The sequence below is a fragment of the Sciurus carolinensis genome, chromosome 4, assembly GCF_902686445.1.
Source record: "Sciurus carolinensis chromosome 4, mSciCar1.2, whole genome shotgun sequence".
In the NCBI taxonomy this organism is placed as follows: domain Eukaryota; kingdom Metazoa; phylum Chordata; class Mammalia; order Rodentia; family Sciuridae; genus Sciurus; species Sciurus carolinensis.
In genome coordinates, this window is record NC_062216.1 from 13,333,317 (window position 1) to 13,405,405 (window position 72,089).

At 38.2% G+C, this 72,089-nt stretch overlaps 1 protein-coding gene across 5 annotated transcripts; it reads right to left on the minus strand.

The window, feature by feature from the left end:
* Positions 1–2,997: 2,997 nt before the first annotated feature.
* Adam28 (ADAM metallopeptidase domain 28) lies at positions 2,998–59,689 on the minus strand. 5 transcript variants are annotated; one of them, XM_047549919.1, is made up of 23 exons: positions 59,562–59,689; positions 54,142–54,245; positions 51,871–51,947; positions 49,932–50,010; positions 48,747–48,823; positions 46,981–47,173; positions 44,004–44,075; positions 43,047–43,118; positions 38,481–38,650; positions 36,033–36,117; positions 31,927–32,057; positions 30,601–30,778; positions 29,063–29,152; positions 26,269–26,464; positions 21,645–21,747; positions 19,597–19,756; positions 16,594–16,674; positions 16,190–16,268; positions 8,033–8,141; positions 6,810–6,888; positions 5,748–5,844; positions 5,334–5,395; positions 4,201–4,357 (listed from the first exon to the last, which is right to left on the minus strand). In XM_047549919.1, the coding sequence occupies exons 1-23, from the start codon at positions 59,611–59,613 to the stop codon at positions 4,337–4,339; spliced, it is 2,367 nt and encodes a 788-aa protein (XP_047405875.1). In that variant the 5' UTR covers positions 59,614–59,689; the 3' UTR covers positions 4,201–4,336. The 5 variants fall into 5 exon arrangements, with proteins under 5 accessions (XP_047405874.1, XP_047405878.1, XP_047405876.1 ...); XM_047549918.1 differs by lacking the exon at positions 5,334–5,395 and having other exon boundaries at positions 2,998–4,357; XM_047549922.1 differs by lacking the exons at positions 5,334–5,395; positions 59,562–59,689 and adding an exon at positions 54,922–55,144 and having other exon boundaries at positions 2,998–4,357.
* Between the last annotated feature and the right edge of the window lie 12,400 nt (positions 59,690–72,089).

Sequence of the window (72,089 nt, forward strand, 5' to 3'; positions counted from 1 at the left end):
CTGGGAAACTTTCAAGACAACCATGAAACAGATAAAATAGTATCCCGAGAAAATAAGTAGAAGTAGCGGACCTTGTGTTGGGCTGCCCAGATCCCCAATTAACATGGAAGAAGTAATTTCCCAATTGTCATCTGGGTTTCCAACAGGCAGCCTTCAGTCTTCCTTGGAAATATTTTAACTAAATAAAATCATCTTTCCCAAGGTCACATCCCTTTTGATTGTAGCTTGTACCTGAGACTGACTGATCTTAGAAAATAAAAGCTTTATCTCTTTGTCTCAGCCTAGCTCCATTCTAAAGGACCAACCCAGGATCAGGCATGAAGTGGTATCACCCAAAAGCTCATGTGTAAGACAATGCAAGAATGTTCAGAGTTGAAAAGATCAGGTTATGAGAGTTGTAACCTAATCAAAGTCTTAATCCACTGATATGGATCGAAGGTCACTGGGAGTATATAATTTGTCCCGGTGAGTGGAGCTCTTTCTCTGCCACCTGATTGCCACACCCTGAGCTGCTTTTCTCCTTCACATCCTTCCACCAGGATGCTCTGCCTCACCTTGGCCCCAGAGCTCTGGAGTCAGCCCTCTATGGACTGAGACCTCTGAAACTGTGAGTTGAATAAACTTTTCCTCCTCTAATTGTTTTTGCCAGGTCTTTTGGTCACAGTCATGAAAAAGCCTGACTAAAACAGTGGGGTTTGCTAAGGCCTTGATTGGGACACATGAATTCCAAGTTCTTCCTTTGCCTTTCCTGCTTCCTCCACTCCATTACACACATGGTGTGCCTGAAAATGTCTCCTAATTAACTTCTTGCATGCTAAAATCTATCTGAAAATCTGCATCCCCAGAAACTCAAACTGCAGTACAGAGAACTGCTGGAAAATGACATGGACATGATTGTCCATCACTACACGATTTTAGCTGTAAACATTTTGGAGATGACTTCAAGGTTGAATATGCAAATAGCACAATTATAGAATACCTTAAAATTAGCAAAGAGGAAGACCGAGCGTATAAAACGTAAACTCAGAAACGTGGAAGATAAACTTAAGGAATTTTCCAAAAACATCAAGGAAACACGAACAAAGTGAGAGGAAAATGTGAGAAATGAGAAGAATGGCATTCAGAGATCTCCAGCAGCTAATTGGAGCTCCTAAAGAACAGAAAACAAATGAAGGAGAACAGAGAAGGAGAAAGAAAATAAAAAAGTTTGGAATGATGACAGCCTTTTAAATCCAGTAGCTAATTTCCCCTAACTCTCTCTGGAGCATTTGCATCATTTGATTCTACTGCTTTGGATCAATTGCCTGTTGCTACATGTCAAATTACTCCCAAACCATAGAAGCTTGAAAGAACACAGATTTATTATTCCACAATGTCTGTGGTGTGGAATCAAGGAAAAATCTATCCCAGTCTTCAACGCGGAGACCCTCACAAGGTTTAGTCAAGATGCGTCTAGGAAGGGATCAGCTTTGAGCTCATTTAGTGTTTTTTTTCCAAATTTAGTTCCTCAAGGCTGCTGAACTGAGAGGATCTGTTCTTCACTGTTGACCCAAAGTCAACCTCAGACCCTTATCCTACGGAAGTGATTGTTGAGAATGTGAATACATATCAATAATAATAAAAACCTCTTCCATTTCTGATTGCCATCAACTAAAATTTGCTTTGCTTTCCTCAGAATACTTCATTATTTTGTTCAAAGTTAAAAGCACTCCCAAAAGTCACAAGAAAAGTGTAACAATTTGATAAGGTGCTAAACAGTGGAGAGAAATTTCATGGTGCCTCAGTGCACCTGAATAAGAACATAAATCATACTGTTTAGAAAAACAAATACAGACGGTTAAAACAGCTGATGAGAACAGGTTTGGTGGAATATCAATGTCCATTCAATGTGAATTGAGGGGAATTCCCACAAAGTTAGTCAGCTGCAGATCTCGGTTTGGAAACAGGCCTGTGAATCAGCATTTGCTTTAACTGTTTGAACTGCTGTCAGCTGTCATCAGCTCCCAAGGTGGCTTTGCAGAGCAAGCTTATGGTAAGGAAAGGCTTTCCTGTTATCGTCCTAGGTTGCCTATCTCCAAAAGGGACCTAGTGCTTCTGCACCAGGGACACCAGACATCATTTAAGGAACATCCAGGAAAGGTCAAACATCACTCCCTGTGATTTATTTCTAGCGTTGGTCATGATAGATGATGGCTAATTGAAAACTTGTGGGTTTAAGATTTCCATTTCATCAATTTTAAAAAGGATAAAGTGAATCTATGGCTGGGAGCAGGTATTAAAGCAAAGAACAAACAGAAAACCAGTCAAGAATTCAGAGGCTGCTCACGAGTAGATTGTAGCTTTATAGGAAATGGGGATTTAGTTTGGGGTCAGGACAGGGTATTCTGAAGCTTTAAACTGCTGACTCAGCTAGCTGTTTAAAGTTGTCTTGTGTAAACTCCCGGATGGAAAGAAAGGTTCCAACAACAAGGGTTATTTGGCGAGCTCTGCACTTGCAGGGGATCGAACTTCACTCTTTTATGGTTGTTCTTCTTTTTAGAGATACATAAGCAGTAAAGTGTATTTTGACATATTATACATACATGGAGTATCACTTATTCTAATTAAGACACATTCTTGTGGTTGTACCTGATGTGGAGTTTCACTTGGGGGTATTTATCCAGATCCCCATACAGGAAGAGTACATGGACTTCTCATGCGCAAAGTTCCTCCTGAAAAGAAAAGCCCGTAGGGGACAGGTAAGGTGAGGGAAATGGATGAAACAAACCGAGTGTAGGAGAAACGGAGTCGTGGTGATGAAGAGGAGGGCAGGCACCCTGATGAAGGAAACAGCTACTTTGTTAGTCTGGATGACTTGTCTTGCAGGTGAGAGAAAACCCAATTCAAAATGCTTCAAACAATAAAGAAAATTTATTAGAAATATAGCCTGAAGCCCCAGTAAAGTATGGGGTGACTCCAGCAGGTATTAATCTACCAATTCAGGAGCATTATTAATAAGACCAGGTTTTCTTCTTTGAATCTTTCTTTCCATCTTCTTCAGCATATCATCTTGTCTTCACAATCACAGGCCAGCTGCAGCAGTAGCAGATGCCACCATCCCAAAGAGAAAATGAGGACACGGTTCCCAGAAATCCCCCACACACCTCCTCTATCATATCACCGGGGGAAAAGGGAGAGTTGAATGTCCCCCTCCAGATCAACCACTGGCATGCAAATTAGGATCATTTCAACTGAGTTAAAGTGACAAGAACTTATCCAGGGATGATTAGGATCATCTTACCTAAAAATGAATGGTGGTTAAAATTGGGGTTCTGAAAGCAAAGAAGGGGAGATATTAACCATTCAACCAGGGATATTTGCTCCACCATCTGTCCACTAAGCTATAGCTGTTCGGGGCCATGGGATTCCAGCATTCACTAACTGATTACTTTTTAAAAACTTGGAATTTTAATGTTTACATAAGGTCTCCCACTTTTTAAAATGTTGGTAATAAATTCAAAACATTTTAAAACACTGTGTGGTCAACATCTTTCAGGCCAAATAAAAGACATCTGTAGTCCAAACATAGTTTGCAGGTCACTAGTTTGTAAACACTGGTTTATGCTACTGGTTTATTTGACTGAAACTTTCTCTATTTAGAAAGTAAAGTTCAGTTTTACCATGTTAGTAACCAAATTATACAAATATCAATGGCAGTTTTTCTTAATTAGGAAGGTTTTACTCAACTCTAGAAAATCTCAAATGACACAGTTAATAAATATTTCAGAAAATAATGTAGGCAGGAGACACATCACATTGAAGAGACGACATTTGCAGAATTTTCACCTTAACTGAGGGTTTTAATTTGACAAGTTAACTATTAAAACAATCGAGAAGTCACAATTCATTTCATAATGAATGTGCATTTTTCCCTTCCCTTCCAGTCCCCTGTGATTTTTGTTTGTTTTCAGTAAAGGATGCATTAATTACCATCAAAGGAGCAAATTAAGGTGTTTAAAGAACACTCAAGCAGCTAGTTAGCATAATAGTAAAAAGAGAAGATTTCTAGGAAAAAAAATCAACTAGATACTTAAAGTTCATGCATATTTCTTTAAAAGCATCTTCCTTTCCGTGACTATATATAAAATTTTTGCAATTGATACATGTGTTCTCAGGATGAAGGCTTTCTTGAGAAATTTTACTTAATCTCTTCAAAGGTATATCAGGAGTCAGGAAACTTTAACTTCCTCGAGTGTAAGGGGCACATAGTGAGAAAGTAAGTGTATTTCTCTGTCCTCCAGATTTTCAAGACTTCCCATTTCATTATGGGTCCATTGATTCTTGCTTAGCTGTTGCTTCACACTTTTGGATTTGAGTCCTAAAAAAGATAAAACTGTTAATTAACTTTTCATAAAAATTTAAATCTCTTACGCATACATGTAACTTGGAATGATTAGGAAGTTAAAACCAATTCTCTGAAATCCTGCTTCCTAATTTGTAGATTACTGGAAACAGCAACAGTGAAGAAATGGAAACATGGAAGGGAATGAACAAAAGAGGAGGGAAATATCATCCTGGGGTCCAAAGATTCATCTGGACAGTTAGTATAATATGGAAAGGATAGGTGACCAGGTGAAGTGATGGGATGTGGGCCATTACTCTCTGGGAGACTGAGTCCATTCCTGCTGTCCTTAGGGACTATTCCTGAGAACATGGGGAAACTGGGGTCACCATAGCTTTCTAGCTCAGACACGTGCATCTTCTTCTTGGTTATTGGCCAAACTCAGAAGCACGATTTTCATGTTAGCACCCACCTGACAATCAACGAGTACTTCTTAGTGAGCTTCTAAGAACACGTGGTTGGAACTTTTTCCCTTGTTAGTAGGAATGATACAATATTATAATAATTTGACCATGGATATCTTATGCTAGGTGTAGACATTGGCTTATCCTTGAAAACAGTAGTGACTGTGTGCTAAATTAGATGCACAAAACAATGGTAGGTCATAAGAAATGCCATGTTTTTTCCATCTTAGCAGAATTATTTTCCTTCATTAAATTATTCTTTACCCCTTCTTCACTCATTAAGTTCTACCCAACATCAGGGGCCAGTCAAATACCAACTACTCAGTCAACGTATCCTCCTCTTCCTTAATCACTTTAAACCCATTCGTTTTCTCCTCTTTGTGTTTTCACACTAATATTTATAGAAACCCCAGGACAAAGGTGCTAGGATGTGTTAGGTCACCCTGCAACATACATGTCCCAGTAAAGAACCCAAAAATTTAGACCCCATATTCCCAATGAGTTCAAGAGACATTTAAAAAAATCACCAGTGACCACCTGATACTCACAGGAACGAAGAAATTACAGAGGTAGGAATTGGTGGTGGTGGAAAATCCGGCTTTGTGATTAGCTAGCAAGAAGACAAATAATAATAATAATAATAATAATTCAGAGATAAGGTCTTGAAAACAGGAGTCTTAATGAAAAGGTTTAAATTGTTTTCAGAAATGGAGACTATTCGAAACCCGTGCATTGCTTTCACGTTGGGGCACACATGTAATTCAGGCATAGTCAATGACAATGGAAGACGGTTACAATGGACTGAGTATTTGTGTCTCCTCACGATTTCATATGTTGAAGCCCTAATCCCTATGTGATGGTGCATGCAGGTGGGAGGTACATAGGATTTCAGGGTGGAGTTCTCAGGTAGGATTAATGCCCTTACAAGAGAAGACACAAAGAGACCATCTCTCTTTGCCTACCATGTGAGGACAGTGAGAAGGCAGCTGTCTCCGAGTCAGGAAGTAGACTCTTGCCAGGTACCAAATCTGCCAGCATCTCCATCTTGGACTTTCCATCCTCCAGAACAGTGACAAATATTGTTTAAGTCACTTTTTGTTATATCAACCCAAAGTGACCAAGAATGGTGCTTTACAAAACAGATGGGTGCTGTTCTTGTAAAGATTTATCCATTTTCCAATCCTTGCATTCAGGTTTAATGGTTAAATTTAGGAACACAGTGAAGAGGTGCACATTCTCATACTTTACATTTTCAAAAAGTTTTGCAGAAGAATTTATATTTTATATTATATTCCACAAGTTTGAACATTCTTCTGAAGAAATAATTGGGCATCATGGACTGTGTCTTTCACTAGTATCTCCTTGAGGTTGAACTGGGTGGTACAGAGAAGCTGCTAACTCTATAGGCAGAGCAGATACATGCAGCTTCATCTGACTCATCCCAAAATAAACAAGCATATTTTGAAATGAAGCCATTGGCTTCTTAAGTACAGCTTCCAGTAAGTGGTCTTCTCAAGGTCTGGTAGCTAAGAGCCAAACTGACACTAAGAGACCAGAGAGGAAGTCACAGTCCCCAGTGGTGCCCAGAGCTACGAAGGCAAGTTTTAATCAGAAACACGAATACCAATGTTATTATCACTAACCAACATCAGCTAAAACCTCTAGTCATGTAGAACATGACCAGGGCATTAAGGGTCATACATATTACATATATTATTATACAAATGTATGAATCACCTTATCTATTGGGACATTTGTGCAAAGAATAGGGAATCAACCCAGAGTACAGAGGAGAAAGAGACAGGAAGAGACAACTGTTCTCATTGTTCTTTACTCTCTAAATTCCATGAACCCTAACCAAATAACTCCCGCCTTTTAGGGATTCTTTTGCATTAACAAAAGGCAGATTTGGGTAGATTTGAGAAAACACTGCAGGGCAGAAGTGGTAAGTATGGGTCAGGATAGGAGAGTGCAAAAAATCACAAACTGGGGCCTCAGCAAGCAGAGCGCAAACTAGAATTCACCTCTTGGGGTTGAATGGCCTTCACCATCTGAGGTTTACTCTTCTGCATGTATAGCCCCGTGTCAGGGGGAGAGAGTGGCCTGAAAGCAAAGACATGGTATTAATCCACAGCACTTCCTGTGGCATGCTGGGGAAGTAATGGAAGATAACCCACCGTGTCATACCCGGTTATTGACTGGGTTTTTATTTGCTTCCTAGAACATTCTTCAGCTTCTAGTTCCCTGTTGTACAGTTGTTCTGTAATTCATAACCATCCTTAATACTTTTGTTTTTCATTTCCCACAGAGTCCATTAGTAATGGTGTTAAAACCAATTTTTAAATCTGAATTATGTCATTTCATTATTTTTATTCATTCAATATTTATTTATTTATTTATTTATTTATTTATTTATTTATTTGGGGGGTATCAGGGTTTGAACTCAGGGGCACTCAAACACTGAGCCACATCCCCAGACCTCTTCTGTATTTAATTTAGAGACAGGATCTCACTGAGTTGCTTAGCACCTCGCTGTTGCTGAGGCTGGCTTTGAATTTACAATTCTCCTGTTTCAGCCTCCTGAGCCACTGGGATTACAGGCATGAGCCACAGTGCCCAGCTCATTTAATACATATTGAAGATTTATTATGGTTGAATAAATTAGTCTTTAAAAATGTTAAAAAGATTCTGTTTGGTCAAGACCATGTTTATAAGACAGACAGATCTAGATGCAAATCAAAGCTCTATCATTGACTTAGCAAGACTGTAAATTCATTATCCTCTCTGAGTTTGTTTCCACATCAGTAAAAACAATCCTTGCAGAATTTTAAGGATTGATAGTTGTCACCTTTTCATCTCTAAAATGGAAATAATAGTACTGACTTCATGAAGCTCTTGTGAGGATTAAATGAGATAGTGGGTCTAAAAGGGCTTGACACAATGTTTATCCTATAGTTAGTGATGAATAATTGCTAGATGCTGTATTCTTTTAATAAATGCAACAGCTTTTAATAATGAAAGTTAATACCACTCCTATTATTCATTATGAATATAGCGACTAACAAAAGACTAAAATACTTCTTGCTATGAAGGATTTCCTAGGAAAAGGGATACCCAAACTCTGGTTCAAAATGAATGTGTATTTGTGCATGTATGAAGAAAACCAAAATTAAACTTGAGAGTTTGGGTCAGATGCTTAACTTTAAAGTGCAGTAGGGATTAAAGTCACAGCAGAATAAAGGTTTACCTCTGGACTTTCTTCTCCTTTCTTCTGGCACTTTGGTGCCGGATTGCTATGGCAACCACCACAAATATCACTGCCACTGGGAACAGCACTCCCACCACAATGGAGAAATCTGCAACAGAGGGGACAGGTGGAACCTGCATCTGCACGCCACGCCAGTGAGTGCTTCGCCTGTGCAAAAGCCATCTCCCCCTCCCCAGATAAACCTGCGTTTCCTGGAGAATCTCTCACAGCCAATGGAATGAAACGTACTTTGACCATGACTATTGTGTTAATATCTATAAAGAGAAAATAAAGGGGAAATCGGTAGGAAGCATTTAATTTGAGATAGGAAAAGCATCACACCACTGAGGATTCTTTGAAGGGTGATGTTGAGATGATAGGTAAATGAGGGGCTGGAGATGAGAAGAAAATGCAGAGTCAGGAGGAAATCAGAGAGGAATGAGATGCTTTTGAAACTCCACCTTGGAAGGAAACCAGCAAAAGAAAACGAAGCCTTCAAATTATATTTCTCTCAGCCACAAATAAGGAGCTGAGGTATTAGTCAGAAAACTGATACAGGCGTAACTGTTTTCCTGATATTTGGAATTCCTGGTCAGAAAATAAATTACATGACCCTGGCAACTAGGGAGTGGTTTGAACAAATATCCCTAGGTCTATATGGTGTTTTCTCTTTCACAATGTCTGCTATCTCAAGTATTCGTTTCTCTTACAGTAATTAGAAACCACAAGAGACCAGGAGGTACAAGTCTGAAGAGCAAGGCAAAGAGATGCCACTCTCATTGCAGAGATCCGCAAACCTGTCACAAGATAACTTGTTATAACTGGGTTCAGGGGTGCACACCTGTAATCCCAGCTACTCTGGAGGCTGAGGCCAGAGGATGGCAAGTTCAAAGCTAACCTCAGAACTTTGTGAGATCCTGTTTCAAATAAATAAATAAATAACCAGGGATGTAAAGCACAGTGGTAAAGCACCCCTGGTTCAGTCCCCAACATAAAAAAAAATTAATTGTTGTATAAAAGTAAGAAAAATTCACAATTGTGAGCATACAGGCAGATGGAAGTAGATATATCAAAAGTAAAATTTTAGGCAAGATACTGATGGCAGTTCAAATCTTCCCATCTTCCATAAAAATTACTTTTTAATAAAGTAAAAAGAAAATAAAGCTTGTAGGCTTTTACGTTAGATACGATATAGACACCTTCAGAATGTATTTGAACTAAAAATGGGATTGTAATTCTACTTTCAGAACAGCAACATATCAGAGGAACTAACGAAGAAGTTGGCAGGGCTTCGTGAACATTCCTAATTTGAAGGCACTTGGTCTGGAGGCAAAGTTGGTGTGTCCGACAGATAGGAGTATAGTAACAGGAACTGGGTGCTCATTGTAAAATGCAAATAATTGAAGAGGATAACTAGTCTCCTTTATTCTGATAATGATAGTCTAGAAAATTTGGATCAATCTTCTCACTAAAAAGAATAAAAAAATAGCAAACAAAATGCTTCGTAAGATGAGGGAAATGCTGAAAAAAATTAATTAAAAAAACTGGAGAAATTATAGAGAGGAAGAAAAGGGCAGGAATCCAGAGACAGAAATGAAAATGATTCTGGACAAGTTTAGAAATGCAGAAATGAATGAAGAGCAAACAAGACCCGTATGTAAACTGTGGACTTTGGGTGATAATGATGTCGATGTCAGTTCATCGGCTGTAATAAATGCACCACTCTGGTGCTGGATGTGATAGTGGGAGCGACTGTGTGTGCCAGGAGGCAGGGGCACGAGGGGACTCTGCACTTTCTGTTCGATTTTGATGTGAACCGAAAATTGTTCTAAAAATAAAATCTATTTTTAAAAATCAGATGAAGAAGAACTTTTTAGGATAAGCATTAAAAGGGCATAAAAGAAAGGCATTACCAAATTAAGAAAATGAAATGATTACAGTACTTAATAAACCCATAAGAAAGTAAAAGAAAAGAAAAACAGAAAAGGCGAGACAAATAGAAACTATGTAATTATGGATTTATATCTAAACATATCAGCACATTAAATATAAATTAAATCAGTACCCCAGATAAATTGAAAAAAGAAAAATTAAGACTACAAAGAAAAAGCCACGAAGATCTGAGACTAAAACCTGAAGAGAAATATTTGCATGCTTTTTTCCTTTCAATAAAAGACAGAAATAAAGAGAATTGAGAAAAAAATGAAAGTAAAAGTATGGAAAAATGTCATACTATATACAAACATAAAAAGAAATATGGTTTAGTTAAATTAGTTTGCAGGAGATTTTGACTTTTAAATGCAAGAAATACTGCAGATATACACAGAATAATTTCACAATGATGAAGTTGCTAATTCACCCGGAAGACATGAAATCTAAACTTGCATGGGATGATAATATTGTCACTAACAGAACTAGAAGGAGCATTAACCAAATTCGTAATTATGCCCTGCACTAAAATCGGTAGAAGAAATAAATTATCAGTAGGGATGAAGGTACGTGCAACACAGTCAAGCATCTTGGCACACAAACACCCAGAAAGCACTGCGGAACACAAGTTCAGAATGCACAACCTCTCTGTGCACAGATTCTTACAAACAAGAACATGAGGAGCCACAAAACCAGCCTCAACACTCTCAACATAGTCTCCACACAATATGTTCTCTGATCAATACATAATTATGTGAAGTATTAACAGTAACAACAATATCCCCACATTCATGCATGTTTAGAAGTATACATCTATTTCAAGAGTCAAAGAAGAAAGCCAGTGAGAAATAGAAAATAATTTGAACTGAATGATAATGAAAATATCTGTACTATGTGGACTAAAACCCAAGGGATCCTTAGAGGAAAATACATATATTTGTAATCTTAAAAGGCTGTATTTTAAAGGAAGTCTGAAAATAATCAGTCAACAACAATCTCAAGAAATTTTTCTAAACGATGAAATAAACTTAAGGAATTCAAATGGAATAGTATGAAGTAGAAATTAATGAAGTAGCAAACAAATAAAAAATAAAACATAAAGCAAAATATTAAACTTTTAAAAGATTCTGTTTTCATATATACATATTGAAAAATAATGCTATAATGATATTCAAAAGTTAAGTGGGCATTAGGAGCAACCTCATGCCAAAATGTTTTAATTTTAATAAAATAAGAAAATATTTAAACTAATAAATGAATTTAGCAATGCTGTAGAATATGAAATTCATACATAATAATTAGTAGCTTTTCTATACACCAGTAGCAAAATACCTGAAATAGAAACTGGGAAAACAATTCCATTTACAATAGCTCTAAATAATACCAAGGAATAAATTTAATCAAAGAGGTAAAAGATCTTCACAATGAGAACTAAAAAGCATTTATGAAAGAAACTAAAGAGGCCCCCCCAACTAGAAAGATATCCTATGTTCATGGGTTGAAAGAATCCATATTATTAAAATGTCCATACTACCCAAAGTGATCTACAGATACAATGCAGTCCCTATCAAAATACTTATTGCATTATTCACAGAATAAGAAGAAAACACTTAAAATTTGTATAGAATCACACACACACACACACACACACACACACACACCACACAAAATACCCAAGTAGTAAAATAATGTAGAACAAAAAGAACAAAGTTGGAGGCATTACATTATGTGACTTCAAAATATCCTATAAAGTCATAATAATCAAAACAGCATGGGAGAAATAGTAAAGATAAGAGCAGAACTAATTTGAATAGAGACAAATAATACAAAGATCAATGAAACTAAATATTGTTTTTTTGAAAAGAAAAAGAAAATTGACAAAACTTTAGCAAAAATAACCCAAATAAAGAGAGAGAAGACTCAAATAAATAAAATTAGAATTGAAAAAGTAGAGGTTATAGCAGATATCACTGAAATTCAAAAGGTCATTGGGACATATTTTGAAAATATATTGGAAGATCTAGTAGAAATGGAAAAAAAAATCCAGACACATATGATCTACTAAATTGAAACAAGAGGATTTTTAAAAACTAACAAGATCAATAAAAAGTAATAAAATTTAAGCAAAAATAAAAAGTCTCCCAACAAAAGACAAGAACCAAATGAATTCACTGCTAAATTTTGCCAGATTGTTAAAGAAGAACTGATATCAAGGCTACTTAAATTACACCATACAGTAGAAAAGAAAGGAGCCCTTTCAAACTCACTCTAAGAAGACAGTATTATCCTGCTAAAAATCACCTGATAAAGGCACATAAAAAATGAACTCTATAGACTAATAGCCCTGATAAACATAGATGCAAAAATCCACTACAAAAGACTTGTGAATCAAAGTCATTCCATTAAACAGATCATAGGCCATGATCAAGTTTGCTTCATTTCAGGCTGCAAGGATGGTTCAATATATGCAAATCAATAAGTGTAATATTCAATATACATAGACTCAAGGATACAATCTCATGGTCATCTTAACAGGCTCTGGAAAAGCCTTTGACAAAATTCAACATCTCCTCCTGATGAAAGCCAGAATAAATTAGGTATGGGAGGATCATACTTCATTATAGTAAAGTCTATCTACAACAAACCCTTAGACAACATATTACCGAATGGGGAAAAATAAACATCATTTCCTCTAAAATCAGAAACAAGACAAGGGTATCCAGTCTCACCATTCATATTCAATATATTATCAGAAATTCTAGCTAGAACAAATGGAAAGAAATAAAAGGCCTACAAATAGGATAGGAGGAAGTCAAATTATACCTGTGGCAGATGAGAAAATTCTATGCATGATCCTAAAGACCCCACCACAAGACTTTAAGCACTGATAAAAATAATTCAGTATAGTAGCAGGACACAAAATCAACATCAATAGCTTTCTACTCATCCATGATGAACTCCCTATGAAAGAAATGAAGAACACAATCCCATTCACAATACTACACAAAATAGTAAGATTCCTAGAAATAAACCTAACTAAGGATGTGGAAGACCTCTATGATATAAACTACAAAACACTGAAAAAAAGAAATTGAAGAAAACATGAGAAGATGGAAAGGCCTCTCGTGTTGACAAATCGGGAGAATTAATGTCAAAATTCCATGCTACCACAAGCAATCTACCAATTCAATCCCCACCACAATACCAGTGACATTCTTCAGAAAACTGGAAAAAAAATCTTAAAATTCGTAAGGAATCATGGAAGTCTCATAGAAAAGCAATCCTGAACAAAAAGAACAAAGCAATGACATAAAAACAGACGTGTAGAACAATGGAATAGAACAGAGGACCCAGAAATAAATCCACACACCTTTACCCAACTGATCCTCTACTAAGGTGCCAAAAACACACCTTGCAGAAAGGACAGCCTTTTCAACAAATGGTGCTGGTGAAACTGGATATTCACAGAAAATTAAAACTAGAACCCTGTCTCTTACCCTGAATCAAAATCAACTCAAAATGAATCAAAGACCTTTGAAACTGAAACTTTGAAACCACTAGAAGAAAACTTTGAAACTATTAGAAGAAAACACTTCAAGATATTGGCACAGGAAATGTTTTCCTGAAAATTACTCAAATAGTTCAGGACACAGGTAAGAACTGACCAGTGGGATTACATCAAATTAAAAAACTCCTGTACAGCACAGGAAACAACAGAGTGAAGAGATAGCCAGCAGAATGCGGGAAATGTTTGCCAGCTATTTATTTATCTGCCAGGGGATTCATTTCTAAGAACTTGAAAAACTTAAAAAAAAAAAACCCAAATAATCCAGTCAATCAATGGCAAATGATCTGAATAGACATGTCATAAAAGAGCAAGTAAAAATGCTAAGAAATATGTGGAAAAAATGTTCAGTATTTTTATCCCTCAAGGACAAATGCAAATCAAAATTACATTGAGATTCCCTCTTATCACAGTTAGAAAGGCTAGTATTTTAAAAATACAAAAACAAACAAACAAATGCTGGCAAGCTTAAAAATCTGAAAGTAGAACTACTGTTTGATCAGTTATACCACTCCTGAGTATATACCCGAAGGAAATGAAGTCAGTATACAAAAGAGATCTACCTACCCACATTATAGCAACACTAAAAGCCAAGGTATGGAATCAGTCTAGATCCCTTTCACAGATGAAGGGTCAAAGAAAATGCAGTGTATACACATTGAGTCACAAAGAAGAAGAAAATCCTGTCATTTGCAGGAAAATGGGTGGAACTAGAGGATGCTACATTAAGCACAATAAGCCAGATACAGAAAGACAGAGTTTCACATGTTTTCTGTCATAGTTGGAAACTAAAATAAAACAACATTAAAAGAAAAAAATAAACCAGAGATGCCCTGAGTGTATAAGAAAATTAGGAACCAGGAAGTTCAGACAAGGGGGAAGGTAGAAGTGAGAGTGGACATGGTCACAGCACAATGTATACATATATGGAAACACCACAGTGAAACCCATTAATCTGTACAATTAACACCTGTGGGTGATTTTTGTATAATAATAAAAATAACCAAAAAACAAAAACAAAGGTATTGCCATTTCAGGTTTCATATATATCCAAAATAGAAAAATATGGAATGAAAACTTAGCTTTGCTATGTTTAAATTCTATGCTCCCCCAAACACCTTATGAATATTGAGTGAGATAAAGACTATAAAGGAACATGTTGGTTTGGGTGGGGTGTCATTTTTTTCACCCCAAAAGATAAGGTAGATTTTCTGAGCTGCTTTGACCTCTGACTTGTGAATAAGCACTTTGTACTGAACAGCAGCAAAGGAATGAAATCCAGTCCTCTCCAACAGCATGGACGGGAAGTGAAGATAAGTCAGTGAAATAAGTCAGGGACAGAGAGGCACGTACTGCATGATCTCACTCATGTGCGAATGTAAGGAAGTTGGTCTCCCAGTGGCCTGGGAGAGTAGAGGGGAGAGGGCCGCTGCGGGCAGGCCAAGCAGTAGGGACCAGGTCTCAGTTAGGAGGAAGTTCTGGGTGCGATTGCACACAAGGGTGACCGTAGATATCAATCAGTAATTGCACATTTCAAAACGCTACCAGAGAGAACTCTAAATGTTTTCACTCTAAAGAAATGATAAATTTAGATATGTTTAATCTGATTTAAACATTACAGGTGTACATGTGGTACAGGTATATGTAAATCATAGAACACTAGAAAAAATAATGAATTTTTAGAAGCTCCTGAAAGATAGGAATTCAGGGGACTTGAGTAGGCAGAAACAGTCAATTATCGACTGAACTTCAGAAGGAAATGCTGTTCTTTTAGGGACAGATAGTCCATTCAGGTGCATCCCCATCCACGTCTCTGTTCCCATGTGTACAAAGAAGACTGGTCCATGTTCCTAGCCAAAGCCCCAAGGACAGCTCCCCAGAGGCGGTGGGGCCTGGAGAAACCCCAGAAGCAGGACAGAGGCTGGCTCTAGACACGGTTCTAGCTCAGACGAGGAAGGGACACTGAGAAAAAGCAGCTGTGTCCAGAGGGAAATGCAAGGAAGAGCAGTCTCCTCAGGGCACAGCTGTCCTCAGTGTGGCAGCTGGTAGGCCAGAGTCCCCACCCTGAAGGTCTGTAGGGAGAGTTGTCCGCCTGTGAGCAGAACTCACAACCAGATGGGTCCAGAGTGGTTTCAGTAGGTGTAACACACACACACACACACTCACACACAAAGAGAACCCACGTGAACCAATTCAAATCAATCCAATGCCTCATGCAGCCAGGATCACAGATCCTGAAGAAAAAGAGCAGGCAAGCTGGTGACAGAGGACGGCCAGCCTCAAAGGGCTGGGGAGAATACAGAGGGCGGGACTGAACCTACAAAAAATAGCATAGACCATATTCTCAGAGAGTGTTATGAGGTCATTTTACCTATCCATTAAGTCATGGCTGCTATGACAGTCGAATAATCATAAAGCAAGACCATTTGGTAGATTAAAATAATACAGACATAAACTTTGAGATTTCTTTGTATGAAGAATAAAAACAAAGGTTATAGAAAATATGAGTTAAGTAGTTAGAGAGACTCTGAGGATTAATACTGTGGATTCAGTGACTGTAGAAAAGGAATTCCAAGAGGAGAGAAAAGAGGCAATGAAGTCCTACATAACCCAAAACCAAAGCTTGGAGGAGAGAGCGGTCTCCCAGGCGGGAGGTCACCTACAGAAGACTGTGGAGGAGTCGTCGCAGTCGGGAGGGGCCCATCCTTCTTCACACTGACACTGGAGCTCGTGGTCACACACCTGGAGGGGCAAGCGCGCTGTCAGTCTCCTCACTAGACTGAGCACACTCTCCCAAACCCCGCTCATTCACCACAGAGCCCCCTGGGGAACCCCAATCACACCCACTCTGCATGCATTCACCTGCCCACGTAAGGTCTGAGTGAATTGCAGGCATGACAGTAATGAATGACCTTCAGAAGAGAAGTCTCACAGTCTGAGCTGCTGAGGAGTCGAATATTCACAACTGTGATCCCTGAATGCTGAAAGCATCCTTCAGCTCTATTGCAACTGACTTAAAAATACCTATGACGCAGCAAGCTCAGGGACACATTTTTTCAAAACTTACCGCATGTCCTTTGCACTTGGAGGAGCAATTGGTGGACTTGTAGGCCCTCTCCACATCCACACATTCTGCATTAATGCACACCTGAAAGAAACACGGAAATGTGAGCCCGGTGGCTTCAGCTCTGCAAATGGCTGACTTGTCATCTGTTCTTCTGTTAGTCACTATTATTGTTATCAAACTTGTCTTTCTATTAAGGAAATCACAGTAGATTTCTGAAAAAGGAAGATGGAACCTGAAAATTTTTTATAATGAAGTGTGTGGAAAGTCGCCTTCGAGATAACTTCCTTCCTTTGCTTAATTCCTAATGGATCTTTCCCTCAATCTACAGCTTCAGTCCCACCCTTAAGATGAGTAACACTGAACTAAGCCCTTCACATAATACCAGCTGCCCATTCCAAATCAAATGATTATGGAAAAATACACGTGAGATCCCAATACATGCCCTGTTGTAACAGCTATCATTTATGTAAAAAAGAAAACATCATTCTTATTTCTCTCTGTATGATTTTCAGAGTTGCTATCATGTATTAAGCACTTATCAGTTTGGGAACACAAAAATTCATGAAGTTTGAAAACCTAGTCCCAAGTACCTAACAGGTACTTCTTGAATGCTTTAGGAGGATCGAATGTAGACATGAGCCGGTGAAGGGCAAGAGCCTTATTCTGAACACGGTGCTCCCTGGAACACTAGGAGACGCTGCAGGAATGGAGTTTGGTACCTGTTTTCCCTAGAGCAGCTCTGCTCTCATTTATTTTGTGCATCTGGGTTTCCTCATGTGATTCCATTTGAATAAAGCATTCTACTGTGAAAAGCAAGTGGGAAATTTTCAACATAATAAAAAATCTCAATATGTTGAAGCTGCTGCTCCTAATTTGAATCGTTTAACGTGCACATAGCAGATGGAGGTGTTTGCTGCAGACATCCGAATTTCTTAATATATGGGGTCTGTATGTGCTTTCTGGGGTGACTGAGGCCTTCCCTAGTTCCAAGGGTGGATTTAAGTGAACACAAATCAACCATGGTTATTCCTGGTCCCTTGTCAAGTGTTAGTTTAAGAATGGGTAATAAAATTACAGACAATAAATAAGGGTGATATCAAGTCTGCGGGAAAGGTGCTTCTAAGAAAGATTTCTTCACTCCTAAGAAAAGTTGCACAAGGAAACCCTTGTTTCCTGCCTCTGCGCTCCTTCCTGGAGAATGGGCAGCGCTCCTGAGGGACCATGCATGCAGCATTCTGGAGACAGCAGGGGTCAAGAAGAAAAGGACCTGAATCCTCAATGGTGCCCATGTACCACCAAATCACCGTGTGGCATCCTGGACTTAGGGTTGCTTGAATTAAAAACTACCCTGATTGTTGAAGTCCATTTTAGCCTCAAGCAGCCTGATACGGTATGGGAACTGATATTACAGTGCAGCAGGAACTGTAAGACCAGCACTATTGTAAAGTCAAAAGCCAATTACATGTCTGTGATCACGATTCAGGGGAGACATGTTGTAACGGAGAGGAAAAAAGGGAAGAGGTGTGACGGGCAGAAGTCATGTTATCCAGCAAAGTGCAGAGTGGAGAAACACAGGCCTTGGGAGGGACACTGCTCTCTAAGACAGTGAGAAAGGTGAGCGTGTGCAATGAGGCTCTCAGCCACTGTCTAAAGTGGTTCTGCATGCCACTGTCACAGGAGAAGGTAAGGAGGTACACAGTGTTCTTTCCTCTGCCAATGCAGGTGGGCAGGTACGGGGTGCAGGTGAGGGGAAATGGGGATGACCCCTGTTGCTCATGCTCTTTCCTTAGTTAAGCCAATTCCAAAAGATTCATAAAGTCTACCTGAAAAGTGATCTATTTTTTAAAAGTCCAAACCACTCTATATCTCAGAAACAGTGACTATATGAGACCTTTAGGGTTGAAGACTAATGGTAAGATGATCTTACTGGCACGGAAGCCAGGGATTCCTAAATTCTGCCTTAGTCTACATGTCCCTCCTCCCTTTAGGCCAAGTATTGCAACTCATTCCAGCAGTCTTAAGGCCTTTAAAAACTTCTAGAAATCCTAAAGGAACCAGCATCTGAAAGCTGCAAGATCCAATTAAAGAGCACCCATTTCATGTGGTATTTCTTGCCTTTGATGACGGTGCATATTTGAAGAAACTCAGTGCAAAGGAAAGTTAGATGCTATGAGGATCTCTTAGAATCTAGCACTAAGATTTCCTTTCAAATCAGCAGAATTTAAAACTTTCTAAATTTATATTTTTGACTCCAAGACTCAAAGGCCATGTCTTTTTATATTTGTTTTCTAAAATTTTTATAAACCATACCAACACTGAACCACAAGGATAATTTTAGACTCATTTGCAAATAAATTTACATTTAAATAGCTCAAGCAGGTTGGCAAATAAGAGAATATTTTCAGGATTGGCTTTACAACAATAGAAAAACAGGGCAACTCTTGGGTACTGTAGCTATATGAATGCAATAAATAGGTTAACTCCAATCTCCTATGGGAGATGAATCTCATTATCCAAGCTCAGGGTTGGCCTCAGTCAAGTAGTCCCTCTGCCTGAGATTGTGAGGTTATTATACTTTCAATGAATGTACACATTGTTAACTGAGGAGCATTATCCCACACCCTGGTGTTTTCTACGGTTACCAAACTTAACCTAGTAAAGTGAAAAGTGCTATCCATGTATAGCCAGCATGACAATATTACACCTTTCCTGAAATCATGTCTATAATTTCATATTTCACCACAATGTTTGGAATATTAATAACAGTCTCTGTTCTTGCTATCTGCTAGGTTCTCTACCATTCTCATCTCTTAAATTGCTTATAGTATTCCAATTTGAAATTCCCAGCTATTGTATAAAAACATGGTGAATCCAATAATGGGGAAAAAGACCAGTGGTTAACAAATGAGAAACAAAAACACATAAAACACACAAAAGTCTGACATACCAAAAACAAACAAACAAACAAACAACATTTAGAGTGACAGCACAATTTCAACTTGCCTTATTCTTCCCACACTTGGTTCCATTGGCTACCATGTCTATTCCTTGACTTGTGTCTTCAGGATTAAATAGCTTACATGTCCCGAAAGAGATTATAAATCCTTTCCAGGGCAAAACACCTGACCCGCCTTGACAGAACAACTTGCCACACATGACGTCTCTGAGGAAAAAGCGACACTTTTGAAGGGTTCAAATTGTAGTTTTATACAAATGCAAGTCAGTTCTGTGGCTATAAATAATTAATAATGCTTCTCTTTGTAGCAGAGATATCTAGTTTGTACTTCATATGCATTTTCCCTTCATTCCTCAGTAATAGAAACCCTAAATATTAGGAAAATTCATTGTTGTTCAAATAAACACCTTTTCCAGATCCCAGGAGAGCTAGTTTTTGCCAGTTGCCTAAGTTCTAGTCAGTGGGAAAAAAGCAGAATCGTAAGCCTAGATTCTAGGAGATCGGCTGAAATAAGGGGGTATGTCCAACCCCTGAATGTTCTTTCCTTTCTGCTGATTGGGAGGTGATAGATGCAGAAGCCCTCACAGACCTAGAGAAGCACTTGGGGACAGAGGAGGTCAGTGTGAGGATGCTAGGGGACGCCAGAGGATGATTCCAAACATCGCGGAGGGCAGCTAAGAAAATAATACACTTGTTTTTATGACTTTGAGCAGAACAATTCTAACAGATAAAACCCTTAGTTCTCAACTAGAGTTTGGTGCAAACAAAACTGAACCTCCCTTGATCTTCAAGGCATTAGTGGGATTACAAAAAGAACAGTCTCTCTGCATCTGCAGATTAAACTGCTCAACACTCAATAAAGTCATTGATTTATCACCAATAAGTGTAAGCAAAGACAAAGGCAATAAAATTGGAGTCAATTTCTTTGTGCAGAATTCAGAGGACTGTGAAAAAAGTATTCTGAAAGTGATTCCACCAGATTTTTCCAATGTCTCCATGTGGCTGCCAAAAGTATGAAATGGATAAAGTCATGTATTCTCTCTAAACTTGAGGGTGTTTTTCATGAATCATTTAGGTACACCAGATGAGGACAGCCATGGGCAAAGGAATTCCAGGCTGATTCTCCACTGTGGCTAAGTGACTAGGAGGGCAATCTGTGGGGTGATGAGCCTTGTGCTGCAGAAACTACCCCCAGGATATTGGAGGGTGCACAGGCTGAAGAGAAAACATGGAACTACCCAGCTTCCTTCTCACTCACCTCCTATGTATCGCCCTCTGACTCCCACACATTGCCTTTTACATAATTTTCCCTCCTTTGAATCTGCCCTGAGTTCCTACCGAGGAGAGACCCCATACCATGATTGGTTATTTAGGCCCAGATTCCCCTAAGAGATGGCTCTGTATTCAAACTCTATTTTGTTTGGTAATATTTGTCATCCAACAGCATTGGTGTTCAGTAGAACAATTTGGGGAAATGCTGATCTTGTTCAAGCCTCTTGTTAGAAATGACTTTGTAAAATTTGAAGCTGGTACAAAGAATTTAGTATACTTTGAATTCGAAGTCATTGTAAAATTGCAGAATCAAAAAAATAAAGGAAAGGAAAATCTCAGCTGCCTCTGCTGAAATATTCTAAAAATATATTTTGCAGGATATAATATTAAAAATAAAATGAATTCTTCAGGCAAATTGTCAGTCTTGTCTCTTACTGACTCTTTTCTTCATGTCATTCTGTGGCCAAATTAAATTAAACGGTACGTGTCCTATATTGGTTATTCCTCAAGGCAGATGAATATTTCTACCCACAGACTCATACTAAAAAGCAGTAGATTGAAAAGTAGCTCAAGTATACTGGCAAGTTCATGGCCAAATTCCCAACCAGCACCACCCACTTTTACCATGACATCTGTGCTAGGTGCCATCTGCAGAAAGAGACTCAGCACCTAGACCCAGAAAGGCACACAGTAGTCACCCAGTGGAAGTGTGTCAAAATTCTTGGTTCTGGGTTTCCTTCTCCTGGAGTGAATCAGAGTGTGGTCTGGAAGTGTGCCATTGCCCTAGTCTATGGAGCAGGAAGGTTCAAACAAGGCCACCTACTTTGCTTTACAGGGAACGCGGGTGTCGTTCTCTATGTGACAGTATCCATACTTGGACCCAGCTTCGTTCTTGTGGTAACAAGACTCATCTGCAGCCTTGGTGCCTGGGTGCAGGTGGGGAGACAGAGGGAAAGAAAGGATGCATGAAATTTAGTTCTGCCAAGGATTAACAAACACAAAACTAGAATGAAAAGTACACATTAAGTAACACATAGCCAAAGTTTTTGGGACCAGACTGGGATTTCAATCTGGGATGTGGGTGGAATTTTTCACATACATAATGAGAGGGTTTGGGGATGGGACCCACGTCTAAACACATGATTCATTTATGTTTCATGTGTATCTGATACGCATACCCTGAAGGTAATTTTATACAGTATTTTTAGTGTACTTGTTTTGATTGTGACTTGTCACATGAGGTAGAAGTGGAATTTTCCACTCTTGGAGTCATGTTAGTGGTCAAAATAATTGTGGATCTGGGAGCATTTTGGATTTCAGATTTTCAGATTAGGGACTCTCAGCCTGTCCTATTACCACATCATTCCCTTGACCATTCTCAGAAATACGAATTGCAATAATTTGATATCAGAAGATCTGGTTAGAATTTAAAATAATGTTTTAACTCTTCCACTATTGAATATGGCTAATAAATTTTGGAAGCATCTGAAAGATTGACTGAAGGTTGAAAACCCATCTAAGTATGGAAACTTAGCCAGAAGAGATGATGTCTTTTTGTCAGCAGCCTGCAAGCTTTGATACTTGAATGCTATCTTGTTTTTTTAGATCAATGCTAAATTTTATTTCAAAAGTATGACATTTTACGAGTTTTATGAGGAAAAGATTGTGGTTATTCATAAGTTTGAAAAAACATGAAATAGTAGATAAGAATTCTAATGAAGACTTTAAAATGTTTTTTTTAGCTTATATAATAAGGATTTTATCAAGAAAATCAACGTAAAACACAGTTAACAAAGTATTTGATTGTAGTTATTCATCGACTAAATATAGAACTCCCAAAATGTACGTATTCGAATATAATAGAAAATATTAGGACTAAAAGTGTCTAGTGTGGATAAAATAATTTTGAAAATTTTCTTACGTACTTCTTCCACATAAAAGAGAAAAACTTTCATAAAATATTGTGTTGATATGTGCCGCCATGGCGACTACTATTTATGTTCAAACTCCTACTATGTGCCAGGCAAGAGACAGATGTATTTCATTCTCATGTAATCTTCCGCAGACCCCCATCGGACAAGCACAAAGCAATGGTTAGGAGCGCAGGCTCCAAGCAACGCTGGGCAACTCTAGGAACCTGGGCAAGTCCTGGATCTCCCTGGGTTTGCTTCTGGGTAAAATGAGGACATATGCTAAAGGAGTGAGTAAATGTCAGCCAGGAGAAAGGTGCCTGGTGAGTAGCACGTGGCCAAGAACGCGAGCTTTTCTTATTGTCATTCTCATGTGATCAATAAGGAAACTAAGAACCATATTAAGTCACAGAGATGAAAAACCAACCTCACGCCCAATTCTGAGTGGAAGACCTATGTGCTTTCCCGAGCTAGGCTGTCCTTATGAAGGATCTATAAATGACTCTTTCTTAGACACTGGGCAATTTTAAAGAAATCTGTGACAATCAAAAAACAAGGTTAAAATAAGCAAAAGCCTATGAGGATATTGTGTCATTTCCAAGAAAACAACAACAACAAAAAACTATTAAACGTATCGTATTGTTTTGTAAACTCAAAACATTATAAATGAATTTCATGTTTCAATATTCAAGACAATGAGTTTTGTTACTATATTTTCATGATTATTTGAATATTAGTAACATCAGTCGCTTATTATAGTAATAAAATAGTTACAGTGGAAAAAAAAGAATAATTAGGTGTGAGTAAGCTTATTCCTAATCCTAAACCTTTAAGTTCCTGTTGCTAATATTACAGAAAGTGTCATTCATATACTGGTATTGTGTTGCATTTTAAATTGCTTTATCCCAATTAATAATATGCTAATCCATTTCCAGACATTAAATATGCTACAGAATCAAGCTGCAAGAATTTCATTGGATTAAACACTATAATTTACTTCATCAATCTTTAAATTTTTGGATTTGGAAATATTTCACTATTATTTACTATCATTACAAAAAAAGGTAGCAGAAAAATTATTGTTAATACATATTTCTTGGTATGATTGCTAGGGAGTACAAAAACTATTTTTAAGGTTGTGTAAGGGTTTTTCCACATTCTCTCTAAAGATTTTACTAACCCTTATTTTTACTAGTGATGTATGGAAATTAGGTGTGTTGTCACATCTTTGTCAACACTGAGCATTAACTCCTATAATGAATCTTTGCCAGGATACAAATATGTTTAACTTGTTTTCATTCATAATTCTTATACTGCTGGTGAGTTAAAATGATTTTAATTTTTATTGCATTTTTTCATTATGATGAACTGTCTACTTGTGTCTTGACCATGTTTCTAGTACTTTGAGTTCCTACTGATTTGTAGTTATGATTTGGTGCTCAAAAGTGATTTTTCTTTATGTATCTATGTTATGATACTTTTCAGATTAAGAAAAATCCATTATTATTATTATGAATTGTAAAATTTGAAATTTTGGAACAAATTTACTTCTGCAGTATTTGTTAATACTTTTAATGTGAGATATCAGATAAGAATATGCAATGTTAATTCAACAGATACTTTTGAATATTTACTAAAGCCAGGCACTGTGGTAGGAGGGAGAAGAGGGATACTATCCCTATACTAGGAAGTTTCCAGGCTTTAGTGGAGATAGAGAAAAGAGTCAGGCACACTAAGGCAGTATGTGACATCTATCATATATATATATATATGTATTTTTTTTTTTTTTTTAACCAGGTCATAAAGGAGATGCTCAGAGCTTTGCTTCTGTGCTGAAGATTTTCTTTCCCCAAGTTTTTCCATATAACCAGGTTAGCCAGGGAAACATGAAGTCTTAATCAGCAAACCAGTTTCATTTCCACCTTTATTGAGGCATAGCCAGCTGCAGGAAGCACAAAGGAGATAGCCGAGGCCGGAATCCAGTGCATCCGGACACTTTTCCATGCGACAGGCACTAAGTTTTGCTCTTAAAATTGAGTCTCTTGTTTAACACAGAAGGTTTTATTTTCATATTTTTAATTTTACTTATTTTATTTTTATTTAGAGATTTATTTAGGGATTTTTATAGGATCCTGACGTCGCTTGTTTTTCTGGGTATTTTGTGCATCAGGATTGCTTTATTTTTTCCTCAGTCTTGACTTATTTTCAGTAATTGGGAAAAGTTCTTGGCCTGCAATGGCCCTTTTCAGATGTTTTTAGGAATGTGTAGATTTTTCCTTTTTGAATAAGAATTTCCTCGATCGCTTAAGTAGAAATTTGAAAGTGTGGTGGGAAGGGTTATGAAAATTAAATCCATGGACGCACGCAGATCATATTCAGGAAGTCCAAATAATCGCTTTTTTTGTTTTTTAAAGAAAAATCTGCCCTTCTTTCTTTTTTTTTTTTTTAAACAGACTTTTGTAACTTTAGACAACATCTTTCCCTGAGCCCTGGGTAATCAACCTTCTATTCTCTAGTTCTATGACTTCCACTGTTTTTTAGATTTTACATGTGAGATCACTTGTTAGCACAGAAAGACAGGGCAGGATGCAAACCTCAAGCGTCATCTCATAGGTTATTTTGCGGGGTGATCAAATAGTGAACATATGTCAATTTTGCTTAGTCGGGAATGTGCGCCTTTCAGTCAAGGTCTGTGGACAGTGCCTAAAAGGGATTTTGCTTTGGAGGGGATAACGCCTCCTAGAGACTGTTTTCTTTTCAGGATGATAAAACATCCTCTTTGCCTGCAACCAGCACCTGGAAAACATTCGTTTGGGAGATGAAAGTTGTCAATGCCTGACCTTCATTTTTACTCCCTTTTCTTCTCTCCAGATTTCACTATTTTGGGAATTTTTATTCTCCATGTCCATTATTTCTAACCAAGCTATTTAATAAAATTTAAATTTAAAAGTTTTTGGAGAGCTTTAAATCACACTTACATTTTTGAAGTTTTTATTGTGGTGTGATCAGAGTCGGGTCTCTAAAATTCCAGCGAACAAAGCGTGCTCTGAAGTTATCACGTCTCCTTTGCGCTTCCGCACTCCAGCGTCCTCCTTCTCTTCTGTCCCCATTTCTTTGCTCTTGGCCCATTCCCCTGTACTCCTGCCTGTCCAGCAGGTGGGCACCCGTGTGCGCCTGCGCTCCAGTGTCCGCAGACCTCTAAGGTTTACTTGTCTGCCGAGCATCCCTGGATATCCAGTTGAATTTGAATTTCAAAAGATTTTTTTTTTTTTTTAGCATATCTGAAATACTGCATGGGGCATAGTGATACTAAAACACAAAGATGTAGTTCATCTGAAATTAAAATTTGACTGGGCGGTCATTATCTTTATTGACCAAATCTAACAATTCTAATCGTTCAGTCTTAAAATGCACTCATCCATGGTTTTAGTAGTGAGTTTCAAGAAGGTGGAAAAGAACTGTCCTTGGGTCATGATCACTCTGTCATCCTAACGATTTTTTTCTCTGCATGTGCATAGAGAGAGGTCGGTCCCCTACCTGGGCCCCACATCTGGGTGCACTGCTGCTGCAGCGTGGGGCACCGCCCATTCAAGCAGTAGCCCCGCCCATTTTGGCAAGGGAAGCCATTGACGCGGAATCTGTCACTGGAGCAGCGACTGGATTTACCATCGCACATCTCAGGCAGGTCGCACTCATTGTTTGCAGGTCTGCACACAGTCCCAGCCTTTTTAAGCTGCAGGGGGTTAAAAAAAAAAGAAAAGAAAAGAAAAGAAAAAAGAAAAAAGGTAAAGAAAGGCTTTTCTTTCCATCTCCTTTGCCCTAATACCTCAAATTAACACAAATAATCTTTTCTATTTGACCTTTTTGGGCATAACTAGAAGCATAATTTTCCTTCAGTTTATTTTTGCTGGGTATACTTTAAAGCCATCTCTTATTCTGTCGATATCGGTCAACGCCCTGTCTTTAAGCAATCAATATTTTGAATGTGTAGTGTAACTCCTAAGGAATTATAGAGAAGAAAAGTTCAGAAGAAAACCAAGCAACATCTCAGATGCAGAGAAGGAAATTATTTCTCCCTTTGTTTAATGCACCTACGTGGAGATTTTCAAGACTTAAATCTGCAGCTCCGGAGGTTTACTGAATCTTTTGTATTGAGGAAGGTAGGTTTACAAGCTGCAGATCAGCACGACCCGAGACTTTCCCAGGCATCAGGTTTCCTTAGTCTTAATTCCTTTTATTATATGTTTAGATATTTCTTTACAATTCACTTTTTCTTCTGAAACAATTCATCATAAGAAAAAAATAAGCAAAAGTTGACTTGATGTAAAAACTCCATTGCAATCTAATGCTGCAAATCTTGCTCTTATTTCCTCGCACGAACCTCAGCAGAACTACTTCTGCCACTCCTGTGCATCTGAGGGAGCTGGCCCGCCCCCAGCCGTGTGCGTGCGCACATTCCCTTTGCACTCAACAGCTTCCGCCACCCTAACGCCAGTTGCAGATCAAACCCACTTTTCAATCCCAGCATGCTGGATTCCTCACGTTCAAGCCCCACTGTCCCAGCTGGACAGACTAGCTTTCTTACCAGCTGCCACACAAAGAGGCTCTTCATTTCTCCTTATTTGTATATTCTTTCCCTTCTTGTATAAATCTAAATCTAAAATCTAAAATTAATTCTTTTTTCTTTCCAGGCAAGTTGAAAGCCCCCTTCCCTATGAAGGTTTACCTGACCTCTTCAGTACAAATTGCTATTCTTGTTCTCTGCGCCTGGTGGTAAGAACGCTGAATTTTGATTTAGATGATAAGGTTTTCAGTCTTTTCTCTATTTTTTAGGTTCTTAAGAAAATGGATATAATCTTACTGTAAATACATTTCTTCAGCATCTGCTTTACAAGATCATTGTGAAAATACACATGGAAAGTCTCATATTATCAATATGGGATCTTATCATGCCTTATATTTTCATCTGGTTCATGTGCGTACATGATTTCCCGAAGGGAATAAATAACTGACAAGTTCCTTGAGATGAAAGACTGACATTTTGATCTTATCTCTAACAAATAACAATTAATAAACATTGGTTGAATACTAAGTTCTCAAATTTGCTTCCTTTTGATCTCTTTTAATTGTACTCTCCCTCTGACAATATATCAAACACTATATATCAAACACTATAACCTGATATATCATTTACAAATTAATTCTGTGAACAGTTCTTGTGCATTCAAAATGTATGAAAGTCCACACTAGGTGGAAGTGAATCAGTTCTCCTGCCCTTAGGAATCAATCTAACCAAGAAGAAAAATATACAGAGAAATGAGCACAATACAGAGTTATATGCAACAGTAGAATGTAAACTACTAAACTCCACCTTCAAGGAAAAGTCAAAAAGCCCCACAGAAAATAACGTGTCTTATTTCTAAGAATTTCACACTGAAGTGACTTCAAAGATTGAAGATAGAAGCACTGCCACACTATTCAAATTTAAAAACTTTTTCACCAAACACTTGTCAAAGGCAGAAACAATCAATCTTACAAAACTCAGTCCAAAAAGACTCATGAATCATGAGATAAAGCAAGGATGGAAGCAACTAGCTTGGTTTTGAAGTAGGGGTCATGATTGGGATTTGCCCACTAGCTAGTGACCATATTATTTATTTTTGAATATTTTTAATTGTATGTCTTTAAGGTGTACAACATGTTTTAAAGTGCATATTCAGGGTAAAAGGATTACTACAATTAAGGAAATTAGCATGTCCATTTCCTCATGTAGTTAACATGTGCACAGTAAGAATACATGAAATCTCGTATCTTAGCAAATATCCCACATTCACAATTACCTACAGTGATTGTGATAACATTAGATCTTTGACTTCATTCATCCTACATAACTGAGACTGTGTACCTTTTACCCAGCATCTCCCCAGTTCCCCCACCTCCCTACTCCTGGTAACCACTGTTCTCTCTGTGTCTATATTTGAACTTGTTCAGATTCCACGTGTGCATGAGATCGGATGATATTTCTCTTTGTGCCTAGCTTTTTCACTTGCTAATGATAATCACTCCAAGATTTGTCACAGTACAGAGTGGCCATATTACATTTCACATTTTCTTCCTCAGCCTCCATTCTTTCCAAAACAAAATGAAATAATATCACTTTCCTCGCATTGTTGGAAAATTATTTCCTTGCATGTAAATCATTCAGGGAAAATATGGTACTTGATAAATTTTACAGAAAGAAAACCATTGCTTTGCTTGTTTCACTTAACAGAATCACTGAGATGTTAATATAGAAAAAAGTAATTATTAAAATAGAGTAAATTAATCTTACTTGGCATTTTCCACAGCATTCTCCTGATGAACACTGAAAGCCTGCTTTGGTTTTACATGTTTCAGCATCACAGCAAATGTTGGTACATTCCTAAGATGTAACAGAAACAGAGGAAAATGATGGATTGCTTTTTGGTCCCATTTCAACACAAGTCATATAATTTATTTATCACACAGATAGTACTTTAAAAATAATTTTTTTTTGAAAAATAAAACAACACTTGGTGTGTGTGTGTGTGTGTGTGTGTGGTTGGTCTCAAACTTGGGCCTTACACAAGCTGGGTGAGTATTCTACCACCACTGAGTGATACCCCCAGCCCTAAACAAAACCAAACGTTAGAAAAACAGTTTCTGGAGTGAATGGTGGTTTGTATTCATTTGAATTCTACTTAACCCCTCCCCTCTTTTTTACTTAAATGTCTTTTCTATTTTTTTTTAATTTAACTTAAATGTCTATTCCCTCATCTTCCATATCAATACCAAAAAGTAAACAAAAAGACCTATTCTTCTTGGTAAAAGATAAAGGAAAAAAGAAAATAAAGGAATAGTTATGATGGTTTTTTAAAATAAAATAGTTGTAGAACATAATTAGTTCAACTCATTAGTTATGTACCTCTCCAGCAGCCAATGTAGTCTCTAGAATATGAACTATAAAAACTGCCTCTAGTCCTTTATCCAATTCTGACTTTTAAGTCAACTGTATAAGCCACATACTTTGTCTTGCTCTCCCTGTCTTGTCCCAAGAAATCAGAAGCCTGCCTGCCCAAGACCCTTTGGGCAATGTCCTTTGCGGCTGTCTGGATTCCTAGACAACAGTGATACTTTTAGAGTTATAATATTTTAAAGTTAAAACTATAGCCATTACTTGACATATGAGCAACATTTGGAAAAATTGTTGTTGCTCGTGGAAAGAATACGTTCATAACTTCATTTGGGAGACGGTGCGCATCCAGCCCCCTGGGAGTTGATGCATAACTTCTATCGGGGTTAATAAAATGGGGCAAAGGCCCCATTCAGAAGCATGGCTGCCCCGTGACTGGGGCGAGGTCCGTGAGAACTCCTGATGGCAGCATCTGAGTCCTGAAGCCGGATGGGATGGACGGGCCCCTGTATGACTGGTGCTGGGACTCCAATGACAACACTCCCAAATTCAGACCCTGGTTTCTCCACCGGCCAGCTCTGTGACCTTGGGCAAGTCAGCTACTCACACTCTCTCAGCGCTGCCCCAGCTCCATGCCTTAAGTGAGGCTCAATGAGTCACAGTCACATGACAAACTTGAAATATTTCAGCCACATAGGGCGAGATGGAGACCCAAAGCCCAAGTTGGTGAGGGATGGGAAGGGACCCTGGGAGTGAAATCATCAAGGTCTACCAAGATATGCCAGCTCCTGTCAGGAAGACTGGCCTGGCAAATCCCCACCGCGAACCTATCCAAAATTGTGACAGACAGTTTCACAGCATGCCACCTGTTCTACTCTACCTTTGCTTCTTAGCCATGATAAACAAACTAGAACCTTTTAGAAAGGGCTTGGTAGTACCTCGGGGGTCCCACAATCACAGTCCTCTCCCGCTTCTATCAACTGGTTCCCACAGATCGGGGTGGATATGATATCGGCAGGCAACGGGGTATTAAAGAGGCAATTTGGTAATTTATCTTCAAGGAACTTGTGATAGTTGACACGGCTGCAGGAACTGAAGTCTGTGGGTATATAGAAGCTGTGAAGATAAAGAGAGAAAATGGAACACAGTCATGCTTAGCATATGGGGAGCCATAGCTGATACCCGGTATGATTATACCTCTGACCCTCCCCAAAAGACCAAATCCAATCCTCTGATCAGTGGATGAATCATGAGCTCCTTGGCGTGCCTGAATTAACCCACCAGGGTGGACATAAACACCTCCAGCTTAGTGAGAACACATGACCACATCTCAAAGCACAGCATTGGGCATTTCCCATAAGAAATGTGTCTGCCTTCCCCAGATATTCTCATTTAGCCTTAGATCATCTTGCGGTTATGAAGTCCTAAAGGTAGCAAATTCATATTTATGTACATGTCTAAGGATTCAGTTTCCTTCAAGTAAATTTCAACTGACAATCCCTTCATTCAACAAATAAAGATGAGGCTTAAAATGCAATAATATCTGGGAAACACATCATAAGCCATGTCACTGGCATGGAGTCACGTCCTATTTTGTGAAAGGGCATGGATGGGGAAATAACCCTGGTTTGAGTGAGCTAGGGGATAAGAAAGTGGGAAATGAACCCCTAAAAGAGGCTGAGAGAGCTTAAAAGATAAGATTGGCTGAAGTTTGGCCCAAGGCAAGGCAGGAATATGTCATCTGTTCAGAGACCATCTTCATCCTCCTGTGGGGAACTTCTCCTTTAACTAGCTTTTAACCAGCTTTTCTTCAGAGCTGGATAAAGGACTAGAGGCACTTTTTAGTTCCATGCTCCAGCATTGACTACTGGAGAGGTACATAACTGATGAGTTGAACTAAATATGTTCTACAACTATTTAGATAAATTTTACTTAAAAACTACCATAACTTTTCTTTTCCATACCACCAACCATTCTGAATTCATGGGAATTTTGATCAATGCCAATGATTTTCTGGAGCCACGTTTGTATACATCAGGAGAAAATGATGAGATGCCCCAAGAGCAGAAAGATTTGTCAAACTACGTTTTAGTGGACAAAAATATTATTTACAGATGAAGAGTAAGGTAGTGTGGCACAGATATAACAATGAATACTGCAATTATCACATTATTAAATTCGAAAACTGAGCACGTTGTTGAAAACCTAAAGAGCAGCCCAGAGAGGTCAACTCAGGGACACCGGGCTCGCTCCCAGAGGCTCACCTTACTCTCTGCTCCATCACACATACTGTGGAGGGGCACTTGCAACCATAGGAGTCATGGATCATCCCGAGGTTGTGGCCCATTTCATGGGCCATTGTCCCCGCGACTCTATGAAGATTGCTACTGTGGTCCTAAGGAGAAGAATGGGGAAATGGAATCTCTCGTTTTCAAAATGATTTATAACTTGAAGGATTGCTTCTCACTAAAACTCTTCCTGTTGTCTAGGGGAACAAAGAGATTGATTCCAGCTTCAGCCTTCTCTCTTTCTCTCTTACACACACACACACACACACACACACACACACATAAAACACAGAGCTCTTTGGTAGTAAATGCCCATTACTAAATATAACTGGACCACTTTCTTTTCCAATTTTATGGCAAGTTCTTTCAGGGAAGACAATATGTATTTTACTTCTATTCATCCCATGAAAACTATCACAAACCCTGATTCGTAGGTAGTCACTGAAAGTATTTTGTTCCATTTCCCCCTGGGATGTGGAAAGCTGGAGAGATCATTATTCTTCCACTAATCAGGGCAAAGCTCATAAACAACTATAACTTCCCTAGAACCCACCAGTAAGTTGGGGTTACAGAAAACCAAGGAGTCTAAAAATACATTAATGATGAAAAGATAAAGTCTCAGATAAACAAGACTGAAAGAACTGTTTGGATTAAAAGAAACTTTTCTTTTTAAAGTTCCCCTGGAAATCTTCAACTTGTTGGCTTAGGATCAGACTTCCTTAACAGGACTCCCATAGCAAAAGAAATAAAAAGCAAGAATCAATAACTGGGATAGATTCGAACTAAATAGCTTTCTCTCAGCAAAGGAAACTATCAGCAATGCGAAGAGAGAACCTACAGAATGGGAGAATATCTTTGCCACTCATACTTCAGATAGAGCATTAATTTCCAGAATATACAAAGAACTCAAAAAACTCTACACCAAGAATACAAATAATCCAATCAACAAATGGGCTAAGGATATGAACAGATAGATGCTTCACAGAAGAAGATCTACAAGCAATCAACAAACATATGGAAAAATGTTCACCATCTTTAGTAATAAGAGAAATGCAAATCAAAACTACACTAAGATTCCATCTCACCCCAATTATAATGGTGATTATCAAGAATACAAGCAACAATAGGTGTTGGAGAGGATGTGGGGAGAAAGGTACACTCATACATTGCTGGTGGGGATGCAAATTAGTGCAGCCACTCTGGAAAGCAGTGTGGAGATTCCTTAGAAAACTTGGAATGGACCACCATTTGACCCAGCTATCCCACTCCTTGGCCTGTACCCAAAGGACTTAAAATCAGCATACTACAGAGATACAGCCACATCAATGTTCATAGCTGCTCAATTCACAATAGCCAGATGTCCTTCAATTGATGAATGGATAAAGAAACTGTGGTGTATATATACAATGGGATATTACTCAGCTATAAAGAATGATAAAATTATGGCATTTGTAGGCAAATGGATGAAATTGGAGAATATCATGCTACGTGAGATAAGCCAATCTCAAAAATCCAAAGGACAAATGATCCCACTGATAAGCGGATGATGACACATAATGGGGGGTGGGGGGGTGCAAGAATGGAGGAAGGATGGACTGTATAGAGGGAAAAGAGGGGTGGGAGGGGTGGGAGGAAGGAAAAAAATAACAGAATGAATCAAACATCATTACTCTATGTAAATGTATGATTATGCAAATGGTATGCTGTTACTCCATGTACAAATAGAAACAACATGTATCCCATTTGTTTACAATAAAAATAAATTTTAAAAAATAATAAAAAAAATAATGTTCCCCTGGAAGGAAAAAAATACAATATTGGATAAAAACTTGGATCTTTACCAAAAAACTGAAGAGTGTTGGGAATGCGATAGAATAAGTGTAAACATAAAGCTAACTTTCCTTATTTCAAATTGCAACATCAGACGACTCTTTATAGCAATAGTAGCAGCAATGCATGTGAATTCATAGGTGACTTAAAGCTAAACATGGTAGCAATAGCACAGTGGATGGGAGGGAGAATTAAATGTATTCTCTTGAAAGTTCTTAAACTCCATGCGAAGCAGTGTAATGTTAATTTCAAGGTAAACTAAAAAATGTATGATAAGCCTCAGGCAAACATGAAAACAAAGTTATCAACAAAATGCTTAAGATGGAGATAAATACAATTATTATTAAAAATACTCAACCTTAAAGAAGGCAATAAAAATTGAAACAAACCAAACATTAGATGGATTAGAAAACAGCTAGCAATATGAAAGATTCTAGCCCAAGAATATATATAAATGATCTCAGTTGCTAAGCAAAACATGCACTTTCATATTAAAGACAAAATTCAGTGACATGCTGTCCACCAGAAAAGTTTCCTAAGTATAAAGAAACATGTAGGTTAAATAATGTAAGTAAGGAAAAAGATTCGCCATGCAAACATGAGCTGCCCAAGAGTAGTTACTAAAATCAGGCAAAGTCAACACCAGAACAAATAATATTTTAAGGATATATGTTTCAGGATGATAGCACGATGACATGGGGTCAATTCTTTAAGAAAACATGACTACTATACTTATGTATATACCTAACAGAGCTTTACAATTCATGAAACAAAAAACTTAAAGAGGTAAAATAAGAAATAGAAAAGTCAGCAATTAAACTTAGGTACTTTAATACTCTCTACCTCTTCATTAGGATTTGAGAGACCTGAACAATACTAAGAATTAACTTGACATCATTGATAATTACAGAGCACTCTATTCAATAAGAGCAGAAGACACAGTATTTTCGAGTTTATGTGGAGCATTGACTAAGAATGAACCTCAAAAAATTAAAAACATTGAAATTCTGCAAAGTATGTTTTAGTCCATTAAGAAAAAAATCAACAGTGGGTCGGGCAGAGTGGCGCACACCTGTAATCCCAGCAGCCTGGGAGCCTGAGGCAGGAGGATTGAAAGTTCAAAGACAGCCTCAACAACTTAGCAAAGTCCTAAGCAACTTAGAGAGACCCTGTCTCAAAATAAAAAGGGGCTGGACATGTGGCTCAGTGGCTAAGAGCCCTTGAGTTCAATCCCTGGCATAAAAAAAAAATGTTATTAGTGAATAATATTACAACTTACTTGTAATGTGAGTCAAAGAGCCTCCCCCCAAAATAAGATAATATTTTGAACTGAATAAAAATAGAAGCACACATATCCAAATATCCTGGAGGCAATTAAAGCAGGAGAGAATGAGGAACTTACTGCATTAAAGAACAAACTAAACGCGGTGTAAACAGAAGGGAGGGAATGAATGTCCAAGGCAGCAGAAATCAATGAGGTCAAAGCAAAATGATAGCATCAGTGAAACCAAAAGTTGCTCATTTGAGAAGATAAATAAAATGATAAAATCCTACCCAGACTACCCACAAAAACAAGACAACACAAATATTAGTATCATAAATAAGAGAGGACCATTACTTTTAAATTCTGTATTGAAAAGACAATAAGGGATATTATCAATAGATCTTTGCCAACTGAAAAAAATGAATGGCTTTCCTTAAAGACAAAACTACCAAGACTTGCAAGTAAAGAGAGATAACCTGAATAGCCCTGATAGTCTTTTGAAGAAAGTCAATTTGTAGTCAAAACTCTCTCCACCACATAGTCTTACTGGTGAATGGTATCAAACATTTTGGAAGGAATGATAGCAGCTCTAGTTTGAAATTCCAAAGAATCTAGGAGGTGAGAACATATTCCAACTCATTCTGTGTGACTAACTTTACAATGATAACATAGAAGAAAAAGAAAAAGAAGAAGAAAGAAAGAAATATACATAGAAATTATAAGAAAAGAAAACTACACACTAATTCCTCATAAATATTGCTGCAACAACGCTGAGGACAGACCAGCACTTTGAATCAAAGTAAATACATTATGACTAAGTCGGTTTATCCTGGAATGCAAGGTTAGCTCACCATTTACAATTCAACCAAAGGCATTTACCATGTCGAGGAACTAAGGGAGACTAATGATAGTGATCTCCCTAGTTTCAGTGGGAAGAGGCATTTGGCAAATATAAATCCTGTGACCATCAGCCCCTTTTCAAACAGACCTGAACGATGCCAACAGAATGATAAGGAGAGCAGGTCGAGGACATGAAGGCAAGACCCACCATGGCTCCAGACAAGTCTGTTGAGCTGCAAGGAAGGAATCGATTGACATAAAAAGTATGATTCTACATGATATTTTCTATAGACAGTTCATTCAGAACTTTAAATGGCTAGCAGAGAACTACATATCACTTTTCATTTTTCCTCCAGCTTTCAAAATTGCATGAGGTGTTTTTTTTTTCTATAATGTCTTTCAGATCACTTGAAATCCAAGTGCTAGAATGTAATCACCTTTAATATTTTATATGCAGGCCCTTCTTATACTTTCCATTTTGAAATTTATCTCTTGTCAAGCTTTTTCTTTTTCATCCAAATATATCTGATTTTGATATTGCATCACCACGATACTGGTTTAGTTTATATTTTTCTCATTTATTTTTATAACCAGTTACTTTAGTTTTCCTTTAGCACTGCTTCAGTTACTTATGCTATTGAAATATCAGTCTCGCTGAAAAGAGGTTTGGACCAGTTGCACTTACTTACAAGGATGATCCATTTGATCTTGAGTAATTTTAATTTGGGGGAAATTTCTTTGAATTTTCCAATTAATTAGTAAAGATAACACGCTTTTTTTGTTGTTTATATTTTTTGCTAACTGTAATAAGACTCTGGTCTTTGTCTATCTCTAGAAAATTTTCAAATATTAGTTCCCCTGCATTTACACGAAAAATGAACCTCTATTTTTCCACAAACATCAAGAATGGAGAGTACTAATTCTGCCATGCACAATAAAAGAACTTTAATACTCCCTCCCACTGTTCCTTCCCTGAAGGTTTTATCCCTGTTTTAAATACTTTTGACATTTATATTCTCTTTTAAATTTATATTGTAGTTAATTATGCCTAATTCTACATCTGTGTGGCTTTAATGATCACCACAAATACATTTATAAAAATGACACCTTTCAGTTACCTATTTTGGTTTCTGTGTTCCATGTGGAGTGTGTCTAGCCTCTCATATCTTTACCTGGTTGTACTTAGATATAGGTGACTTTTGCTAATTTGTCTGGCAAATTGTAAGTCCTACTATTTGTAAATGGAAGGAAAGATATATACTTCACCCTATCTTTAATCAAGGCTTTTATCCTGTTTATTCTGGTCTCTATTCAAGAAATCTCTCTCAACGTTGCTTTGCCATTTATTACCCACATTTATCCTTTTGCCAATGATTTTTTTTTTTTTTTTTTTATCATTCTACTCTATTACTCTGCATGGAAATTTGGCTCTGGAATCGGTCTGGTAAGAGTTCAAGTTCCTTTTATTTACTATCTTCAAGACCTTGGAAATCATTAATCCTTTTTACAGAGTGGGGTCTGTCCCAAGGTGTGTCCTTGAGTCTAGAGCTCACCTATCTAGATTAAGGATTTGTCAGCTGTTCTCCAAATACGGCTGTCCAATGAGCCAGCCAGGCACTGTGAGCAGTGCCGTCCCCTTAAATCTGGGTTGGTCTTACCATGTGCCCTTGATCAAGAGAACGCACAGCAGTGACACTGTGGACTTCTTAGGTTGGTCATAAGAAGCCCTGATGGTTCCTCCTGGGCTTCCTGGATTGCTCATTATGAGGGAAGCTGGTCACCTTCGTAGAAGTCAGCTACCCCAAGTTGGAGGAAGTCTAAGTCACGTGAAAGGCTAACAGAGATCCAACCCACCAGTACCCCTGCTCCAGCCACACCAGTCCAGACTTCCAACACATAAGTGAAGAAGGCTTATTTTAAGCTCAGGAGTTTTGATTTGTCGCATAGTAATAGATAACCAGCACAGACAGCTTACTTGATTCTGATAGGCTGTAGTCCACTAATTTCACATGACCTTCACTGTTTTCTTAGTGAGTGGACTCTCTAGTAATATCAAGTCAATCTTCGCTATTTCCTTCTGTCTGATTCCACTGAAAACTATCCAGCTATCCAGCAACATTTTCTCCATTTCTTTGAAAGGATCTGCTCAGGTCTTATGCAATTTGTAGCCATTAGATTTATTTCCTCTATTGTCTTTAGTTCGTCATTTTAGCAGGATAGGGGAGGTGTGGAAATAGAATATGACATTCAATTTTCCTTTGATTCTAAGTAGAGACTAAAGCTAATCAGTTCTTTTTAAACATTGAGTGTGAATCCTTTTTGTTATCTAAACTGGTCCATCTTTTCTATAAACCCAGTAAAAGCAAACTTATGAATTACTACCAAATTATTGACTTCTTTATAAAAAAAAAATACTTGGATCAAAAGTAAGAGTGCATTCAATACGATCCAAGTGAGTGATTTTTAAATTTTTAATCCCCATTGTGTCAACCCCTCATCTTCCTTATACCTTGAGATACCCCTTGCTTTGCTAAGGCTGTAAAAAGCTTTAAGGCTAAATACCACATGAAGTGCAATGAAGAAAATCCATACATACGTGATTAACTGCGCAAGATCATGGCGCTTTCTTCTGAGTAGGCTTCTCCCCCTCCATTTAGAAAAGTTGTCCAAGGTGAGGGTTGCATTTGGGGTTATCTCTATTTTATCCTTGTCCGTCCAGATTTCTATCCCAACTAAGGCCACATGAACATTGAGCTTTTTATAAAGCTGTGCAAAGAGATTATATGGCCAAACAATGAGTTGTCATCAGACATTATCTTTTAATACTTCCAAGGAATTTTATTTTGTAAAACATTCATAACAGCACTGTAAAACCTTTTTACAAATACACTTGTGAAAACAGAAATAACCTTCTCCTTTTGCAAATGCAAAAATCCCCATGCAAAAGGAAAGGCAGATGACCTTACCTCTTTGGGGCCTATAGACTTCCTTTTGGAGAGCAAAGGCTCTATGGATACAAACTTTTCCTGCTGTGACCAAAAGAAATGCTACTCACAAATTGGGAAATTTTAATATGTCGTTCATAGAGTTGATAAGTTATTTATATAAAATGAGTTCTATACAATTCTTTGCTAACACAAAAATATTAGCATAATTTATATTTTGCCAGCTTTACTTGGTAAGATTGTCTTCTAACTTTAAGCATATATAGAAATACAGAAGCATGAAACTACTCTCAAATTTTTAAGATTTCCCAATTTGTGAGTAATTTTTTTAAAATACGGTCACAAACCAATTTTATAGCTTTTCTTCTTAATTCCCATTCATTCCATTCATATGATCTCACAATTGTTGGTGGCAATATATGTGTATCCATCTGTGTACTACTTTCTCACTTTGTAATTGGTTTTATGTAATGTTTGTCAACATCTCTCACCTAAAGAAAGAGTTTTGTAATTAGTACTTATGAAAAATAAAACTTTTATAGATAACTAGACAAAATAAATAAATAAATAAATTGGAAATGTGGCTTCATGGTTAAAAAAAAAGAGAAATGCTACCATGTTGTGTTAACAGCTTACCACTCTGGCTTCCCTTTAAGTATATTTGTTCATATGTTTTTCAATATTCTTAGAGTGATCATATTTAGAAATTGGCCACATTGGCTCAACCCTGGTGTGAGCACTAGTGAAGCAACATGTTACGTGAAAAGTGATTGCTCCGGTCTGAATGTTTGTGCCCCTCTCCATACCCCCATATTCACACATTGAAGTTCTGTCTTCCAAAGTGACTGCATTAGGCGGCCAGGCCAGTGGGAGGAGAGCCGGAGTGAAAGTGGCTGCCTCTCACATGGGCTTAGGGTCCTTCCAAAATGAGCCTCACTGAGCTTCATTAAGCTCCTTCCAGCTTAGGGCACAGCAAGAAGGGACCATCTATGAGCCAGAAAGCAGGCCATGCCAGACACCAAATCAGCTGCCACCTCCATCTTGAACTTCCCAGCCTCCAGAAGTGTGAGAAATTAGTTTCTGTTGTTTATAAGCTACCTGGTCTATGGCATTTTGTGATAGCAGCTTGAATGGTTTGTGGTAGTGATCCTCTACTCCTTAGGCCGACACTGAATCAAATCATCCACAATTCAGGTGGGATAAACTTGAGAAGAGGTTTCAAAAACAACATGCTTACTCTAAAGAGAAAGCCTAAATTGCTAAAAGAGTTTTTAGAAGTTCACAGTGACAGAACTTCTCATGGGCAACTTTTGCCGAGAAATTGGAACCAAGTTTTTTTTGCTTTTTTCTTCATAAAGTTGTTTGGAAAACCAGAAAATAATTGAAGAAGGCAGTTATTAAAAGAGAAGCAAAAAAAAAAAAAAACAAAAAAAAAACCTAGGTTATAATCCTTCCTGGACCTATATGTGAAGATATAAGTTTATATCTCCACCCAGACCTTGTCTCTGAACTTGGATCTCATAAATCCAAACCATTGGCATTTCCACTTAGGCACATTAAAGATCTCTCTTGTTTCCAGGTCAGAATCCCAATCTTTCCCCTATTCAGGAACTCAACTCTCCCATCAAATCCACTGTCCCTTCTTTTTCCCAAGCCACCATCCCCTCCTGCTCTGAACTGTGTCACGATCCCCCTGCTGGCCTTCTTGCTTCTGCCTTGACATCCGTTCAGTTTATTTTCAACATAAGGCCAAAGCAGTCTTTCAACTGTGTGCCCCTCAGACACCACACCTTAGCCCAGGCTCTTCAGTGCTGTCCTCACTCTGATGAGTTGTGCAAAGTCCTTGTCGAAAGTAAACAATCAAGAACATGAAGAGCGAGCCTATGGGAGAAAAATCTTTGCCACCTGCCCCTCAGATAGAGCACTAATCTCCAGAATATAGAAAGAACTCAAAAAACACCCAAACCCCAAATAACCCAATCAATGAATGGGCAAAGGAACTGAACAGATACCTCACAGAAGAAGATATACAAGCAATTGGTCAGTAAATATACGAAAAAAATGTTCAACATCACTAGCAATTACAGATATGCAAATTAAAACTGCAATGAGATTTCATCTTACTCCAGTAAGAATGGCAATTATCACGAATACAATTAACAAACGTCGGTGAGGATGTGGAGAAAACTGTACACTCATACATTGCTGGTGAGACTGCAAAGTGGTCCAACCACTGTGGAAAGCAGTATGGAGAGTCTTCAGAAAACTTGGAATGGAACCACCATTTGACCCAGCTATCCCACTCCTCGGCATATACTCAAAGGACTTAACATTAACATATACAGTTACACAGTCACATCAATGTTCATAGCAACTCAATTCACAGTAGCTAAGCTATGGAACCAACCTAAGTGACCTTCAACAGATGAATGGATAAAGAAAATGTGGTGCATGTACACAGTCATTATGTCTAGTAATAACGCTAGTACTCAGCCATAAAGAAGAATGAAATTATGGCATTTGCCAGTAAATAGATGGAACTAGAGACTATCATGCTGAGTGGAATAATTCAATCCCCAAACCCAAAGGTTGAACATTCTCTCTGATATGCAGATGCTAACTCAGAATAGGCAGGGTAGGGGGATGTAGATTCACTGAATTGGACAGGGGGTTGGGGGGAAGAAAGTGGGGACGGGAATAGGAAAGACATTAGAATGAATCAGACAAAAACTTTCCCATGTTCATATATGAATATACAACCAGTGTAACTTCACATCATGTACAACCATAAGAATGGGAAGTTATACTCCATGTGTGTATAATATGTCAAAATGCATTCTATTGTCATGTATCACTAAAAAGAACAAATAAAATAATAATAATTTAAAAAAACAAACAAACAAAAAACAGCAAAGTCCTTGCCGAGGCCCACAGGGTGCTCAGTCACCCGACCTGGCAGATGCCTACTCTCATCCTGCCCCACAGTACAGCACCCCAGCATCCTGGCTTCCTGCCCATCCTCCCACCTGACAGGCTAACTTCTGCCCCCAGGGCCTTTCCTGTGCCTGGCAAACTCTCCCTGGGGCCATACACGTCTCTCCCTTCCCCCAGGTCCCTGCTTGAATGCCACCTTATTAGAGAGGCATCCTTATTCAGCCTAGCCCCCCTGATGGATGCCCCCCTTCTTTTCATTCTGTTGTACTTTTCTTTCTGGCACCTGACACCATCCAACATCCTATTACTTATTTACATTTGTCTCCCTGATAAGCAGGTAACTCCTGGGAGGAAGGGACCCTTTGTCCTTTCTGTTCTCCACTCTATTTCTGCAACAGAGAAAAGTACCTGGCACACATTAGGTGCTTAATAAATGTGCCCAGCTCTTGGGGTTCCTCCAGAGGAGTCAGGGTGATTCTTGCAGTGAAAAGATTCGGCCTGACTATGGTTACCGAATCCACGCTCACCTCTCTCCATCTTTAGAGGAATTGCAGGACACCACTCAGAGACTTGTCATTTCATACTGAGGATGTCAGCCAACTACTTATTCAACTAACAAGAAACAAACGGCATTGAACTCACAGGAACCTTCCAGCATTTTTACAATTTGGAAATCGGATGTTAGGATTATGTCTGAAGAACATAACTGACAGTTGTTTCACTGAAATGGGCTCTGAAATGACAGATCTTTAAGCTCTCTACTTAAATCCTAATTGTTGTTTTCTTTGTGACCTTAAGGGAGTTACTGTGCACTTGGGGATATAATCCCTTGGCTATGTGTTAAGCTTTAGTAATGTCTTCTTTAGGTTGTTTTGAGGATTAAATGAGATAATATGTAGAAAAGGTGCTATTGTGCCAAAGATAGGTCTATTTTTGGTTTTGATTTTCTTTTTTCCCTGTATCAGTTTTCCATTGGGATTTGGTTTTCTGTGTTTTCCTGGTGAAATTTAGGCTAATAAAAAGCACCCTATTTATCCCTTTAATTAAAAAAAAAAGTTTCATATCTTTATGAACCTAAGAATAGTGTGGTTCCTAGATGAGAAAAGCCTCTAACGCGTGATACTGATAAGTAGCAAAAGTTATGGTTCTCCCTCAGAAGCCAGTGAGCAGCCGCAATCTTGGGGTCTTGACCTTCCTTCTTGGATCATTTCACATCCATAGAAAAATCCAATGATACCTTCTAGCAAGATGTTTAAAAATTTTGTTAATAAAATATATCATACCATGTTGATGTGATTGGCCATCTCAAATACCCTCTTCCTTATTTCATCCAGATTCTCATTGTACTTCTTAAACTGAGAACAATCAAGACAGAAATAGGCATTACTAGAAATAAATATAATTAGAAGGTAAGAAAGGTAGCTGAACACATTGTCCGTAATTGTAAGTAACAATCAGTTATTGATGCTAACACTTAATGTTAGAAATGAATTTATTCCTTATTTCTCTAAGCTCTTGAGAATTTTCAAAGTGTATTTTCAATTTAATTTCATGGTTTCCTTAGCTGTGCAGAATCAGCATGAGGCATAGCTCATTCATTTCTTTCTTTGTTTTTTTTTTAATATGTGAACAGTAAATTAATGCAATACAAGAGAAGTTAAAGCTGAACTAAGTAATTTACTCATATTTTGTAACCTCAGACTTTTGCTTTTGATATTAAACACATGGGCCTCTTGTTTAGAAAACCTATTATAGGAAAATGCATTTTTCTAAAAGAAGATAGTGACTATCACCAATCATTTGTCTTTTACTGAAGATCCCATTCGCTGGAGTATTATATTTACTGCCTTCTGAGGTACATGTATTCTAATTTACAAATGTTACTACTTCATAGAAAGCGTGCCAAAAGAATTTAACTGGAAACCAAGTTTTGGAGCTTTTAAGACAGCAAGAAAGGAGCATTATAAGGCCAACAATTTAATTTATGCACACAGTATCAGTCTCCTGCTTCTGAAAGAAGAAATCATATCACCATAATTACAAATATCAAATTTTGGAGGTTCAGAATAATTTGTAACTATGGCTCATATCCATGTGTTTTTCAAATTTTGGAAGTTCATAATAATTTGTAACTATATTCATGATTTTTCAAAACTGATCCTGACATTTACTCTTTCACATAACAAATAAAATTAATGTAAAGGAAGGTTTTAAAAGATATATTTATCTGATATAATTACCTCACCATTATCCAGGACCACATAATATTCTATGTATTTCTTATGTTCCTGAAAGTTCTGGTCATTCAACTTCTGAAATATAAGAACAATTACTAAGACACCATCTTTTTCTGAATGTCTTTCTTTCATTTGACTTGTGTTATTTTACAAGAAGTTGAGTGATAACTGGGAACAAAGAGAGGCAATGGTACCATTTTAACTCTACCTCAGCCACCAGGATTATCCACAGAGAAGGCTCACAATGCTCAAGTTAGAAAGGACATCAGTAATATTCTAGTATGACCCCTTCATTTTACCACCTACTTTAAATGATTGTATAACTGATTTATAAGTGAGTTGGAACTAGTCTCTGGTTATTCTGAACAGTGAATTTTCCCCATTATCTTGTCATGAAATAAACAAACTTTGACTTTGACATTTTGCTGTGTGTTTTTTGTTTGTTTGTTTGTTTTGTTTTGTTTTGTTTTCTTGTAAGTTTTGATTCCTATCTTGGTTAATACCAATTGCCATTGCCTATGGTGTAATGCCCAAGTCCACTATAGCATACACCCTGGTCTCTTCTCTTCATGCAGAGATGAATCTTTTTCCTTTCTAAGAAAAATACAAAACTTTTATAGTGGATTGTGACATTGAAATGTGGCAGATGCAGTATTCCTACCAAATAATAAACCACAAAAGTTTATTAGCTTGTTTTTCTGCAAGTACTTATCTTTTATTAGGTGATTAAGTTTCCATTACCAAGAACAAATTACTCAAGGTAGACTTGGTATTATGTAATGAGATTTGTACTTACCTCCCACTCTCCACAGGAACAAAATATTTAGTAGTAATTACTATGCCCTGACAGTGTTCTGGGAACTAGAAATACAACAGGGAAATAGACATGGTTCATCTGCTTAGGGAGCTCACAAGAGACAGACAGACAGACATGTATCAGATGGTAATTAGAGCCATGGGGTAGACTAAATGAGCGACATAATGTTGAGTGATTAGATAGTTATTTCAGAATAGATGGTTAGAAAAAGCTCCTCTAAAAAGCTGGCCTATAAGAAGACTTATTAACAAAAATGAGAAGCCAGGGAAAGGAAGATAAAGAGGAAGATGATTCCAGCAATGAAAAAATATTAGTAAAAAAGCTCTTAAGGTGAATTTGATATTGGTATGTTTAAAACATAAAGAAAGAAGTTCATGCTTTTCAGAACATAGTGGAGAAGATCATCAATAGATGGGGAATGTGGAATAAGATTTGGGATAGGGAGACAGGGCCCTAAGCATATGAGGATCTGGAACCCATAGTCAGCACTTTGATTTGTATACTAAATCAATGGGAAGCCAATGAGCTTTAACCAGATATGAAATGCAATGTGATTTACAATTAAAAAAAAATTTATCTGACCTAGTGTTTGGAGAGTGGATTCTGTTAAGGCAGGAATGGATGCAGAGGGTCAGGCTCTGTTGCCATGGTGATTGTGGGATGGTACCTGGGGGCAGTCAGAAAAGGTAGGAAAGTGAAGATCTGGAATAGGTGGAGAAGCACTTGCTGACAGACACTGTGTGAGGAGGGATGCAGGAAAGAGGAATCAAGGATCATCTCCAGATATGGCCTTGAATGGTGACGAGCGGTGGATGTTGAGATGGGAAGAGTGAGAGAGGCAGGTTTTGTTTGGGGTTTAGAAATCAGTAGTTCTGCTTTACCATACTAAGTTTGTGATACTCATTATTTAAATGGCTATATTAAGTAGGTAATTAATTTTAACAATGTGCTCCTTAGGGGACTGGCTAAGACTGGAAACACATCTACTACCAATGAGCACAAAGCTTATAACTTTAATTTTTTTAATTTATTTTTTGGGACCAGGGATTGAATTCAGGGGCATTTGACTACTGAGTCACATTCCCAGCCCTTTTTGAATTTTATTTAGAGATGGGGTCTCACCGAGTTGATTAGGGCCTCACTTTTGCTGAGGCTGGCTTTGAATTCGGGATCCTTCTGCCTCAACCTCCCGAGCCGCTGGGATTACAGGCTTGTGCCACTGCTCCATGCACAAGGCTTCTATTTTAAGAAGGCTCAGGACAGGAGGAGGTGACCCAGGAAGAACATGAGATGAAGCAAAGAGAGGGAGCCAGGACTGAGGTCCTCTCATATTTGGAGGTCAACCAAAGAAGGGGTAGCAGAGAGGATCTTAGAAAGAAGACCTCATGGTTGCCAAGTCAGTGAGACAAGAGGATGAAAGGCCTGTCAAGAACCAGGAGGGTGACATTCACAGAGACATGCAGCCAGGACTGGTTCTTCCAGGTTCTTAGCACTGGCGTAACTAAACCCACAGCAGAGGGCACACACTTGAAATTTTAACTCGGAACAAATTTGCCCAATGCTGACAGATTCTGAGAACATTGAGAAGAAACGATTAGATGGGAAGTAAATCCCGAGGGAAATGTAAGTAACAATGACAAAAGGTATTTTAACACCCACTTCACAATTTAAAATACAAGCTGTGTTCATTTCTCCTCTGTGAGTGGAAGTCCAAGTTCATGGAGGAAAGAAGATGCTGAGTTCCGCAGGCAGGGCCTGCTCCTCTCTTGCTTCCTTCCCTCCTCCTAGCACCCGTGGAAGTCCTTGAGGAGAGATGCGTTGCCAGCATTCATGAAGAGAGCGGGCTATGGCATCTCCAGACAAGAATTGCTCTTTACACCTTTCTGGGTTGTAGATCTAGGGAGTATTGTGACTGGCCCGCCCCTAGAGGCAGGTATTCTATTTCAGACTTCTTTCAAGCCCTCGAATATTGTTCATAATAAGAGTTGATCCATAAGTGCTTGTCAAATGAATCATAAATGCACAACAATGTTTTATGATTCGTGTCTCTATAATCTACTAATTTCAACAAAGACTAAAATTTTAAGTCATTTGCGCTGCTCAGACTGGAACCCAGGACAGAATACATTATGCAGCACAATTAAAATGCAGAGTTATACATACAACCAGCCTGGTGTTGGGCAGGCTCACATTCTGCTGCAATCCCGGTGGCCATAACACATCATCCATGCCACAGGAGCCGTTGACCTTGTCTTCCTCAGCATCGTACTTGAAGAGTGCGTGCTCCTGTTCGTCCTGATTTGTGGGGTTTAAAGGTTCAATGAAGTACCTTCGGTCTCCCAGGCTGAAGTAGCCCCTGCACAACATGAGAATTCAAGATGCTTAATAAAATATTCTTGCACTGGAAAGTACAGACTTAGAAGCTCCAAATAGAGACCTCGCAAAATTCTTAGCCAGTTCCAAAAGAGTTTAATCTCATGACTATAAAATACAAAGAAACTTACAGTTGAAGAAGTTTCCACTTATTGCCTACACTTATTTTCTCTCTGTGGGGATAGGACCCATTAAGGAGAAGGGACTACAGTGATGTCATATAGCCAACCATGTCAGTTTTGGCATTAGGAGGGACTTTACTGACTCATCCTGTGTTCTTCTGAAGACTTTGAAGTCTTACAGATAAAGCATTAAAATCCTAGGTCTGTCACTTATTATCTAGGATACCATGAAAAGATCATGTCAATTCACTCAGCCTCAATTTCTTCATCTACAATATGCAAATGACAATACTGACCTAATAGGGTGATGCTAAAGATCAACAGGGAAAATGAACAGCATGTGACCAATATTATCAATTTCTTCTCAATTTCTGCACTGAAGGTCTGAGCTAAGATACATTTGGCCAATATTTAATGAGTGCTCATTAATTATTAGGCATTGGTCATGGTCTGTTCCTTCCAGGAATTTGTATTCAAATGAGGAAAATGGGTGTGTATCAAATGACCAAAGTGTGTATGTGTGTGTGTGTGTGTGTGTGTGTGTGTGTGTGTACATACATATTTATGTGGCAATAAGTAAGTAACATATATAATTACTTTGTATGAAGATACTTTGTATGAAGAAAAGACACAGAGCATATAATAGGGAGACTGGATTAAGTGTACCTAGAACTGGAAGATACCAAGAGTGGCTATGGGGAGATGAGTTATGTCTTTTGTAATGGTTTGGATAAAGAAGCACAGTAGCTGGGTGGTTTGAATGTTGCAGCTGAGACACAGTGAACATCAGGAAATATTTAAAAGATGTAATCAATCAGGGTTGAGAAGAGATTTTTGAGGCAAGAAGTCCTCAAGGGATTTGGGGTTCTGGATAGGGCAATTAATTATTTGATTTGATCACTGATTGAGATAGAGAACTCAGAGAAAATATCAGATTTTGAGTCAATCATTAGTTCGGTTTAGGGCACATTGGGATTGAGTTTCTTTAAGATATACAGTTGGAGATATGGAAGAGAAAATTAGATAATCAAGTCTGAGCATCAGAAGAGATGTCTCGTTGTAGACCGAGGCACCGGGGCCATCGTCAGACAGAAAGGGGTGAATGTTGTAGTCTTGCACAGGACCAGCTGGAGGGGATTCAGAGCAGGAGAGAGGGTGGAGAGGTGTCCTGGTGCCTTAAAGATTCTGACTCTGAAACTGAGTCTCAAAACCCATATTTTAAAAACAAAGAAGCAAACAAACTCTGAAAGCAATTCAGATGTGTAATTTACAAAGCACTATAAAGAGAAATGAGGTTTCCTTCAAGTTTCAACATTTTAGAGCACTCAGGACTCACACCCAACTCGGGTAACTGACTGTACTTGGGCACCTTCAGATTTATTAAACGCACACACCAGGACCACAGTTTCACTCAAAACATTCACAAAGTCTTACTTTAGACCCCTACACGTGCTGATGCTGGCGTCAGACTCTGTCTCATTAAGGATGTGTCCTTGATAGTAACAGTCATCCTAAAGGAAAGGAAAAGACTCTTGTGAAGAAAAGTAGTCATGGGTTTTGTACTCCCTGATAAATTTGAATTTGAAATCTTGAAATAGAACCTATAATGCTCTCAAACTAGTTCTGCTGGACAACAGTCAACTTAGCAATATTAAAAATTAATTAAATAAAAGCTTTTATGTATTCAAATCCTTAAAGTTAGTTAATAATCCCAGAACACTGGTAAAGCATTTTTTCATATTAGTGAAAAAATGAAGCTATTTAAGGTATGTAATGTGATGGTTTGATTGGTATTGCTAAATTAGGAATACTCTTCAGAAGAAAAAAAATATATAGCTATATATCATAAATTAAAAGAATGAAGCCTCCAAGTAGCAGACATTTATTCTTCCCGTTAATGGCAGATTGTTTATTAAATGTTTTCTAAGACCTACAAGTTTCCCCCAAATGAAGGATTATTCAGAACACATTTTTATTTCTTAATCTCTTCAGAGTTGCACCACGTTTAAATGCATCCTCACAATACCCTAACATCTTTCCAGGTGGCTGTACATGAAGGAAATCTCTATCTGGGGACAGATGAGAGACTGGCCCATGTAAACACTTGTGCTTTTGGTCTAATCAGGAATATTTGAAGGTTTGCAACAGGAAAGGGAACTCCGAAAGAAGGCACCACCCCAGGCTGGCAGGTGCCCGGTCTGAGCAAAGAGAGGCTCTGAGAGGCCTCGACAGTGGAATTCTGCAGCTGCCTTGGAGAAAGCAGCCATGTGTTCGTGAGAACACCTAACACAGGAAGTGACAGGGAACACACCCAGACACCACTGGAGTCTGACTCCACGCTGCTCAGATGACGCTGAAGAAAACAATTCTAAAAAAAATAAATACATAAATAACACTCCTGCCACCTCCCCTTGAAAGCTGGAAAAGATGATCAGAGTTGTCATGTCTTTGTTCTTAGCAAAACAGGAAAACATTGGAAGATCATTTGAGTAGCTACTACTACTCCTGAAAAGAAGGCATCACAGCTGTGGACACAGTGCCACTTCCTGGCAGGGACACAGTATTTGGGTGTGTGGGTTACATCTCTACTCAGAACAAATTTAGGAAACTCTGTCCTACCATGATTTGAGGACTTGACGTGACCTCCTTTCCTGTGGCATTATAAGATGTTTCTGTGTAGCCTGGTGCAGGGAGATTCCTGGAGGAAAAAAAGAAAGAGACAGTGGGGTTACTCCTGCTGATTGTGAAGGTCAAGTTCAAATAAGTGTTGCATAGGAAAGTGTTCAGTCCTTGGGTCCTCCTTCTGACCCCTTAAGACAAGCCCAAGCATGAAAAAGCTGCCTAAATTGGAATAAAGGGGAGGAACAGGGACATTTGAGTAGTGTGGAATAGTACCTGCTTCTTTATGGGACTTCACAAGTTTTGAGGAGAGGCTTCAGGAAGAAGCAGAACTGAGGTCAGAGTTGATAAAAATGAATGACATGAGCAACTCATTGCTTCTCAGGTATGCAATGCAGTGGTTTGATATACATATACACTGAATTGATTAGCACAATCTAGCTATTTAGCATTTCTCACCTCATGTAGTTACCATTTGAGTGTGCATACACATGTGGGCAGTGAGAACATTTAAAATCTACTCTCAGCAAATTCCAAGTATAAAATGTATCATCATCAACTATAGTCACTATGCATGTACATTAGATGTCCAGAATTCATTCACTTTACAACTGAAAGTTTGTAACCTTTGACCCACATCTTCCTGTTTCCTCCCTCCTCACTCTACCCCTCCTAACCACCATATACTCCTTGCTTCTAGGAGTTGAGTTCATTTAGATACCATATGTGAGTGAGAATATGCTGTGCATGTCTATCTCTCTGTGCCTGGCTTACTTCACTATGCATAATGTCACCCCAAATATTGCAAATGGTAGGATTTTCTTTTTTTGAGGCTAAATAATATACGACTGCATATGTGTGGGTACATATACCACAATTTGCTTATCCATTTTATCAATGGAGACTTAGGTTGACTCCATATCATATCCTTATTCTGAATTACTGTGAATAACAAATCTATTTTTAAAAGAGAGGCATCTCTCTTGCAGGCACTGTGTTAGAATGCAATACACATTATTCAATTTAATTCTTTGAATAATTCTGTGAGATGCATATTACTTTTCTTATTTTTAGATGAGAATAAAGAGTTTAAAATGTAAAGAACCATATCCAGTGAGCCTGAATCCACAGTTGGTGCAATTTCCGTGATACCACACAGCTGCCAGACTTGAATTGATCGTGATTTTTTTTTTTTTTTTTTTGCAAAAGTAACAGTCTATTGGGGTGGGAAAAGAAATGTTGCTGTCTTACACAGAGTGATCTGCGGATTGAAAGAGATTGAAAGCACAGATTTAGAAAAAATTACTTTTGAAATAGTCTAGCTATCGGATGAGCAAGATCTGGGGAACAGCGGAGGCAGTGAAATTTGTAAAGAAAAGTTGAATTCAAATAGACCAAATGAAGAGAATGGGGACAAAGGACAATATGATGAATAAAAATCAAGGGCAGGGAGTGGACAGTGGGTAAGAGGAACCCTGATTCTGGACTGAGGAGAGCCCACTTCTGGTTTCCACTCTGACTTTTTATTTAGCCCTGGAGTTGAATTTCACCTTTATATATCTTATTCTTTTCTGAGTTGTAAAAGATTTTGAAATAAAGTCTTTTAATGCTAGAATAATAATTGTAGTAATATAGAGGGAAAGTTTTAAATTATAGCCTGGTACATTGGAACTGCTCCCTCTGCTATTTCATAGAATAGATAAAATATATTTCCCCATACCTCATTGTGTTTTATTTCTAAAAACAGAAATGCTAGAGAAATTTTACCCACTGAATTTCTATTACATTGGCAGAAAGAAATATTCACTGGACCTCTTGAGTCAGTTCAGAGGAAAAAAATGATTAGTCAAGGTTTGTGAGAGGCAGGAGAAGTAACAGACCCAAGAGCACCTTTCCACGACCCATTGGGGAGGACAACATCAGATATAAAAGTCCTTACTTGTTCTTCTTCAAATAAAGCACTGCAATTTTTCCATTAACTGTCATTTCATACTTTAATTCTGTTTCAAATGTTTCCTACAAAAAAATGCAAAAACATTTACTAGTAATTAATAAGTGCACATAAGCATTTATTTGGCTATTTCTCTGTTTAAATATTTGCAAGTAATATTTGCTTTTATTTAGAAGTAGACTGTATGATACCAAATGTCTACCTCTTCCACTTTAAATAACTCAAGTCACTCTGGCTACTAAATGGACAAATTGTCTGACATCTTTGTATCCAACCTTTGAAAGATTAAATTGGTGTGCTTTTCAAAGATATATTTGAATTGACAAATATTTATGTGACAAATATTCATATCTCAGAACAGGGATTAGAAGATGAGGGTAAAGGGGGTGGTCAAGGAACTTGTCAAAAGAATTAAAAAGGAAATGCCTTTATTGGATCAACTGAGATAGTTCGAAACCAAAAAGAATATTGCATTGTGCTTTCATAGACATGCATGCACACAATACATATGCACATACACACACAAGTGCATGCACATTAACATTACTCATATATATTTTTGAAAATCAAGAGCTAAATTGTGTAACACTGCTCATGACTGTAGCATGAATTCAGGAAAGGGATCTAGTTTCACAAAGAATACAAGATGGCTGCTCTTCAAATATAAGCAGTTCAGGTAGCAAGACATCCATAAAAAAGGGCACAGAGGTAGAAATAAATACATCATTAAGGAAAGGAAAAACAATGTCAAGATTGATTAGCAAGCATGTTATATTAAGAAGCAAAAGTGAAAAAAAAAAAAGTCATGTTAATGGGGTATGAAGTCACAAAAAACCTTAGAAATTAGTCCTAAGAAGTGTAAGATAATGGGTTCCATAAGGCAGTGTCAGCCTAATCTTGAACATGGAGTTAATGTTTTCATTTATTACATCTCAAAACATCCATGCAATACATGTGTCGTCATTATCATCTCCACTTTAAGACAAAGAATTTCAGGTTTCTGTATATCTGAGCTTACACGGGGAGAACTGACCAAGCCAAGATGTGAACACAAGCTAGTCCTCTGAATTTAGATCCTGTCCACCATCCTGATGGATCAGGAAAACACAAGTCTGTGTAGCAACTCACCCTGCTGGTGAACTTCACAAGTAAGAGGTCTCTACACTAAAAATCTACCACATTCTTCAACCATGTCTATCTAGTCAAAGTTCCTAAAATTAACATTGATCATCTATCATGTACCTGTAAATGAGACTATGATTTTGTATCAAAATAAATTTTTCCAAATACAAACATTTGTTTTTACAGTGATGAGGAAAATGCTCTACAGCAAATAGAAAATTCATCATCTGTATCCAAATTTTCCTCAAAATATTCAGTGAATAAAGGTATCTGATAATTTTAAGAGACTGCAAGAAAGCATTTGAAGAAAGCCATACTGAAGGAGAATCCAATGCATATGGATTCCACCAAACTTAGTGGACGCAATTTTTATAGATAGCTAGTTTTAGAAGTAGGGCTTATTATGGGCTCTGCTCTCCTATAATTGCTTTGGAAGAAATATGGTGAGGAGCCCTGTTTAGGAGGGGCACATGTTATCCCACTAGTTGCATTTCAGAATACTTCTGTGAGTCATCAGCCAAGTCTCATTCATCTGTTTTCTAGGGAGGAAAACTTCAGAGAGCAGGTAATTAGAACTTCGTTGTAGAATGAATCAAGGCTTTCCTTAGCCTTCTTCTTGCAACGACTAAGTTTGTTGAGTGAATGTTGACTAAAAATGTGTTGTTTCTTTTAGTAAGTATTATCCAAATTTTAATGCTGCCTATTTTAAAAAGGCATGAATTTCAAGTTGAAATACAAATACTCATTCTCCTCTTTTAACAGCCATGGTTATATATGTGTGGATGGATAGAGAGAAGGAAACAAAATAGATTAAATGAGTTGTATCTAAATTTTTGGAAGGACACAGAATAAATTATAAAAGTAAAGTTCATGTTCTGTTATTTGGAATAGTTTGTTTTATTTCTTAGAACTTCATTTGCAAAATAAGGTTAAAGGTAAAATTCTGGATTGTAATGAAGACTAAAAGGTTTAAAAACAAACACAAATATAACCATTAATGTTAGTTACCTCTAAAGCATGAAGCTGAAGAATTCATAAAGTCCTGTTGATACATTAAACATATGATGTATTTGTACGAGATGTATGTATGATACACATATCTCAAATTAAAATTCTTTGATATTTCGGAAACTGTACCTTTGGCTCTGGCTTTTCGACGTCTCTTTTCCAGAGTGGATGAAGTCTTATGGGATAAACCACTTCATACTCTTTTGCCTCAGGGAATTGCTTTAAAGCACTTACTGAGGAAAAATAAAAGGGGGAAACCGAAGATTTAGCTAGGCAGAACAGAAATGAGCTGGTCAGTATTGACTGTCCTTATGGTGTCACCAGTGAATGATGTCACACAGAGAAGGTGTGCGACCTAGGTCAGCTACACCAGGAGAGAGACAAAACCGGAAACGCACGCTGCCTCTCAAATTTTACAAGAACCTGCAATTTCAAATGGTTTCCCACCACAAGTCTACCTGTGTCTCTCTGCTGAGTGACAGCATTTCTTTTGAACTTCCTGCTTCTCTTTGCTGTCTTGGAAGTCTGCAGTGGTTCCCTGGGCAGAGGTAGAGCAGTCGGGCAAGGCAAAAGGAAAAGGCAGAGGCCACACTGATCTCAGGAGCTAACTGGTCTCAGAATAAGGCACTTCGAAAAACGTGTTATGAAAATGAAATAACGAATGTGCACCACTTCTGATCCTAATGTTTTTTCCCTTGGGTTTGCCAATAGCAATATCTGAAACTAAGTCACAGAAAGAAAAGGCTCCACCACAAGGTTGGTTCATGGCATGGTCTGGGCTGACCTTAGAAATAGAGATAAACTCTATATATAGAGAGAGGATGTTTTATATATACATATGTACATAAAACATGAAAAGTAGAGAAACAGACAATTTGAATAGAAAGGGATTGGGAAGTGATTTCTTACCACCTGTTTGGATCTTACATGTCCACCCCCGTTGTCTCCAGAAGTCATTGCAGAGAGAAATTCAGAGCCTTCCCAAAGCTAACCCTGGATTTTCTACTTTCTTTTTAATTTGTCCACATGGCCTAATTCCTGGGGACATGTCAACAGACATACTCTTTGGTGGCTATAGGTAGCTGGAAGTCCAACCCAGGATGCAGAGAGCAGTAGGACTCGAAGCAGAAGGCAGCCCAGGGCCACAATGTACTAAACCTGGAACGGAAAGCCTTTCTTTTCTTCTTCCTGCAGTAATCAGGAGGCCCTCTGAAGGTAATCCATGCTCACTAAAGGACTCAAACCAAACTTCTGTGTCCATATAAATTCAAGTTGCTATGGTTAGACTTTTAATAAAGGTGAAGGTAAATATTTGTTTATTAGTCACCCAAGAGGTTTGTAATTCTATATCTTATCCAAAATGACTTCCCACAGAATGAAACATTCATTCCTTAACATTTTCTTCTAAAACTAGAGCAGAAATTCAAAAATTCCTAGTGATGCCAAATTTTAATCATATTAGGGTGGGTTTAATTAATTTGATCACTCAAGAACCATTTACATTTAACTTGGAAGATTAGAAAAAATTATTATGTTCACTAAAATCTCTTGTAGTAAAAAATGGGGTCTTAAAATAATGAAAGAGCTTTTCTTTTAGTGGCTTGAGATTTGCTCTTAATAAGCATTTCAAAAACACTTAAATCCACAGTACTGACATAAGAATATCTTAATCTGGGGTTCTATTAAAGTGTTTTTAAATTGTTTGAAAAGAGGGTGCAGATTAAATGGTATTTAAAGCCTCTTCAAGTAGTCTATAATTTTATGCAAATAAACAGACTCCCCTGTGAGGTCTTTGAAGGGATCATTATGATTCCGGTAGGTCAATTGTGATCAATTAAGCCTTTTCATGTTGTCCTACTTCAAAAACAACATCACCAGGTTTTCCAGTTACTCATTTCATGGAAACAATCACCAGGCGTCTTTTATTTTTATTTAATTAATTTTTGGAAAAGAAATAATAGCATTAGTTAATAAAGTTTTTTTTTTCAAAATGAACATACAAAAATGTGAAGAAATATTAAATGATCATTTTCTCTCCGTTTGGTTCAATTTCCACAATTATTTCAGAACAACAAGAAGTCAACAGGTAAGAAGATAACCCTTGTCGGGAACTAGCTGATGGCATTAACACACCTCCCGGCTGCCTCCTTTCATCGGTGACACGCAATGAGCATGTCATAAGGAGCCAGCAAGCATGCTGCAGTGCCTCCTGCTGCAATTGGTCCCTTTGACAATGAGTTCATGAACCTGTGCACCAATGTCACAACCTCAGTGACTTCTTTAAACCTGTGAAAATCTGCATTCGTGGTTTTATCCATAACACTTAAGATTCTAACAGGAATTATCAGAGCAGGCTCCCTTTGGGTCAAAAAGTGATAACTGCCCACCTGACCCTTTGCATGAAATCAGAAAGTGATAACGCACATCTTCTGTTCAGAAGGAGCAAGAAGGAAAGGGATCAGTCTATCCCACACCAGTTTTCTCTGCTGTGCATGCTGAACGCCAGGCTTCTGGCGAGCCTTGGCATCTTACCAACGTGAAACTACCGACAGGTTCTTAAATACAGACTCAGAATGGCCAGATTCATTATACAATTTCTTTGAGCACTTCCAAATGGAAACCAAAAACAAACAAAGCAAACATAAACAAAAAAGATTTTTTAAGACATGTTCTCACTCTTTTTTTTTTTGTATGAACTAAATGAATTTCGAATTCATTCCAAACTCTTGCAACACAGTAAATTCGCTAACAAACAGATAAAATTTCCCTGAAAGGCTCTTGTTTTCTGAAAGTTGAAAGGTCCCTGAAATAATGAGTCTGAGATACAACAATTTTCACAGCAGATATAGGGATATAATTGACCTAAATATTCATCCTCGAGCTTAGTGGAGATAGTGCAGCCTCCTCCCAGCAGAATAACATCAAGTTAATTATCTGGAAGGCTGCAGAACAAACATAGTTAACTGCCATCCAGGGATTACACACACCCAAGGTGTAACACAATATGTTTCCACTAATTTATTTTAATACTTGCTTTCTCCCTTCCACAGAACTCATATGTTGGATTAGTTGGGCCACAAAACTGGATTGAGAAAAATAAAATTGTTATTTTGGTTTGAGTTGGTAATATCTATATCTCTATATCTCTATATCTATATTCATTAGTTTTAGAAAAAGCAAAGCTCATTTACAAGATTAATATTACAACAACAACAAAAAGATTACACTATCAGACCTTAGTCTGGATTGCTATTTTATTTGTTAAAGCACTTCAGGCCATTTTTGAAGATTAGAAAATTTGGACATAATATTGGTATTTTTAATTTTTTGTTCAAATTTGTTTGAAACTTTTTAAACCAGTGTCTTTCTAAACTGAACAGATGACATCAAGCACTGAATGACATTGACTTTAGGTAATGACATTGACTTTAGTTCTGAGATTTTTGTATCTCCTCAAAACACCCTGTCATTTTAAACTTCAAGCAGCAAAAATGAGGACACATTATAAGAAAAACACACCCTAATGAAGCATATTATTTTGTCTATTGAGGTTAAATTGGACACATTGTTTTGTGTCTTCCAGTCACCTTATAAAGACAACAAAGAACTGACAGCTAAAATAATAAAATAATATCAAAATAAAATAAAATAATAAAATAATTCTGAAAATCAGTGTGTCCCCAGGAAATTCTTCTGGAATACAATCAACACTTTCTCCTCTGTCGGTGTAACTCATTTACCCCCTCACCCACAATTGCCTGTCATGTCCTTTTAAAGATTTGTTTTTTTTTTCTTTTCCTATGATGAAATCCCATGTTATTTTTCTCAGGGGATTGCGAGGCTCCTTACAAGCATCTGGTCCTATTTTACATCTCATTCTTTCATTTTAAGTATACAGGAACCAGGCAAAGTCATCTTGTAGGGGCACATATGCATGGTATTGAAGGTGGGAATAGAGAAACAAAGAGATGAGGGGGGAAAAATGCTTAAGTTCTTATATTCAGGCGAGAAAATAAACCCCCAAGAGAAAGATGGCCTAAATATTTCAGTGACCCAGAAGACACCTTTGAAAAGACATGCTGTGTGGTAAAAGAAGGCAGCAACTTCCTGTTCGAAATGGAAGGTGAGAGGGTACAGATCCTCATTCTCACAGGGGAAACTTCAGCCCCATCCCTATGTGGGATGTCCCACTCTGGGGCATGACTTCCAAGGACACTGTGTCTCTCTGTGCTATGCTGTGAAGGTGCACTCAGGAGGAACAGAAACAGTGGGGGTCCCTAATTTCACTGTAAAAGTTGTAATATGCATGGGCCCCAGGGTCAGCCATGAGACTCTTGTCAGTGGATCCTGATCTTTACCCTCTTCGCCAAAGCTGGAACCCAGGCAGTTCTTATGTTTTGACAGAACGGATTCCCCGAGAGTCGGGGCTGATAGCATTTCTGGGAAAATGTGAAGAATGAAGATTCCTATGGATTTTGACTCAAAGAGTAGGAATTTTAAGTCAAGTACATAAACACCTAACATCATTCCTTTATTCAAGGATATTAAGTAAAATTTTTACAGGTGTGAAAAAGAAATTGGAAAACCACTTTAGTTTTAGTGGTTTTGTTTTGGTGGTTTTAGTGCAGAATGGGTGCATAGGAGAGAAGCATCTTTCCCTCCTACCTCCATACCTTTTGTTGATAATTGGTTCCATTCCCAGGTCCCAGCAGAGACCCCAGAAAAGGTTGACTAGAGAGAGACTCTAGACACTGCAATAAGTGCACTGACTTAAGATCTGGAAATAGAAATGAGCTGGAGGAATGTGTTTCCAAATCTCATTGATTCATATGCTAATGGAGAATTTACCAGAATGGCAAGATTGGGTAGATGTAACATATCATTAAGTACTAGTATTTCTCCACATTTAAAATCTTAACCATTTGACACAACCAGCAACGTGGAAGTGAATCATCAACTTCTACTTAACCTCAACACCTTTTTATCAAGTAAAATCGCAATGCTTTATAAACATAAAATTCGTGAACAGTTTATTTCTAATAGTTATATTTATTATTGTTAGTAATAAAAGTACTGACTACAAAAATGTGCAGTCCAAAGGAACATAAAGAGCCAACCAAGACCCAATAATAGTAACAGATATTTTCTAAAATCATTACGCAGACATAACCTGGCAAATCTGCTGCATCTTTAATGCACTAAAATCATCAAGATGAGTTTTGAGAAATCCCACTTTTTGACTCAGAGATCATATTCCTTATTTGAGTTATGCTGTAAGAAATCTATGCTTTCACTTCTAAATATTCTCACATCTGACATGCAAATGTCGGTTTCAGAACTCTTCATTGCTCTTCTTGGCGTTCAGTCTTTGTCAGTCACAGCCCCCAAATGATAGGTTAAAACTAGACCTATTGATTAGTAAAACTGATTGAGGGGAAAAAAACCACAACTGGTCAAAATATTACATATGAAAAGGTAATTGGGAGCGGATAAAAAGCAAGCAATTTCCTGATGCACTTAACAGAAACTGAAAAAGAGTTACCACCTACCTGGGGCTGTAGAAAGGAGGCAAGTGAGGACCAGAAGGCTCCCTGGCAGCATGCTGAGTGACTCCAGGAGCCAGCACCTGCTCTCCGCTCACACCTGCACACCTGCGCTGCCAGCTCCCTCCTTGCCTCCTAAGTGAGACAGAATGAAACTCCCCGGGTCATTGTGTCCCCTGCAGGAAGTATTTACTGAAGGTGTTGCACAACCTCCACTGTGGTCCTGCAACAACGGCTCAGGAGGAAATTCTGGCCGCCTCCCTCCTGGCTGGTTCCAAGACTCCCTCATCATAAGCTATTGTTTCTCTCCCCTTCTTCTCCCTGTTCCCTGTGCAAAAGAAGCACATTACCTGTACCTTGCTACAGTCCGGTGGTCACAAGGAGGTAACTGCCTTCACATATGTTGATAAATGTGCCAGTCGTTTATCATATGCATATTGTTCTGTATATAACATATGTATGCATATGTGCCTCACATATATAGCATATACTGTATATATGTATATTTATATTTAAACATGTATATGTATATTTGAACATATATTCTGATATCTAATTTTTAACTATGTTGACAAAAAGTTATTCAGAATGTTTTTCTTCCCTCACATACCTATGTGGTTCTGAAGAGCAATCTTCAAGTCAATCAAAGTATTATGTAAATTACTCCTTTCCCATCAGCCTGGGTTCTATTTTCACATAGAACTGGGACTACCCTGAAATAAGAATGCATGACAGCACAAGCACAGAGTTCTCCCGATTCTGGGGTGTCTCATAACTGCAGCAGGAAACTCTGAAGCACAGAGGATATATTTCAGGACCTGTGTTGGTGAGAATATGTTGGACACAAACAGAAATCATACTATGTAACTGATAAAGTAACTAATTTAATTGAGTTTCCTATTAAGTTCCACGTACTCTCCAAAATCCATTATACTTGTTATATGTTTTAGTCAACTTTTTCACTGTTGCAACAGAAAGACCTGACCAGCACAATTGTAGAGGAGGAAAAGTTTATTTGAGGGCTCACAGATTCAGAGGTCTCAGTCCATAGAAGGCTGGCTCCATTCCTTGGGGCTTGAGGTGAGGCAGAACATCATGGAGGAAGAGTGTAGCAGAGGGAAGCAGCTCACATGATGATCAGGAAGCAGAGAGACTCCACTCTCCAGATACAAAATATGTATACCCCAAAGTCACATCCCCAGTTCCCACCTCCAGCCACATCCTCAGGTAATTCCTATCAGGGGATTAATTCACTGATTGGGTTGAGACTCTCACAACCCAATCATTTCTCCTCTGAACCTTCTTACATTGTCTCACATGTGAGCTTTTGGGTGACATCTCACATTCAAACCATAACATTATATAATCCTAATGATACTCATTTATTATAAATACCATTTACCTCCATTTCATATATGAAAAAATTGGAGTTTAAACACATGAATGGTTTCAACAGATTAAGACTCAGTCATCTTCACTGTATAGACTAAGAAGATTAAGCAGTCTGCTCAGGTTACTCACATAGAAAGTGGCAGAGGTGCTGTCTGAGTTCTTAACCATATACTTCAATGTTTCTCAATTGCTTAACTGACTTATGTACACAGTCTTATTTCTATTGATAACATTCCTATGAAATATAAAACCCTGGGAACAATTTATTACTACAAACCCCACACCTAGGCCACTAAAATTATGCATTACTTTGTGGATGCAGAAGCATATTATCATCATCCTACAATGATCTCATGGAAAATGAATTCCTTTACATCATCATAAAAGCATCAAACAACAATCATAGGGAATTTTAAATTATTGCAATTTAATGTTTATTATTATTTTTATAGCATGTCATAGTTATTGAACATTTTAACCACCAGGATTAAGAATCTCATGGAATGCACAAAAAATACTGGGTTTTGAAAATGGTTTCTTGCCTCTACAACCCAAGTTCTATAGCTTTGTGTTTTGTAGGGAAGAGATAGGATGCATCCATTTTGAATTATTATGCATTTTCTCCATTAAGTCAATACACATTTATTAGTACCTACTGTAGGTCAGATGCTGAGATCACAACTGAAAAAAAATCAGTCACTCGTTTGGGATGCTCACAGTTTGGTGAAGGAGACAGAAGATCATTACCATGGATCTGCATGCAAGGTTACCACACTCATCTCGGCACTTTCTTCTAGTGGAAGACTGACAGGTGTGGACAGAGGTCAGAGGCCGTCCCCAGCAGGGCAGGGAAGGCTTCCTGGAGGTAGGAGCACTGTGGTCAATGAAGAATGAAGTGGAAAAGAGTGGAGAGGACTTACTTTAGCATGTTAGTTTATGATTGGGGATATTCGGTACTGTTGAAGCAAAGAATTCCTGGGGGAATGGGAAGAGGTCCCACCAAGCCTGAAAAGTCTCATGCTGGACTCTGACCCAGGCAGAGCACTATCTCCAGTAAATGGCTATGGATGAACAAATACACAGGGTACCTTGAGCTGTCATTTCACACATAAAAATGTGTCTCTTCTTCAATTAGATTTCAAAATCCCTGGGGCCAGTACCCATGTCATATTCTCATTCAGAAAGCTTTTGGGCTGTTTCCTAAGATTCATACTTTTGGCTGTGATTAAATATATGTAATTGTGGTGCTGTGTTCTCTGTATATTTATATTATTCAAGGGCCTCAAAATACTTTCAAAAATAATTTCTTAGAACCGGGTGCAGTGGCGCATGCCTGTAATCCCAGCAACTCTAGAGGTCGAGGCAGGAGTTTTGCAAGTTTAAGGTCAACTTCAGTAACTTAGTGAAACCCTGTTTCAAAATAAAAATAAACAAATAAAAAGGGTTTGAGATGCAGTTCAGTGGCAAAGTGTCCCTGGATCCAGTTCTCAGAATAGTGATAATAATAATAATAATAATAATAATAATAATAATAATAATCTTAGAACCATCATTTTATATAAATGAGAGACCTTATCTTGAACTCTGCCTAAGGGGGTTATGACTGAAGCACCAGAAGGACCTCACTGTAACTCTGTTTTGTCCCCAGGACCAGAATAGCTACACTCCCAGTTACTCTACTCACTAAGTTAGGAGAGGAATTGCACATGTCAAAGATATATCTCACTGGTTTATTTGTTTCTATTTGCCCTTTGGTGAGGGAGAAATTCTCATCCCAGTGTTATGAGGATGGCTGAATGCAAAATGATCTACACAGGTGTTATTATTTAGATCTAAAAATATCCCCAAAGAGCTCATGTGTTAGGCAATGTCCCAATGTTCAGATGTAAAAAGGTTGGGTCATGAGAGCCACAGCCTCATGAATGGACCACCAGCTGGTAACTGTGGGAAAGTGGGGCACAGCAGGAACGAGTGGGTCAATGAGAGTGTACCTTTAGGGGTTACATCTTGTCCCTGGCCCACCTCCCCACCCCACCCCCCTCTTTTTCTCTCTCTTCCTAGCTGTCATGAGCTGAGAAGCTTTTGTCTCCCACACCCTTCTGCCATGATGTCTATCTCACTTCATGCCCAGGTCAATGGAGTTGGCCCGCCATGGACTTATACCTCTGAAACTCAGTCCAAATGAACTTTTCCTCCTTTAAGTTGTTCTTGTCTGGTATGTCGGTTGGTCACAGCAAAAAGAAGCTGACTGACACAAGTGTCCCGAAGTGATTGACAACAGTTTACCACATGTACTCACAGCATAGGGAGAAGGGCCACGTGCAGAACAGGGCCAAACCAAGGTTGCATGGCCAACAACATGGGCTGTGAGAAGCAGGATTTGTGGTGTCAACCAGGCAGGTGGCTCCTGGTTCCCTTGGGAGCATGTGAGTGGCTCACATCAGTAATTCTGCATATGGCAGGCAACTGAAGCTCACCACTCAGGAACAAGTAGGAAATGGCCTGATCCCTGATGAGGAGAGTTATTTGATTGGGAACCGGATCTGTGGGAGCAGAGTAGGGAGCAGAACTGGTGGGTAGGTCATCCCAGTCCCTTCTGATTTTCCTCAGATGCCAAGACCCCCATAATATTGAGCCTTACTTCCTATCCTCATACCCCATGGTGGGCGGGTACAGAAAGAGCAAGGAAAAGTAGAATATTGGCTCTAAATTGGTCACATCTACCTCATCCTAGTTGGCAGAGCTCTGCCAATCCCGCTCACTCACTAGGTCCATCAGGTTGTGCCCCTGTGGTGTCGACTTGATCGGATACAACATACCTTTGTGGCTTACCTGCTACTATTTAACTTAGATATTGCATGATGAGAGGAAAGCCTATTTCCTATTACAGCAGACCTAATGGAACACACCAAATACCTGGCTTGCTAATTCAGGATCTGAGGGGTTATTGACTGATTAGAACCTAAGCAAGAACCTAGCACCACCTGTTAATATGGTATCTGAAAGGTTGTAACAAAATCTCTTGGCTTTCTTTTCTAAAAAATGTATTTACTAAGCTTAAAAGTGAATAGCTTTCTCTTCTTTGGTCATACCACTTACCACATAGTAAGCAACAGTAGGGAACCTTAAGACTTTAAATTGATTTTGCTGATAAAAGACTTACAACCTTTTTTTCTCTTTCCTTCTAATACTCAGTAGCTCACAACTTTCAGACTCTGCTTGGTTTTTGAGATTGACCCTCCTTCAGTCATAACTCCCACATGCAAATATTTATTCAGTTGCTACTATGTTTTGTCCATGTTTGCTTCTGTGGTCTGTGCTTCTGGGATGGATGAGGCAATCGGTAAAGTTGAGAGAATAACAATATAAGAAAAGGCAAACCTTTCTGATTTTTCTCTCAACTTCCAACTGTGTAAAATTTTTAGCTTTAACTCTGTTCAACATGTGACCATTTGTGGACATGTCTGAATGACAACCGTTCAGATATTCACAGATTCTACTAATTTTGTTTAGCAGATGGATCTGCTTAGCAGGTCAAGAGTAAATTTATTTCCAAAAGGGACTTAAGGAGATAGAAAATAAATGCAACCGAACATCAAAGATCTGAGAGAAGAGTCTGAAGAAATTAAGGTTTGGAATTGTTTGGAATTGTTGTGGTCAATTTTATACAAAAACTTGACTGAGTCATAATGTCCAGATATTTAGTCAAACCCTATTCTGGATATTTCTGTGAAGGGATTTTTAGATAAGGTTAACATTTAAATCAGTGGACTATGATTATAACAGATTACCCTCCATAATGTGAGTGGATCTCATCTGACTAGTCAAAGGCCTTAAACAGCAAAACAGAACTCGCCTGAGCAAGATACACTTCTGCCAACAAACTGAGTTAGAACTCAAAGTGAAACTTCACTCTGGGTCTGCAGCTGGCCTGCCTACCCTGTGGATTTTGCATTTACTGAGTGCATGTGCACGCATGTACACACACACTTCATTTTCTCTGGAGAACCCTGATTGATAGGAATGTACCATAGATGTATTCTTTGTATAGCTTTGCAAATTCTTCTTTCTACCACTTAAGATATAACAGAGGAAGAGATGCTTGAAACAGGTGTGCAGATACATTCTCCAAACCGGGTGTGGTAGTGCGGGACTATAATCCCAGATATCTTGGGAGGCTGAGGCAGAAGGACTGCAAGTTGAAGGCCAACACCAGCAACTTATCAAGACCCTGTCTCAAAATAAAAAAAATAAAATAAAATAAAGAGGGTTGGGGATGTAGCTGGGTGGTTAAGCACCCCTGGGTTCAATCCCTGGTACCAAGAAAAAAAAATTCTCTGAGAACAGGAACATCAGCTCTCTTCTTCCACTGGCTGTGTTTAGCAGTCTACAAGGCATGGAGGAAAGAAGACCAGCCTTGTGTAATTCAGGAGATGACAGGGGCATGAATACAGTGACTGCAAGAAGGGGAAAGGGAACTTGCACAGGTAGCTAAGGACAAGTTGGAATGATGGACAGTCGGGGAGCTGGGGTTGCAGAAGGGAATTTCTAAATAAATCAAGTGACCAGCAGCACCAAATCAAAAGCAAATAAAAAGTGAACTTTGAATGTGGCAATGAGGTCACAGATGTCTTCGCCAGGGCGGTGTTAGTGGAGCAGTTAAGACAGAGTTGACTGGACAGATACCATGAGAACATTGTAAGTCTGCTTTTTGAGGAAAAGAGAAATATTAGGCTAATTTTTTCCCCAGGGTAAAACAGGCTGTTTATATTTGGAAGAAACGGGTTCAGGAATTTAAAAAAAAAAAAAAGTCCAGAGTGAAAGTGTAGAACTAATCTCACTGGGTTTGAGATGAGCTGGGATTAAGATTATTTCATAGATCTTGTTTCCTTCTCTATCCCTCCAAAGATCTTAAAAATTCTTCTTCTATTGAACAGTTTTTGAATAGATGACACATGCACATGGTATGGATTTTAAAAGTAAGTCTCCTTCTAAGTCCTGCCTAAACTGTTCAGTTGCCCTCTGAAACTCACTTCTTCCAATCTTTTAAAAAATCAGAGAAAATTCATATAGAAATGAGCAAATTAAAATATGTTTCAGTTGAACTCTTTCTAAAATCGCACTCTTTGATTATAGTTTCATATAGCTGATGTAGGATTCTAAGAACTTAATATTACTTAATCCATATTAAATTTTACTATGCTGCTCTTAACTCCTTGTGTTAAGTCTACCAAGATTTCTTCAGTATTTTATCATGAAGATTTTCAAACAAATAAATTACTACAATAATTTTACGTGCCCACTTCCCAAATGCTACTATTAACATTTCTCTACCAGTGCTTGTCCATCTACTATTCATCCCTCTATCATGACAGTCACAAGACAAATTGAGTTATCCAATACGTCAGTCATCCATCACCAATTTCATCTTACATGTATTTTAAATGTATTTTTTTCTGTGCTCGGGTAGACTTTCCTGAGACATTAGAAGAGATTGATTTTCTTAAAGGAAATGGGAGGAGGTGGATGTTGATGTCAAGGAGAAGTTAAAAGGTGGAGCAGAGTGAGTTTGATCCAGTCCCACTTCAGTATCACCACATATTTTGATTCTTCTCCTGGCTGGCTCGACTTTCTTTCCCAAGTTGCTGCCCAACAACGTAAACTTGTTCCTGACCCTCTTCTATATCACAATGGCTACTTTCCAATGGGAAAGTTTCTCTGGTGCTGGGCTTCATCTTTTTATGTTTTACCTCCACCCTCAGCTTCTAATGCAGGGCCATTTGTAGGTAGCACCTCACTGTCTGGATTCTTGCCATGATTCCTCTCCTTTTCCCTTTCAGGTCATAGTGATCAAGCTCCTCTATTTTCACTAGACACAGGAGGGGGTGCATGAACCTTCACTGGTTTCCATAAAAGACAACCCACACTTTTGTGAACAGTCCCCTTGTTGAACTCTTCCCAACTGACCATTTCAGCCTGCCATCTTTCTTGGTGGGAACTTAACAGATACATCTTTTTTTCCCAGTGTCTTTTTATTTGCTTGCATGTTTCCTCACTTGCAAAGCAAAGGTCAGACTCTCCTTTTGTCCCATTCGAGGATACCTGAGCTCCCACAATATCCATCAACTGATGCCACGTTAGTTGCCCTCATCCTCCGGTATGGCATGGTGAACAAACTCTCTATACACCTCTTGCTCCCTCAGACAAAGCTCCATGTTGTATAGAAGTTTAAATGGACAAAAAATAAATCACTGCTGAAATCCTGAAAGTTGGCCTAGCCAGAGAGATGGCAAGAGTCAAGTCACTTGAGAAGTCCTCTCATTACCAAATCAGAAAGTGCTTCCTGCACCTCAAACCCCCATCTGAACTCAACGGGAAGAGCCGGTGTACAATTGCCTCATCAGTCATATACAGCTCAGCTGGGACTACAATTTCCAGAATTTTCCTTCTTGAAGCTGAGCATCGAAGAAAAAGAAAAAGACAACACTGAGTATCTGAAATGAGAGGGAATTATGGGAATAAAAAATAACTAATGAAGGCAAAATATTACAGAGAGACCAGAAACACCAAAGATACAAATACCAACTTCAGTTTTTTAACAGGATTCACTTCCTCCTAAAGTCTAGATCAGTGATATTGAGATCTTCTTTGGCTCATACAATCCTTTAAAAATCTGAGGAAAGTTATGGACTTTACCTCAGAAAAATGCGAAAACAAAAGTAAGAATAAAATGAACAAAATGCTGCATAAACTTTCAAGTGGGAGGTACTAATCTCCAGAAGTCCACTTGTTGACCCAGTTCCAAAATCGGTGTTCTGGAACAGTCACTGGTTTCTGGTATCAAAGGCAAGCAATGCAGTGGTGACCAGGAGGCTCTAAGTCACCCCCTCTAACTAACCAGCCAGGACAGAGTGTGGCCTTGCCTCCAACAAGCCTCCTACCTCTGTTCTCTTTGTCAGGAAGGTCTGCCAGGCTAGGGACCTGGTCTTGGAACATTTCACTCATTTCCTAGAACACCATCTTCCTAAAGTGTGGTTACTTAGTAATTTTCAAAGCTTGAGGAGTTCAGTACAGACAGTGGGGAAGTCAGGAAATTGAAGATTTGGGTTTTGGCTTCAGCACAACATGATGGTGTGACTACTTAGTCTTACAACTACTCTATGTCTTAGTTTTTCTCCTCTGTTAATTATAGAGTCAGAAAAGATGATTTAAAATTCTCCTATTTGCACTGTTGGAGATCTCCAGCAAAAGGTGAGATTAGAGGGTCTGGTAAAATTATCAAACAGGAGAGAGTCAGTTCTACATTTTTGATGAACATTTATTGAATCTCAAAAGCCCATTAGGAGCTGGTTTCAAATTTTTCCACAAAGAAACAGACTGATGAACTTAGCTTTCAGAGAGTTGTGGTCATGATATTTTAAATTATAAATTCCTTCCATTTGAGATACATCATAGAATGTACAATATCTACTAAAAATAGACTGTCACCATCATATTTTCCTCATCATAATGCTTTTGAAGGGGCGTACGCTTGGGTGAGATATATCAAACCACAGACATTTCTGTTCTACCGGAGTACTTTTCTGAATTTAATATTTATAATTCCACAGAACAAGAGACACATCCGTCTTTGACAATTAGCTTATCTGATGACAAAATAAGTTTGCAAAGGTAGTACTGCTTCTTAGTAAATAATAAACACACACACAGAAGACATGTCACCCTTCTGAAATAGGTACAAAGATGAAGGAGAGATACAACTCTTCTGGCACTAAAGAGCTTTCTCTGTCATAGAACTCATTTATTATTTCCTGAACCGATCTAATTCATTGTATCCAACATTACTATACATTATACTGCAATATAATCATACTATCTAACATGCACACATACACACCACAATTTTAGAGTTTGTGGCTAACAGTTTTTCATCTAATTCAACTTAACTTTATATAATACATGTGATAGTGAATTCTAAACTTTGTATTGACTGAATAGACTAAAAGAGGCAGTGAAATTCTGGAAAACGTCTTCTCACATCTTTACTTTGTCCTTATTTCTTCCCTGGTAAGTATTCCTTATCATGTGTGGATCTAAGAAATCCAATTTCAAACGGTCAATTTAAAACCTTTTCAAGATTTTAATTAAGATTAAAAACTCTTCATATTCAATAGCTTCTTGTAATGTATTTATAATTTCATACTTTGCTGCTGTAAGTAGTGACCAATAGCAGCACACTGATTTTCAGCAAATGGTTGTATTGAAAACCAGTTGAGTCCTCTCCCCATGATGAATGGATGGCATCTGTTTACCAGTGGGGCATTCCATGAGGGTACACTGTGTCAGCACTGAAAACAGGAGGTTGGGTTTTCTTCATGGGCCCACATTTTTAGGCATGTCTCTAGAGTCAGCACCAGTCAAATAAATATTAAGGTAGTATGAAACCAACCATAAAAATTATACAAGAGCTGAGTGGGTAGTTAAGTGTGATTGGAGCATCAGTATTAAACAGCTAATTAATAAAAATAATAAATACTGGAAAATGTGCTTTAGGGAAATAATAATTTCAGTTCTAAAGATGTGTTTGTTGGAAGGGACCACCAGACAATTAAAAACACAAGAACAGAGCTAGAGACTGGTATTGAACATACCTATCAGAGGTTGACTTACATACCTATCAGAGGTTGTAGAATGGATCATAGCCTTGAGTGAGAAACTACAAACAGAGAGGGTGGCTGTGGAATGGATTTAGTGTAGAACTTCTTGGAGGCCACTCTGGAAAAATATGTCAATGAAAGAGTGTGAGGGGGTACATGAGATTGAGGATAGCCACCATCACAGAGGGCGGAGGTAGTGCTAGGGTCATGAAGATAGGAATGGTGAAGAGCAAATTTAGCAAAGAGGTCACAGAAAATGAGGTTTAAGAGAGGGAGGTAGAGGGAGATGAAAAGAGGTTACAGACCAAAAGGATATGAGGAGCCACCAATCGCTTAAATGATTTAAGACACATGAATGAGAGAGTATGTCAATATGAAATAGAAGCAGGGTGAGGGAGAGTTTGTATTAAGATGGTGAGACCCTAAGACACCTCAGAGCAACTGGTCAACAAACAGGGTGAGTGTGAGGATGGCGGGCAGAGAGTGTACAGTGGCAGAACATGTTTCATAGATGAAGGTGATAGGGTTTAGTAAAGGAAGTCATTAGGGGAAATTCTTGACAGGAGCCAAGAGAATAGGGAAGATGAAAATCCAGGAAATTAGCCTGTCGAAGTATTAGAAAAGTGAAGTCCATCTTCCACTGAATGGACTTGTGGACAGAGAAGATTGCCTGTTCACAGAAGCTGAAATGGGGAAGAAGTAGATTTGAAGGGAGTGGAAAAGGTAGGAATCAGCTACTTTGAATAATGCAACAGGGAGGTCACCAAAGTTAAATACAGGATTATGGAAAACCGATGAGTTATGACCTGCCATTAAAATTTTGGTAGAATGAGCATATATGCAGTAGTTATCATAAGTGATATTTGACAGCAAAAATAACTAACTAACTAACTAAATAAATAATAAAAAACAAAGTTAAATAATGGAAATTTTCCTAGATTGAGCTTTGGAAAACTTCAGTAGCAAAAGTTGACATCACACTTTTTCCATAAATTATGCTAAATTTTACTCTAAAACCATAGGACAAGTAATAAACATAAAAGAAAATGAGATTGGCAAAGTTTATGTAAGTATCAAACAGCTGAGAATTTCAGTAGAAATTTTGGTGGGTACCTTGACCAATGGCCAAAAGAGATTCAATAAAATGGAAGGAGAGACCAAAGAAGAGATTACAACCTCAGGTGATAATGAGATCCAGAGAGTAGGAAACTGTGAAGTCCATTTATGTTAATAATTGGGGAGGAGAAAGCCACGTAGAAAGAATTGGGGTAAGTCTCCACAATGGCTTCCAATATGTTTGTGGAAGAAGTAGTTTACCCTCTGCTACCTATTCAATGTTCTATACTTTTCAGAGATGACTTTGACTAATTCCTTAAAGGTGTGTTAAATTAATAGTATAATCCAAAAAAAAAGAAATTATTATAAATATATTTGCATTTTTTGAAGATTGAGACCCACCTTCCTCATCATGTTGAATTATATCATTATTCTCCCTATTAATTTTCAGTTGTAGAGTTAATAGACTTATACCCCAGGGGCTTTTAACCACACTGGCCCAACCACTTTGAACTTTCTCAGCATGGAGGGCTGATGGGGGCTTCACCCCATCCTACTATCCTCTGTTCGCTCTTTGCACATTACTACTTTTACCTGCAAGGGAATGGATAAAAGAACATTGGGCAACTCTTTCCAAAGAATCGGTCAATTCCTATCTATAGTCTGTGGTTAAAAACTTTGACTAGTATTTGCTGTTTTAGTTAGCTTTTCCTTGTTGTGACCAAAATACCTGACAAGAACAACTTTGAGGTGGAAAAGTTTATTTTGGCTGGTGGTTTCAGAGGTTCAGTCCATGGCTGGCCATTCCATAGTTCTGGGTCCAAGGTGAAGCAGAATGTGGAGGAAGGGTATGGCACAAGGAAGCAGCTCAGGACATGACAGCCAGGAAGCAGAGAGAAAGCTCTTCTCACTGGGGACAAAGTATTCCCCTAGTGACCCACCTCCTCCAGCCACACCCATCTTCCTACAGTTACCACCAAGTTTATCCCTATCAGTGGATTAATCCACTGATTTGGTTACAGCTTTCATGAGCCAACCCTTCCACTCCACCTCTTAACATTACTGCATGGTCTCACATCTGAGCTTTGGGGGACAACATATATCCAAACTATAACATTTACTCTTAGAAGAGCACACTGTACAATTCTATTTTTTATTAAAGACTGGTGGTCTTTACCACAAGGTCCACTTGGAGAATTTGAGCAAAAGATCCTGTTAAAGACCAAATCCTTTCAATCACTGTGAAAATCTGACTTAGGATGGATTTTTAGTGTTCTAACTAAAGCTCTAACACTAGTTTTAGTGTTTTAAAAGTGTTTAGTTTCTAACTAAAACATTTATTGTAACTGAAAAAAGTTAAAGATCAATTAATCTGCACTTTCAGTGAAATCACAAATAAAATGCAGGTTTCATTACATTGTCTATGTAT

Coding starts and splice junctions, on each gene's coding strand:
- Adam28 (XM_047549918.1), bottom strand. CDS start 59,613: ATGCTGCCAGGGAGCCTTCTGGTCCTCACTTGCCTCCTTTCTACAGCC. Junction 54,246..59,561: donor CCTCCTTTCTACAGCCCCAG/GTAGGTGGTAAC, acceptor ATTTTTCCTCAG/TAAGTGCTTTAAAGCAATTC. Junction 16,675..19,596: donor CCAAGTGTGGGAAGAATAAG/GCAAGTTGAAAT, acceptor TGTTTCTTTCAG/GTGTGCATTAATGCAGAATG.